This window comes from Chiroxiphia lanceolata, chromosome 6 (genome assembly GCF_009829145.1).
Source record: "Chiroxiphia lanceolata isolate bChiLan1 chromosome 6, bChiLan1.pri, whole genome shotgun sequence".
NCBI classification, from domain to species: Eukaryota; Metazoa; Chordata; class Aves; order Passeriformes; family Pipridae; genus Chiroxiphia; species Chiroxiphia lanceolata.
In genome coordinates, this window is record NC_045642.1 from 3,100,021 (window position 1) to 3,172,109 (window position 72,089).

General features: G+C 40.1%; 1 protein-coding gene across 3 annotated transcripts; it reads right to left on the reverse strand.

Moving 5' to 3' along the window:
- Positions 1-1,711: 1,711 nt before the first annotated feature.
- ANO5 (anoctamin 5) lies at positions 1,712-56,585 on the reverse strand. Of its 3 annotated transcripts, XM_032691213.1 has the most exons (22): positions 56,442-56,571; positions 43,997-44,067; positions 37,413-37,460; positions 31,931-31,975; positions 30,741-30,854; positions 23,868-23,936; positions 22,611-22,895; positions 22,138-22,251; positions 21,325-21,440; positions 20,447-20,581; positions 19,220-19,325; positions 19,070-19,130; positions 17,457-17,608; positions 14,554-14,628; positions 13,936-14,158; positions 11,426-11,595; positions 10,727-10,824; positions 10,198-10,328; positions 8,377-8,582; positions 7,394-7,575; positions 6,253-6,358; positions 4,481-5,442 (listed from the first exon to the last, which is right to left on the reverse strand). In XM_032691213.1, the coding sequence occupies exons 1-22, from the start codon at positions 56,500-56,502 to the stop codon at positions 5,221-5,223; spliced, it is 2,790 nt and encodes a 929-aa protein (XP_032547104.1). In that variant the 5' UTR covers positions 56,503-56,571; the 3' UTR covers positions 4,481-5,220. The 3 variants fall into 3 exon arrangements, with proteins under 3 accessions (XP_032547101.1, XP_032547104.1, XP_032547103.1); XM_032691210.1 differs by lacking the exon at positions 31,931-31,975 and having other exon boundaries at positions 1,712-5,442; positions 56,442-56,585; XM_032691212.1 differs by lacking the exons at positions 31,931-31,975; positions 37,413-37,460.
- Between the last annotated feature and the right edge of the window lie 15,504 nt (positions 56,586-72,089).

Here is a 72,089-nt window from a genome sequence, read left to right on the forward strand (position 1 = left end):
GGCTTAATGAGGTTACACAGCAATTCAGGTATTCTGGAAATCATTTTTTTATCCTTCATATGGTAATGATTATCCTTTTTTTCCCCCTTTATCTCTTTCTATTTAGGGAAGGGAGGACTTTTAAATAAGTCCTTTGTGAAGGCTCCCTTTGCCCTCTCTTGGTACAATCTCTTTGCCACACCAGATGTCAGGGAACCCCCGACCCCCCCCTTGTGTCTCTCAGCAGTGTGCCGTAAACATTTAAGACCATGTTTTCAGGGCAAGATTTTATTTATTTCAGATCCTACAAATCTCAAACAAATTGTAGACTTCAGATGCCGGGATACTGTTCCTTCCACATCTTGCTGTTCTTTCCCACTGATCCACTAGTGAGTGGGCTACATATTTTTCCACTCCTGTAAGACAACATGTTTTACACCATTTCAGACGCAAATGCTGAAAAATGCCTTCTATTTCAGTGCTCCCCACCATTTTTTGCACAGAATAAACATGGTCCTATTTTTAGAAAGATCCTTTTAATTCTGGGTGGATGAATTAGATGCCTTACCCATTTTTCTGATTCAAAAAGTACAACCACTGAATTTTGGCGCATCTCTTATTTACTGCACAAGATAAATGTAGGAATTATGATGGGTAGCTACAATTTCCAATCATGGGGAGAGCCAGGTGTGTTCTAGAATTTGTGACTGTCTCACATGTACCATGCTACACTTTTTTAATAAAATATAATGGGGTTTGGATGATACTCTACCCCCAATTAAACCTTAAATTACCCATTTACTGCAGGCCTCAGTGGTGGCAAGGTTTAACCTCCAAAGAACAAAGCCTGAATGCACCTGAGAACTCCCAACATAATACATAAATATCCCCTATATCCTGCACAGCAACAGCACTTTCCTTCATCCTTTCTCCCCCCGCCTTTCTCTTTCCTTTGCTACCACTTTCTTCTCCATTTTAATGCTCTAGTTTTCCTTTTGATAGCTAATTAAGTACCTTATCTCACCTCAGTAACAAGCACACCATAATACATAATACCTTGCTTATTTTGGCATTTCCCCCCTCCTTCCTTTTTATTAGAGAAGATTCTTTTATTCATCTCATACCTTTCTTTGATTATTGCTCTTGCATGTCTATTAATTTTAATAATTTCAAGGTTACAAAGGAAATGACCCACCAAGTGTGGCAGGTGACCCTGTTCCCAGAGTTCTGATACTGTGGTACAACAGGAGAGGTGACGTGCTGGGATAAAACCATCTATTGAGAGCAGCTCATAAACTTCAACCCCGATTCCCTGTGGTTTAATCCAAAGCCCTTCACTGGTGCCAAAAATGAGTTTTAAGGAATATATGTATAGTAAGACTTCACCAGTTGCTTGGGAAAGCTTCAGCTCTGCCATGTCTTCCAGTGTATGTGTTCAAGGCTATTTAAAGTGCATGTATGTGAACCACTTGTGCTGCATGTGAAAACTGCATGTGGGACTGAGAACTTGAGAAGTCACCTCAGGTCCTGGCACTGCAAGAATAAAAACTGTGCTCAGAGAGTGCAGGGAAAAGCAGCCTGGCTGAAAATGGATCTGTATTAATGTGCCATACATGAGCTGCAGGAATCTGTATAAATACACTTCTCCAAGAGGTCCTCTAGGCATTTTGACTTTCAATACTTCAGCTCCACTCAGAATTCGTGGACTTTGCACAAACAAGTTGACAGCACATTAAAAATAGACACAGCTTTATTGGCCAGATTTAAATCTTGTTAAATGTGCATATTAAATGTTAGCTGAATGCAATGTTTAAAAAATTTATTCCAACATTAGTGTATCATATATATCAGCAACATACTTAGCAGACAAAAATGCCACTCGGATTACATGACAGTAAAAGTCAAACAAGCAGTACATGTAAAAGGTCAGCAGTACAGTTAGAAAGTCCATCTATTTTCACTCCATTCTGTTGCCTCAAACTGACAGTATTGCATAAAAAAGTAAAAGCATAGTAAGAACATTTTCTATAAAAAAACAGTATAGTGTCTCATAGTAGCACTCTTCTTTTGCAGTCCTTTGCTTAGAACATACCACATTAAATCTTTCCCAGGTAAAAAACCCTAAATTTTAATTGAAAAAAAAAAAAAGAAATCCCTGATCGTATTACACCTGGAAGGCAATTTTTGGGTTTCTAATTCTAATGCAGCAATCTATTGTTGCTTAAATTACAGTAGTTCCAGCACACAACTCTCTTTATTTTGGTTAAAGAACACTTTTAGGTATCGAAACACATCAAAATGAAATATTCCAATAGTAAGAATCAGCACATCTCCAAACTGACCAGGCCATTTTTCTAACTTTTGTCACTTTTTCAAGAGCTTCAGCAAATGTACATGAACCATTATAAACCTAACCATACTGATATCTTTAGTTAGAATACTGCTTAATGACAGGTAAAGGCAAAGTATTATGTAAAGGCTTTTTTTGTTATGTGATGTTAGCTCTTAATATGACAATGAATTCTCTTTTCAACAGTTTCTGTATATGAAAAAGTAATACCATGAAGCATCATGACATATTTTTAAGATACATATATATATATTTCTTTTTAAATAAGCTGATCCCAGATTTTGTCCACTTTCTATAATATGATACAACATATGCAAAACATCTGTTTGTATTGTATTACATAGCAAGTGGTCTGAAAAAGATAAGTTTGAAAGAAGCACGGAGTAGGAGTCAAAACATAATTCAGATTCAGGGTCTGCATGCAGAGCTTCTGCAAATCAATGTTGTGTCCCAAAGGTATTTTAAATAGCATTGTTCATTCACAACACACCTATTTTGCTGACATTTTTTCAACTGTAGTATATTAGGACACTTTATTACCTGAAGGAACTAATGTTCCATAAGCAGAAACAGTGCATCTAATGCTGAATTTCCAGATCTGTTTGCAGCTTCAATCAGATTGTACGTTTTGCATAGAAATATCCTTTAGCATCTCATCACCTTTCTGTCTGAAGCAACTGTTTGCATTGCTAACAGTAGCAAAACCATGACATCTAAATTAAGCAGTTTAATTAACAGTATATGTGCAGGAAGCAGCACAGTGCTTTCCTTGTGCAAATCATGGTGTTGGATATGTAATTACGGTGAATGATACTCTTCTTTGGCTTACACACTAAGCAGCAGAGCTAATTTATTTACACATGCATTCCTCTAATAAATCCACTACAAAGATATCTGAATATTCAAGAACATGGGTCAGTTCATGATGAACATGAATTGCCAACATGCTTGATTGCTCAAGCAAACTTAGAGAACGAAGGTGAATAACTTACAGGAACGGGAAATGTACATCTGCATCATCTCCTTGACTGGCAGCCAAACCATGGGATGTTTGCTCGAGGTAGGCACTTAATGTTAAACCTTTAACAGCTCCACTCAGGACATTGATTTAAAACTGTTACAACATTAAGGTTACTCACCAAGAACTCCAAGGTTTGCTAAAACAACACACCTTAAGCTGTGGTAGTAGTAAACAGTACAGGATTCGGCTGATGTGGAATACAAACCTCAATTTTTTGTGTGTATACTTGCAAGGAAGTATAACTTTCAAAGTGCAAATAGAGTAAAATTTTCTTATCTTGTCTAGCTTGTGTACTTCAGCATGAGAGAACTCAGCTACGTGTTACTTTAACCCAGCCATCTAGGCCTGAAGTGCTCTCTGGAACAGTTCACGTGGCACTGAAGCAGGAGTGTGCCAAGGCAGGTGTGGTTTGGCTAACACTGAACAGCTCTGTCTGCAGGTTCACAGGGGCCTGCAAAGCACCCTTTGGAAACAGGCACTGCCCAACAGAGATAATTTTCACACCTTTTGCCAGATGCAAAGAAACAAGGCACTAAGCATGGAAGCGTTGATATGTTTTAAATATACAGCAAAATCATAAAAATGCCTAAAATGCTTCAAATTAGAAAATGAGGGCACATTCATAAACAGCTGGAAGCTACTTTGCACAAGTAGTTATTATACATTTATAAATTCAGTAACTTTGTAGAAAAGCCCCATAACAAAACAGAAAAAAATACCCTTCTCAAAGATTCAAAATAAAAAAAAAAAACCCCAAAAAAACCCACAAAAAGAAAAGAAGAACCTCAAAACCCCAAGCTCCTATGTATAAGGACAATAACAGCATAAGCACAGATTATCCAGCCTGCTTAAAATCTTTTGGATGAAAGTCCAAGAACAAAGCATCCAGCCAGATCAATTAGTGTGGTGGCCCAGCTCCCAGCCCACTGCCCTGTGCAGTCACACTCCACAGTAAAGGCACCGAGTACAGACACACAGCTTTAGCCCTTTGCTGGCATTCACAGAGAATCCAAACAAATAAATAAATAAAGGAGCAGCTTTGGCCAAAACTGTCAAACGTAATCTTCCAAAAATGGCAGTTTTTGAGACTGAGAAATAAAATAACTGTACCTCTCCAAACTGGACACATATTTTCAAAAGCCACTGCAATTAGATGATTCCACAATATCAACATTAAAGAGCAAACTCTTTGGCAAATTATATCTTTATAAAAATAAATTATGGCTTTTTGTTTACTTCACTAGTATGTATTATCTGAATTCTGTGCCTATAAATAATTCCAAGTGGAATTAAGCCAATATAACTTTGAAAAATCAATTCCTTCTACAAAATATATAGAAGTTCAAAGCTGCAAATCAATGTTTCATAAGACATAGTGGATAAAAAAAAAAAAAAGCCCCAAATCCTAACCCTTGTATCAGGAGTGTTCTCCTATTTAAATGATCACATAACAAAATAGTAATTTCAGCATTTTCCACAGAGCAGTCCTCTATGATATCCCTTTCATTCAGCTGGGATATAACCTGGAACTTTGCAGTTAGCAACAGGGGGAGGGCTTGGTGGTAATGACCTTATCATACCCTGTGAGCCCTTTGAGGGTAACAGTCCCTACACCAGGAGTCCAAATTCTAGGATTACAAGACTACAGTTATTAGTCAAAGTCACGGGTAAATAAAAACCAGTGCTGAAGTCAAACAGTTGATTTTCCTAAACCTTGAAAGCTCAGTAAAACTTTTAAAGAAAAGTCTAAAATCTTTGGACTGAAAGTGAAGGATTGAACTCTCCTACAGCTTTCGACATGATGCATACTGAGCAAACCACAGACAAAAAAAGCTAAAATGAGCTAAATCCCAAACAGTTGGTTTCATGGCTACATTGCTCTGGATAACTCCATTCTCCCTTCCGTGGCGATGAACTCTTTCTCTGTGGCTCGTTTATCACCTTGACACAGTCTCTCCTTCAGTTTTTCAAGTTCATACTCATGTAGGATTTTTTGTGTTAAATACTTTTCACGTTTTATCTTGGCTTTCACATCTGCAGGGACATCAGGAATCATCCACGCTACAAAGAATTTGACGATGAATACAACATGCTAAAAAACAAACAAACAAAAAGAAGTAAGAACTCGCTACCAAATGAAACACCTTTTGTTTTATCTAACACCAAAAAGGTCACTTTCTCTTCACAAAAAGAATACATTTCATTTGGCTGTCCCGGAACACTACATAATACCAAGCTAATGTGTATCTAAAATGTGCATGAAGATTAAAACACATCCTTTTATGCAGAAATTTTCATTCCCAACCATTAATGACTTAGCAAACCCAAGAGGGAAGTGTCAGGGTCTGAATCCCAACCCTGGCTTTCTAAGTCCCCTCTGTGGTTTGTTAGACAGTTCACACAGCCATGCTGATAACACTCAGCTACTGAGAGCTGATAAAGCACAGCAGGAAAAGGGGTGAGAAGAGCACTTTAACTACTCCCTTTTCTCTTCATAACTTGCTCAAACTGTGGCTTAACACTGAAGTGCCAGTTACCCAAACTATTGATTTAGCTATTTTTAGCCAATACACATCACTGCAAAATACTTTGTGAAAGTGAGACAAGTGCTAGTCCTGGTGGTTCACATCTCTTCCACCTGTATAAAGACCTTTTTTATTTTGCTGGTGATTTTGATCAACATTAGCAGTCTCCTCAGGTGTTTTCACTGCTCCTATTTTGAGGTTAACTTGCTGAAGTTGAAAGGCCCAATAATAGTAATCATTTAAGACATGAGTACTTGGTATTACTTAGAGAAGAAATTATTTCATATTCCCAGCAATCCTATTTTCTGTAATATTATTAACTATCTAGAGAATCTATAAGGTACCAATTTCAAAAGGCAATTTTGCAGGCAACATACCTCCATGATAATTATAAAGGCCAGTTTTGCAGCAAGAATGTGCCAGAACTGCATACTGTGTAAGTATTTCCTCTCATGATCTGGAGGATATCGATAGTCTCTGTACCTGTTGGAATGACAGACAAGCAAAGGTGAAATGTCACTGTCAGCCTGGGACAGACTACAAGCTTAGTGACACTTACAAGCAAATACAGCTGTCACTTAAGGAACCTTTTCTTGTTTTAAATGGTCTGTTTCCTTTTGTAGAAAAAGGTTGCATCTCAATTTGTTTCTATCTTTTGTTTGCCTAAACACCCTCACATTCACAGCAACAGAGCAGAGATGAGGACATGTGAGACCCGGTACATGGGTTACTTGTTTTTCAGACAATGATCAAATAAAACAGGACAGAGTGATGGGATGTATCACATGGTAATGGACATGTATAACTGTGACAGGCTGTGGACTGGACAGATGCAGGGTTTCATGGAAGGACAGTCCTGAGTAAGTGTTCTACACCATCACACAAATGTAGCTGCTTCTGAAAGTGCTGAGGTGGTTGGTTTGGGGTTTTTCAGTTTGAGATTTTTTTTCACCAAGTCAGTACTTTTCTTTTACCATGGACTTCTCCAAAGTTCTTTCGTGATTATTCTAGAATCTCCAGTGCTTCTCGTAGCAAGAAGGGACTGTTTTTAAAATGAAAGCAGGACAGGTCTGATCATTGGTGGTATTGAGCAAAATAAGGATTGACTTAAAAGACCATATCTCGTCTTCAGCTTTGGAATCTAAAGATCTCCTTTATGCTGCTTCCTTGTCCACTGATGCAGCCTGGAAACCATTGAAAAATATAGGCTGAAGTTTGATACCTTAGGGACAAAAATCTCCTTCATCACTCAAAAATCAACAGTTTAATTAAGTAAACAAAAAAAAAAAGCAGAAAGCATATTAGCAGTGAGACCCTCAGCAGTGATTTTTTTTGACGTGATTTTTGTTACTGGCTTGAGCTCTTACCACCTCAAGCATTACCTTGTTAGTAGCCTAAATATTACCTCTCATACTTTAGAATGATCGGAATGACATAATTTAATTTCTAATGGACTACTTAGATTTGCACTGATTTTTTTATGCTGTATTCTAAACAAAGTGATAAAATATCACCAACCTGCAGATGACAAAGTTTTCTGGATTCTCTTTAGGTTTGTTTCTGTCAGGAAAGTCTGAGATTAGAAACACTGACAGACTATTGTTTATGTATCCAGACATAGGTGAGTCTTCATCTTCATAATAAGCATAGTAGTAAACTAAACGAGGAATCATATCTGAAGTGAATGCAACAATAAAAGCCTGAAAAGAAATTGGGAAGAGAAATTAAAAAAGTGGTACAAAAAATTTGTGAGCAGATTCATAAAGGGGTTGTAGTTCTGTCACCCTGATATTACCCTGAATATTTTAAGGAAGGGTAAGAAGCACAATTAGGGCACTTAGTAAGAGATGCTGAGTGCAGCTTCAGCACATTTTGCCTCAAAACTTGAGAGACTGAAAGGGCTGAGGTGTCTTGCTACTTAGGCAATACCTGCAAGTGGATTTGTTGCCTAAAACACTCTAGAAAGAGGCATTTCTTTTGCTCAGCAGTCTCTTTACAGTATGCTTTAGATGAAATACTGGCATAGCATTTAGTTTCCAATTTATGAAGAGGAGCCACTGCTCCCACAGGGGCATCCAGAAGCACCCGAATGAGCAGAATTCCCACAGAACAGGCCTCATAGTGACAAGGACAAAAATCATAGTGACAAGGACAAAAACGCATCTGACCCACAGAATTCATCCACCTTTCCCGTCCCCTATAGTCCCCTCTGGGCAATCAGTGTGGTTCATCAGACTAAGCCTCTGACTGGCCTATGCCATTCCAAAAGGCTGGAAAACACAGACAACTGAATGAAAGATCATGGTCCAAGGAAACGTGGATTGGGAGCTGCCCGTTGTCCACACAAGGAGAAGCCAAACCACCCAAGTGGTTTGATGATATTTCTGTAGGGCAATGTGACACTGCTGATGAAGGAGAAAAAGTATCAGCTGATTTTTAATTCTTCACATTTTGAGTACATGGAAGCATCAGCGTTGATGTAGCACAGTTAACATACTTACATTAGTGACAACAGAGAGGATGGCCATTCCATTCAGGATTTCCTGCCAGACTCCTATGCTGTGCGCTTTCGCAGCCACAGGTCTCCTGTACTGGGTGGTTAATTTCCAGGAGTCTACTCGAATCTCCAGGATATTATTCATCAGAGCAAGAAGGGGAGCCAGGGGAAAGGATGCCACGAAGAGAGTAATGAATCCAAACTGAATGACTGCAAGGGAGAAAAGGAAAGTGTCAAAATCTGCCCTTACAAAAGGGGCACCTCACCTCAGGGTGACGAGGGACTGCCACTCACAGACAAATGGCAAACTTCTGTCAGGCTGCACAACAAATCATGTGCAGCCCTGGCCTGAGCCAAGTGACAACCAGCCCCAGCCCCAAGCCTTCTGCAGTCTCTTCAGGCTGCCATTCAGCAGCACCCACGGGAACAGGCATTTGGGTCCTGTGAAATGCTGCTGCCAGCAGTGCTGGGTACTAATTCTTCCACGGTGCTGCAGTTCTTGCATGAGTGGTGTGCAACTGTTGGGCAACTGGGATGAATTCATACATCAAATTTCTGAATTATGAGAGAGCAACAAGCTACTTTTCTTCTCCTCAGTTTGTACAGAGCAATCCTGTTCTCCTTTTACTTATTAACTATACTCCTAACTGAAAAAGAGGAAATACTTTTACTTTTATCACAACCTTACCTCCACCTATTGGTACTGATTTAGTCAAAACTTTTATACCAATTCTGTATGCAATAGCTCCACTGGGGAGTCTTAACATTAGTTTTAAGAACTGCAAATAGAATACACAAATGATCCTTTCGGATATTACCAAAATTAAATATCTTAGTGCAGAGCCAATAGTGCCACTGTATTTCAAAAACAGGAAATAGAATATTTTTTCTGTTTTAGGCAGTGGATAAAAATAAATTCCCATACACCAGTCACCAGCTCTTCCATGATTTCAGTGATGAGTTCTTCACCTTGGACAAGCAACAAAATTCCTATTAGCTTAGCAGCCCCAGGACAACACTGGAGCACGCTGGTTCACTTGATTCTGGAAGAGCAGGGGCATGGCTGACAACACTGATTGTTCTGAGTGTATTAATTTCACAAGATCACAGCCTGGTATGAAATTAATTAAGTGTTAAGTGACAATAATAACACTAAACATCTCTAGAACACTTACTTCTGTAGAAATCAAATAATACAAAGGTCCACTTTTCAACAAAATGTGTCCTCATAATAGACAAATATTATTTTTTTTAAAGTGCCTTTTAGATTTGGCTTGGTTTCAGTTTTAGTTTTAGTTTCTCAGGTTTAGTAAACTGATGTTATATGCTGACATGTTCCCCTTACCTTTGGGAAGCCCTGCTCCATCACCCAGGCTCCCTCTGCTGGACTGTAGGGAAGCACTGATCAGTGCAAAGCTAAAGCTGAAGGGATTCTCCCTGAGCCAGTTCACAGATCTCATGTCTGCAGTACCCACCCTTACAGCATATCTGGCACTCATCCCATACTTAAAATTTCCACTGACATCAGCTACGAGTATGCTTTGGAACAGGAACAGAACAGACACGGAGGCAGCTGGCTGCACTGAGAATAATGTTCCCTGTTCAAATGAGGGAAACAAACAGTCTTTGCAGTGTTTCTGTGAAATTCCCTGCAGTTCAAGATGCAAAGACAGCTTTTTTTTTTTAATTAGGCTGACCTATTTAATGATTTCCAGCAGTTAAGCAGATGAATCAACCTATAACAATGAATCGAGAAGCTGTTTTTTTGAAAGTGTCAGTACAAGGTGTCTTGTCCTCAATTCCAAACGTGTAATTTTAAACTTACCCATTTCTAAATATTCATAGAACAGGCCTAAGGGTCCAAATGTCTGCAGATCATGGTCTTGTTCCCAGCGACTGTATAAATTTTCGGGATTATTTCTGGCTTTCCGACGACCCCACCAGTTACAAATCCAGCTGCACATGCAGAGAAAAGTTAACAATGAGTGAGGCAGATCAGATTAGCCCAGCTGGTTAGAGCATGGGGCTAATAACAGTGAGTTTGTGGGTTTGATCCCTGTATGGGCCATGCACTCAAGAGCTGGGCATCAATGATCGATGTGGGTCCCTTCCAGCTCAGAATATTCTGTGAAATCTGTGAAGTCTTCCCTTTCTCTGAGCAAGCAATGTGCTTTTACAAGCATAGCTTTCACAGGAAGAGGCCAAAAGCCTCTATGAAATTAGTCTACTCGTCCGAATCTGTGCCTGATCTACAGAATTCTTAGTTTCTTCATATGGCAATACTTGTTATCACTCCTTCCAAGAACTTCCTCTGGCTATATAAGATGAGCATCTCAGTGGAAGAGAGAACTTACGGTACAAAGGCCTCTTGGATATTCCCCCAGATCTGTTTGCCAGCCATGACTATGGTGAGCTGTGTCGTCAGTTCTATCAAGCAGCCCGCAGGGTCACACTGGGGGAGACAACCCGGGGGTTAATGGACACGAATAATGGGCATTACCCAGATAAACCATATTCTGCTACTGCACAAATGAAAGAAAGGAGTTCTCAAACTTGTTAGGACAACACTTAATTTCCAGCTGGGCTGCCAGCCAAGCTACCCTCCCAGGAAGGCTTTCAGTGCTCAAAGTGTGTGATAAAACCCACCAAAACTCAACCACCATTTGAAGACAGAGTAATTCAGAGATGCTTTAGCAGCGGGATCTGCGTGTGGTCCCCACCCCTCAGCCCCAGCAAGGCGAATCTGTGGCTCCCAGTGAGCTCTCAGCACCAGCCAGCCCTTTTTTTTTTTAAGAGCTATGGAGAGAGACCCACTGATATTTCAGGAGAACTGGGGCCGAGGAAAGCTTTTTGATTTTTCACTCTTGTGACTGACGGATTTTCACAGCTTGTGTTTCCCTGACTAGCAACAGCAGGAAGAGTCCTTGGAAGCCCCACCATCAGCCTCAGGATGGCCAGCTGAGGTCCAGCTCAGTTCAGACCAACCCTGCAGTTGGAAATTTATGATTGTATAGGTTGAAGGGAACAATCCACCTTAATCAAGGAAGTCTTACCTCTTCATTTCTCCAGCGATTAAACATGTATGTGTAGGCACCTGGGTAACCAACAAACTTCCCTTTGAAGAAGGCCACGTAGAAGCAGGATGAATAGTAGTTGACAAACTGGAACAAAAACATTTTCATAGTGAGCCTGTTCTCATACTCCATATGAGTTCTGGGGATCTCTGTGAAACCAGAAAACAGTAATGTTATTCTCCTTTATTCCCTTTAAAAAGATACAGATTCATAAATATTCATAATGCACTAGTGATGTGAAAGGAAAAAAAAAAGGAAAAGAAAAACACCTACAAATATTTCATCAGATGAAGTTCCTACTCTCAGACACTCTACCCTTAATTTACAGTGCAATGTTTGGAGCAGGCAGGTAAAGGAAATTCATGTTTTAAATTTTTATAAGCTTTAATTTCCACTTCTTTGTACTGTCCACTAGCACTTGTCCCTTGCCAAATATTACACTATTTTAGGAGATCCAACATGAATTTCAAACAGTAACTACCAGGGTCTCCTGCAGGATGAGAATTTCACTGTTACCAACACACATGATTTTTTTTTTCTTTGTAGTAGAGAAGTATGTTACAGTATTTTTTTTTTCCAAAATGCTGTATGTAACACTGAAATCAGCAGAAATTGGATGTGCCTCTGAAAGATGAGTCTCATAATGGGGGGAGGAACAGGGAAGGGTACAAGCATCTTGGTGGTATTGAACATCACCAAGCTTCGGATTTTACTGCCCCTTGCTGCTCATTGTCCATCACATTTATATTTTTAAAGGTAGCAGGAAGCCCTAAGCACACTGCTGTTAAATGTTCAGTTAAATAATAACATATAACCAATTCAGGTTGGGAAACAGGGGAAGAAAATACACTACAAGCATTCAAATCCCTCTGAATGGGTCAGGACCTGGTAGACATGTTGAACTCACCTGCCTTATGGTAGAGTTATTTTCCATATCCGAATAAACTGATGGTTGCAAGCTTGGTGTAGGTTTGTATGCCATAAGAACATAAGGTATTTCCTGGGAACCCGACATGGGAGTGTGTGGCAGAGGAGGCAGCACTCAGGGGAGGCAGTGTGCCTAGGCTGCAGCTCCTTAAGATATTTGTATTTTCACGGAGCTGTTCAAATTACTGATGTCAGGCACACAAAACATTCAGAGCACCAGGGACAGGTTGTACCTTCATGTCTGAACACCAAATCTGGCCTAACCTTTTCAAGAGTTCCAGAGTGAAGAAGGTCTGCCCAGAGGAGGGCAGCAGTCCCACACAAGTGAACTGCTATTTTCCCCCTGTAACCCAGGACCACGGCTAGTGCTGGCACTCAAGAAACTAATCCTCTACACTTGCAATCAGCAAAATAACACTGCTGAGCCTTCATGCCTATAATTCTCACACCTCAGGAAAGGAAGATAAAAAAATTATTATTTTCCCTTTGTTTCTGTGTTTGCTATGGGCAATTTTATTTATTACTTGTTCTGTTTCTGCTTGGTCTAATTTGGCCAAGTGAGATAAGCAATACAGATCACAAAGACAAGAGATGGTCCGTGATAAATCAAAAGAAACCAAATGAAACATCCCTTTAAGTTTCTACAAGAAACACCTTTCAATTCTTAACTTCACTTGCAAGACCTCATTAAAAAAAAAACAAACACCCAACTGTTTTTATGCCAGCTGTACAAACTACAAGCACCTACTATTTTCAGCTCTCTCCCCCAGGCTGAATATTCTGCATTTCTTTTCTTTCTATAAAACATCTGCAGGGACTTGTACATCTAAATCATTAAGGACAAATCAAATCAAATAAAATACGTAAGGAGGGCTTCTAGGGAAGGGTATTTCCAGCATGCAAGCAAAAGTCAAATATAAAATCTGCTACAGAATTAGCTGATCTTTCTAGGCCTGCCTGCCTGCAGGCTCCTCCAGCTCTGCAGGACATGTTACCAATGGCTACAGCCACAATCTTGGGCACAGCTCCTCATCCTGCTCAACCTCTGCCTTCCACCTGTGTAACTCCAAATCTGAACAGACAGAGCTAAGGGAAACAGCACTCAGGAAAAAATGACAAATATACTGTCCTATCCGATCCCCCACCCTCCTTTTTTATCCCCCAAACTAAGAGTCATGATTATTTAGTCTTTTTTCCTTGTAAAGATGGCTGTGATCTGTTTTTAGACATATATCTACAGGATTTCTAATTGAAATACTGCTAAATCCAGACAGTCTGAGATTGCTTTGGTGACTCTAATATAATACAAGATAATTATGTTCAGATCTGTGATTGTCTCTGTGGACTAGTTTTCATATGAGCAGACATAATACAAAGAGAAACCAGGTTATGAGAACTAGTGAGATGGAGGGAAAATGTTCAGTGTGGCTGTGGATACACCCAAGTCATTGCTGCAAGATGCTTCTAGCTACAATGCTCCCACTGTGCCTGAGTTAAGAACAACAGTGGGTTCTACCTTCAATGATTCCCTCAGAGTTTTGTCTTCAAGTACCTCTGCTTACCCATATCAGTAATCCAGATGGCTATTCTCTCATAGAAGAAGTTCAGGATCATGATGATGACAAAATTGAGGCACGAGGCTGTGACCGAGGTCGCCAGCTGAGGGGTCAGCAACCCACTGATGGGCTGCAAGGTCTGGGTGTTCTCCATGAGGCTGGCGAAGGCCGCGTACACCGCCAGGCGATACACGATCACGGCGATCATGCTGGCTATGATCAGAGACACCTGGGAGAGGGACAGAGAGCTCAAATACACCTGCAGCTGAGCACAGCTGTACGCACAGAACTTTGGGAATAAGACGCACACCATCGTGCTTTACACTTTTCAAATCGTATCCTTTGTGGGTGTGAGTTCAGCGGCGCTGAAATGCAAAGTGCACAAGCAAAATCCTTTGTTGTGTTAAGTACGTTAAACCCAACGAAATTATTCTGTAGGTACATTAAACCTGACGAAATTGTTTTGTTAACACAGGAAAAGCAGACAAACTAATACTGATATTTGAAAAAAAACAAAATGCAGAAGAACACAGACTCATAGAAATGGAGGTGGAAGGGACAAGTTAGATTAAACTGTCAGCAACTCCGACATATGTTAAAGCAACGATTCAAAAAGATGCTCACCCAGAACAACACTGTAGTTCCTGAGATGCAGAACCGCACAGCCTGGCTACTTAAAGGCAAATAAGGCTCCATCTCCTGAAACAGTCAAGTAGAAGACAGTTCATCTTATTCCAACATCTTATTCCAACATCAAGCAGTACACAGAGCTCTGATCAGCTGTGTGAAAGTGCCCACATCCAAGGAAAACCACTCAGAACCCCCCTCACTCTAAAAAATGGCAGACAGGACATGATTTTGAATGTGCTGGGGCAGGGGGCAAAAAGATTAGGACAGAAGTGGCCATAAAACTGCTAAAAGTAAAGACAGTACCTGGAAAGAATGGTTAAACCTTTGCAAAATCAATCAGCAGCTGAAGGATAAAGACCAACTTCATGAACTATCACTGTAAGGCTAGGTCAGCTGTCATACAGCTTTGAGTCCAAAACTCAGCTCAAGGTTTGTAAAGTCTTCATGCTGAGGATTCTTAAAATTGTCATTTGTATGTGCCAGTCAGAGAGTGGTTCCCTCCACTCCTTCAATTTTACTGTTTTTTTGGTTGAAGAATTGCCTATGAATGCAGCTGCCAAGCTCTGCTATAGCACCAGGCAACTGGGTTTTACCCATGCCAGTATTCCCATACTACACATGTGTAAAGTTTTTGCTATTCTAATTCCTAAAATATCAAATTACATGTGTTATGAAAGGATCATTTAAGAACTAATGCCAGTGGAAGAAGATTTTAGTAAAAAAATAACCTGGATTTGATAAATCTTTGGGACAAGACACTGTGGAAAGTTCATGCTCCTCTTAAGCAAAGTGGCATCGAGTGTTACAGACAAGCACAGTTTCTGGATCATGGTAATAGTTAAAGGCTCCATTAACAGAACTTTAGGAAACAGTTGAAGATAAGACACAAGAATCCATATTGGGTGACTTTACACAGGCTCATAACATTTTACACCTATTTTGTGTTAATAAAAAACTACATATATTATATATATTAAGAGCAAATATTTCACCTACTCTAGGCTATTCAAGAAGTTTTATACTGTAGAAATGTAATGTAGGCAGTAATGTGCAACGACAGAGCCTAAGTTTGAATCGAATGCTTCATTATTTATGTCAACTAGAATTCTCTTGCAATCAGCAAAAACAGATCTTAGCTGTGACCTAGTTAGATAGTTTAGCATCATAAACAAATGAGTTGTTAATCAAAGCCTCCAGATGGGCAATTTTGGTTTCGGTGTACCCAGAACTTTGAATCACGGACAGGACTAATGAGGAAGTAATTTTCTGAGTGAAGCAAAGCCAGCTGTGGGACACAATAAAGTCATTGCCCCATATCCACAAAACCATATCAGTCTGCAGAATCAACCTGAAAGCACTGCCATTCCATGTGCTCAGTATTGCACATGTTCTAATGAAAGGAAATTACACCACAGAGTGGCAACCTTGTGCAAGTTACCCTATTACTGGGTACTGATAAGGATCACTGCTAAACCCTGCTGCAAAAAAGCTTCTGAAAAACCAACAAGACAATAAATTGATGTGTCATAGAATAAGGCTTGTATAGCCACTGAATTTTTATGGTAATTGTTAATGCATACTTAGAAAGCACAGAGCAGAGCAGTATCTCACTCTGAGATCAGAAAAATATATTACAGTTCATTTCTATTTCCTAAATAAAGTTAACCTTCCCCCCCAACTAAGGGATCTGGATGAATCTAGAAAACCAGCAACTAACACACGACAGGCAGGCACGTGTTTTCAATTAGTAGAACTAACTAATAAAGAATTGATGTACCTGTAGCTGTTTTCCTGAGCATGCAGAAATGAAAACCCTCAGCAGAGTTACGCTTAAAATCATGGTGCACAGTTATCAAAAAACTCTGTGCAATGTGTGCACTGTGCTAGTTACAAGTACAACAGCAAAATTAATGCACATGTGGAAGGGGAAAAACCCTCTCTCACGAGAAATAAGATTAGTGTATGTATTTCCTAATAATTAAGGAGAGAAACCCTGAAAGACAGGGCTACTGTTTATATGACAATGATTCTTCCCGTGTTTTGGCTAAGTTTCTATTTCTTTTCTGAAGACTTTGTTATCTAAGTATACTTAGGACTCGTGTCAGTAAGCTATTTACATGCAATTCTATGAAAGATGATTTTAAAATACATCAAATTGAGGTGGTAGGTGTCGTATTGAAATGCAACCAGCTGATCCCTACATTTGTCAAATACTCCTACCTAAATTAAATATAAATTTATTTGTCTACGAGAATTTACTTTGTCTAAGAGACAAATTTACTAAATTTACTAAATTTAGTAAATTACTAAATTACAAATTTACTAAATTTACTTTGTCTACGAGACCATGGCACTCAGTACCACATCCAGTTTCTTCTTAAATACCTTCAGGGACAGTGACTCCACCACCTCCCTGGGCAGCACATTCCAATGTCTGATCACTCGCTCTGTAAAGAATTTCTTCCTAATGTCCAACCTAAACCTCCCCTGGCACAGCTTAAGACTGTGAAGTAAGTATTTATATATAACTTTGATAGTAGTGTGTTAAATAGTGTCATTAATCATATCTCAATCAGATTTCGGAGACAGGAGTTCAGCAATCTTCATCTCTCCAGTGTTCCCCAAACAAAGCAGTTGTATATCAGAACCAAAACCACAGCTAACCCACTTATCTGTCTTTAGATCAAGGCTTCTTCTTATGCTGTGCAGGGATGAGAAAGAGTGCTTTTAAAGGCAAGAAGGTTTCAGAGACTGCTGCCCTGAAACATGAAGGATGCTGCAAAGACGGTGTCAAAGCCATAAACTTTGCCTTTGTTTTCCTGAGTTAATACATCAATTTGCACGTTATGAAACTCTCAGCGTGCAGCTGAACTTGCATGTGTGTCAACACTCCTTACCTGAGTTACAGGATTCCTCTTCTTCTGGGTACATTTTGCCTCGTACTCAGGCCTCAGCTGGAGTTGCTGCTGTTCCTCTTCAAAATCAACCAAATCCCACTCATATTTCAGTCTAGCTTGCCGTCTCTTCCAAAACTCCAAGAAAAGCGTAACTACGATTTGAAAATGTTAAAATACGGTTAAGGAAGAAATTAGTAAGTTCATGAACCAAGTTCAACTTACTTCTGCACTGGCTTCTGTTCTGTGGTTTATCATTTATCCTCAGTGTAACCCATCTATTTTTACTGACTGCCTATGAGAGTTCACAGCTAAGATCATAATACAAATCCAGTGATTTATTAGTTAATTGAATTCCAGAAGTGGCTGACAAGGATGATGCCAAGACATACAGGTATCTCCGTGGTTATGAGAGCCATGTTCAATTACAGTTTAACTACTTTTCAAATGCAAGAAACGACATGGAATTAACAAAAGAACCTGATGATACAAATAATTGCTTGTGTATAAATCTGCAACACATGAGCAACTATTACAAACAAGCAGCATGGCTATTCAAGTTCAAAGATTTCTGTTGCATTTTGATGCTTATTTGACATCATGGTCATTTTAAAGACAGTGAATGTCTGGTGTTTTTCATATGATCAAGAGTTAGGCTGGCTTAAGAATTTTTTAAGACACTAGAGGGAACTGATTTTATATATAAACAACAATAAAGTATATAATACTATACAACACTTAAAGAACCCTCTATAAACTACTTTAAAATGTAAACATTTAGTAATCTGATTGTTCTTAATTGAACTGGGAGGCTTCATGGTTAATACAAACACAGGAAAGCTTATCTTCTGCAGTTCTAAACCCTTTGGCTGGTACTTCCTGAATGACTAATCCATGTCACACAAATGCTAGTGCTTAAAAAACAAGAAAAGTTTGGTACAGCAGCCCTACAACATCATCTTATTAGGTTTTTTTTTTTAATAATTCTATATGAAAAAAGTGAGATCCTTTGATAACAAATAAACAGGATCTCTGCTAGCACAGAGATCTTTGTGAGCTAATGAAATATCTACATTCAAACTGAACATTTAATTATGACACTTCACACAAACAGTATGAAACGAGATATATTTAAGGAAATGATGAAAATAACTATGCTATCCTGTATTTCTAAACCTTCACAGAGTTTAAAAAAAGAATATATATTTAACACAATATGATCTTAAAAGAATTAAGACACAAAAGCTCTCCACTCTCCCACAGCGACACTGATAATGTGCAGGGCTTAGCAGAGAGGACTCTTTCATGGGCTGCATAATGTTGGACCTCTCTGGTTACAAAGGAAAGAAACAAATGTTAGCAGTTAAGAGTACACAATACTTATAATATCCTTATGATATCCTGGACATCTGTTGGATTTTCTTCAGGTTTTTCAATCCCTCTGTGTTTCTCTTAATTCCCCTGTAACTTAAACTTATTTTTACTCTCTCATCACTTTTGCATCTGAGGCAGGATACTAAGGTGTAGCCATTATTCCCCTTCCTCCCACTTCCTCGTCCCTCAGCAGCTTGGCCATGATCTTATTGCTTGACATAAAACTTACGAAACGTACTCACCCCATATGCCCATGAAAATGGCAAAAAAAAGAGTTGCCACGTTGTCAAACAAATGGGAATACTGCAACAGAATACCCAGGAACAGGTCAGTACCAAAAGAGTTTTCAGGGTGAATAAAAATAACAACTGGCTGCAGAATCAGACACAGACCTGTGAAGACTGACAGGTGGTGTTTAGTCTCCAGTAGTCACAGTCCTGGTCACAAAGCGGGCACATGATGATCTCTCCTCCAATTGCAGGGTCACAGATTTCTTTGCTGAGGAGGAAAACATTATAAAGTATCTGTGGCGAAGATGTCACATCTTGCCACAGTCACTGGTGTTAACCTGTGGCTGGTCAGGGCAAGCCAAGAAATGAAGCAGCTGCTACAAGGAGTAAAATTAACAATTCTCTCAGTATGAGCTTTCTGGTTCTATCAGCAAATAATCAGGAGTGTCAGGAGCTATAGGGCACAGGCATTGCTTTTGGGCGAGACACAAACCCTGTTATTTGTCAGCAGGTCAGCAGCGAGATCCAAACACCTTTTCTAAAAGCAGAGAGGTAACTCTGGCTTTGCTATCTGCAGAAAAATTTGCTACTTCAATTTAACTATGACAGTGGGTGAAGTCTACAATCCTGTGATAGTCCTTCAGTATCCAGAGAAATCTGAACACGTATAGCAGTATTCCCAGGTGAATTCTTAACCTAGCTAAAATACAAGTCTCAAAATTACATAATTTGATAGAATAGATGAGAATTTAAACCTCTTATTCATCTTTTATGGTTAAAACTCACAGTTTTCCGGAAGCCTCCTTATAAAAAACAGTAAGCAATGAAATGTCAACCCTCTTTCCTCTCCCCACCCCCAGTCCCTGAATACAATATGTCTTGGGTCCTCTAATGAAACAAATACAATGTTTCTTTTAAAAAAAAAGCAACCTATGGCTTCGAGATACCGGATCAGTCTTTGGTGGGAGAACACTGCTGACCTGTTTTACTCATGCTTTCGGTAGTTAGTACAAATGATGACTTACACAAAAAGGTCAGACCGCTCTGCAAGATAGATTAAATAGACAAGCTTAAGGCAACAATAAACAATTTTGAGAGACGGAAGTGGCACTCTTAGGACTTCATGTATTGCAGGTTCTCCAATATAAAAAGCTATTGCCAAATGGCAATAAAATATTGCTTTTCACCTACAAATTGGTTCTTACTAATTAACAATCAAAAGTTCTGCATCAGTGGCCCATCACCTTTTCAATCAATAAAGACAGCTGAAGAACAAATTTTTCCTAATCTGACAAGCCTTAAAGCTTGTTATCTGTTGGGAGTTTTTTCCAAGAACTAAATTTTCACATTGTTTAACTCTGCCCAGGAGATTTTCAACGTTGCACTCACCTGCTCATATTTTCATCCATTGTAAACAAGCCATAAAGAAAACAGATTAGGCCAACAACTGCTGCAAGGAATAACATCTCAGTGTAAAATCCCAGCCAGGCAAAATAGATTCCAATCTTCTCACCATAGTACTTCCTGAATACAAAAAAAAATAAAAAATAAAAAATGCAATTAACAGGAATAAAAAGCAAAATTTAGAACTGTAATAGAGCAATCTGGTCAGACCAAAAATGAAACATTTGGCAAAATTCTCTTTTAACATAAGAGTAAATGCATTGTTGTACAGTGGAAAAATGAGATTTGAAGTTGGCCATGAGAAGTTACTCAAGCTGAATGAACAAGATGAATGAACAGGATCTCTTTCACCCCTTTTTTCCTCCTAGCAGAAGCTCCAGCTTTAAAATCACTCCTTCTCTTTCCCACAGGATAATGCAAATGAAGATTTACTTCCTGATTTTTCCAGGGAGTTACACAACTGAAACTGGGTACACCAGTCCTATGCTTAAGAGAAATGGATAATGCACAGAAATACAACCACCTGTGTTACAAATGGGAAGTGAAACCTGCAAACAAAGTAATACTTTGTTGTCTAGGATGGGCTGAAAACAGAGATCTTGGGTGAGATGAGTCTAAATTTAGGCTTACAAACTAAAAGTCAAGCTTCCAAACTGCTTTTATCAGTGTTTTTTCAAGTCGGTGTTGAAATGTCAGCGTTTCAAATTGCTCTTTAAAAATTCGTGTAGGTATCGATTATAAAATCCAAGATATTCTCTGCACGTGTTTCTCTAATTCTGAATTATCTGTAAGCTACAAATGAATATCTGCTGCATTACAGTGAAAACCCATGGAAACACAACAAACCACAGGCTGCATTTTACCTGATAAGGTCTAAAGGCTGCTCTTTGTAGAAGCGCAGGAAATGGGCCCATTCCATGTAGAGCGTGTACCTCTCGTTGTCACAGTTGGGATCATTTGCCTTTTTCCAGTACTGGCACTGTGAGCAAATCAAAGAAAAAGAAAAGCAGGAAAATTAATTTCTAACTAGAAATCAGGAAGTTTAAACAACCTAAAGTTTGCATTTTGAAAATATTTTAAGAGGTTAAATAAGTATTTTTAGACGAAGATTCGCGAGTCTGTCTCACAAGTTTTGGAATTTTTTCATATGATTTTTTAGCCTTTAAGCTTGGTTGTAGTTGTATAGAAGAGATTCTTGCTTTTTATTATCTGTGGTTTTGGTAGTCCCAATGGGATAAATTACTTCCCAGCCTAGACTAGCCTTCTACAGCATAGATCCTGATCAGCTAAACTTTCCCACTGATAACCTAAGGAATGTCCATTCACCCACTTATTTTTATTTTCTAAGGAAAGAAAAAATATTTTCAAAAATTTAAAAATATAAATCTATATAAAGTATCTAAAAATGCCTTATGGTAGAATTCAGAGATATAAGTCTCTACAGAAATTATGTGACTGACACATGGGTATATCCTAAAAACTCCTCCACAGGAAGAAACATTTCAGCACGTAAAAGCCAAATAGCAGGGCTGGTAGATATGTTTCGTGTACTATTAAACAGAATCAATGGGACAAATGGAAGGTTTTGAGTACATTTTTTATCTGCAAATTCACAGCAGGTAAAAGACTGAAAACGCTGGAAAATGCTCAAGGGAGCGGAAAGCTAAAATACTTACATCATGAAGAGGATATGCAGCTGTATAGGTGCCATTGTTTAGCAGTCTCTTAATCCCAAATTTTTTCTTCCCTTCTTCTGTTCCATAAGGGCAACGTGTAAGAATATAATTAACCTGGGATTCAAACACAGGAATTTCAGAACTTTCCTATTTTAAGGCCATTTAACAGAACCCTACAATGGTCGTGCACTCTGCATAATCTGCTGGAACAATATGCAAAAGCAGGAGGTATTTCTTCAGAAGGCCTTACCCCATGTAAGAACACTGAGGGCACAACTGCCTTACAGACACTCAGAAGATCCGTTCCAACAAGTATCACACCAGATTTCTAAGAAAGACACACAGGCACCCAGGCTTCCCTGTATCTACCACCTACACCAGAGTTTCTATACTCCCTCCTTCCTTGCAGGAATATTCTGATGGGGTTGTGTAAAACTGCATGTAAATGCAAGCAGCCAAACTGATGCACGTACTATTCTGTTCCTCACGGACGGGGAGAAGAAAGTGCTCTCGTCGTTTATGAGGTACAGCTCCTGCTTGTCCTTGCTGAACGGGGCCGTGAAATAATCCGGCTCAGGGTGCATCACCTTCTCGGGCAGCCTGAATGGGGAAAGCATGCAATCCAGGGGGTTCTCCACCATGGAGGGAATGTCATTTTCCTTGATGGGAACTTTGATGTTCAGCACCTCTGCGTACGTGACCAGAACCTCCCACGGCGCGTGGATCTTCACAAAAAAGATCTTGCCATCTTCAGATTCCTGCCCCGGGAAAGTTAAACCAGTTAAATCAGATGTCAGACCAAACTGTGCTTTATTGCAAGATTTATGGGAATAGTTTTTATACACAATTTATTGACTTTTACATATTTCTGAAAGGTTTAAAAAAAAAAAAAGGGAGGAACTTTTTGTATATATATATTTTTAATTGAAAAGCTTATCTGAGTGGTTGTCCATTCATAAAAACAATCTTGGCACTACTAAAAGCTCACAAAGGTTTTTCAAACTGTATTAATCTCATACACTGAGGCCTGAAAACTGTCATTACACTGAATGCACTGGAAACACAAGGAATATTCTTATCATAGGCCTCACCCAACAGTGTACTTTCAGTGTTCCTCTGCATACACAGCAGAAAATGGCAATCAGAATGTACTTTTGACATATTGCTCAATGAATGCTCCATCTATGGATGTTACAAAGTCTGAACTTCATCAAGAGTTACTTTACCCCACCCAGCCTCTGGTACACTGACTGCAGTCCAAATCCCATGTTCTCCAGTTGTTAAACCAAACAGTAACACTAATCAAACATCCTCAAGTTGTTTCACCCTTTCCTCATAATTACAACATCCACTGGGCATAACCAAGCCATTCACCGACCTTCCAAACTTATTACTCATCGTTAGGCAGGATTAAATGTAGCTGTGAGCATACTTCCCATTTAAGTGGATTTAAACCAAATCACAGCTATTTTGGAACCACTTTCTTTTTGTTATGAAATCAAAAGCCATCACTTCCTCTTGAATCACAATTATTCTGCTTCCGCAATTCTTATGAATGTATCTAGAAAAAGGACTCAAACATATTAATCTTGTTTCACCTAAGTAAGTCACACTCCACTGAAATCCACAAGCATAATTGATAATTTTTCCCAAAGAAACAAAGTGGTTTATTAATTTGCAAGTCTACTTCTCTCATCCTAATTTTTCCTTTTTTTTTTTTTTTTTTTTACCTTCTTGTCTTCTGTTTCTAGTTCCAAACCTGCCTTTTGCAGATTGCTCTCAAATTCCTTTCTTCTTTCCTAGAGAGAAACAAACACACTTTAGTAAGTGATGAAGTTAGCAACTAACTGATCCCTTACTGATGACTCACTGAGTTTCAACTTCTCTCAGCTGCCCTGATGACAACCCCTTAATGCTATGTGACCTTCTCAAAGCAATCAGACAAAAACCAGCTGATGCATACCAGGCCACTTCCGAGTGCAGGCCAGCTTTGTGATGGCAACACATCGGGAACTGCAACAGGAAACCTACTGGGTAGGAAAAGGCACGTTCTGGTTAATCAGAGAAGGAATTGATGTCTTGTGTTTTGAGCACTTCTGACTCTTCAGGAGGCTGGTATGTGGGGTGTGTAACTGTTCATTGCTAAGAGGATGTCAATCAAAACTAGATGGAAGGAAAAATCCTGGAAGCACATGGAAGACCGATTGCTCACAGTCCTATTTACCTGTTTTACAATTATGCCTGATAGAGATGTTCAAGTACTGATTACAGACAATTCAAACAGTACTTCACAAACATCACTGTACAACTAGATAAGACCAACAAATCACCACGTGTGATCTTCCATGTGCTTAGCTTGCATAAAGTCAGTGTGGACTTCGGCAGAGTTAAACAAACCTGCCTGTGGCAGTGAGCGGTGGCTGCATGACCTCTCTGAGCTCGAGATTCTTCTGGAACTCTTTATTCTGCCAAGTAATTCCTAGGTGGTGCCTCAAGGGAAGAACATTTTCTTCCCCTCCTTCTCTGTGTAATTTTTGCTCCTATTGGGAGATTGCATTCATTTCCTTTCAATTATATAAAATTGGCAGAAGAACTGTCAGAATAACCATAAAGTAAGGCAAATATTGAGACCTAGCTCTTTAAAATGCACAAGCTAGACCACAAATTTATTTTTGGCTAAAACCTGCAATGCTGCCTGATGTTTTTTCTATCGAAAGGTCTTAAATGACATTTTTCAAACATATTTAAAAATGCAAAACACCACGGTTGTCAGCTAATTTCCTTTCCCTGCATGTCTGTGAGCAGCAGTCTGTCCTTTTTGCATTTCAGTTTGCATAAACTACTCAGACAAATGAATACAGACTGAAGAATAGCTTTCACAGCCCTCAAATGTACCTTAAGATGTATTGATGTATTTTCTTGTGTTAGCAGCCTTTTTACTTGTCCCATCTGATTCTGACAAATATTATTAGATATTAAATTAGACACTTGACTATAGGAGTTACAAATATGCTAACTCCTCAATTCCAGCACATGCTGGGGGCAAATGCAATTCCATGCACTATTTTTGAATAATCAATCCCACTAAACTTCCTGTATGCACCTGTATAAACAACAGAGAGCTCTGGTCTGCTGACCCGATAATCAAATAGAGAACAATACAACTAAAAGGTGATTTAGGAGTGTATGTTGAAGTGTTATAGAAAATCTGACATCTAAGCCTAGTATCCAAAGCTATGTGCTAGTCTGGATTACATTTTCTCCAAACAAAGCATAGTGGTGTGTGTTCTTTCCCCAGCAAACGCTGGAGGAGAGCCAAGTGAGTCAGTTCAGAGGCTCCTCTGCCACCAGACACCAGCCAGCTCCTCTCCAGCTGTGTAGCTCAGAAACAGACAGTGCCAAAGGGTCTGGCCCCTTACTTATCTTTCTTATTTTTCCTTACTATACACTTAGTGTGACAAACTACAGTGGTCTAATAGAAATTATGCTCTTTTTAGCACTTTGCTCTCCTCCCATAAGCCCCCTCCTCTGAAACCCATGCAAGGTACTGAACTTTCCAGTCACTGGAAACAACCATTTTTAAAAGGAAATCAGTCTGCTGCTATTGCAAAAACAAAAAAAAACAAAACCAATATACCCTTGGACCAGTGCTGGTTGTTTTTAATGTGTACTTGTTAGAATTTTAAGCTTCCTGCCCCAAACCTAAAAAGCTGTACCTGGTGGATATATTTCTGATTCCGCTAGAGATGCCACTCTGCAGGCACAGTGGGAAGCTCTGTAAGTCATCCCATTAGTGAAGACCAGCCAGAGTAGGCTAATGCCCTTGCTCACATCTTAAGTATAGTTCTTAAGCCTCTCCCAAGCATTTGTAAAGCACTGAAACCACATTTTCTGAGACCAGTGTGGCCTAGGTAGGAGAGAGGTCAGTAGAGCATTGACCTCTCCAAACACTGCTGTGGATATCTCATATGGTAGGGGATAAGCACAGACTAACTTTATCATCTAACACATGCTAGGCTGTAAGGAACCACCCTGATCCAAAGTTCAGCAGTACTAAAAAGCCCAATGCAGATGTAACACTGCATGATCAGCGGAAGAGAGACAACTACTATAAACCTGTTTGTGGTGGTACTGTCTGTCACAACAGTCAAAGATCAGGAGATTAAAGTAATTTTAAGTTTACAACATAATACTCCTTAATCAAACTCCTCTTCCTTGCTTTTCCTCTTCCTTTAAGCAGGGAGCACGAAGTTCACCAAAGTCTTTTATGTATCAGGATTCTTGGGCTTATTCTAACTGCAGTCAGTAGGATATTGGGAAGTAAACATGGCCTTGGGAAACATTTACATGCTACTAGTAAAGTGCACAAGAACCCTGCTCTTAGCTGTATCCTAGAGAACACAGTATGGGATCAGTCTGATCCTGGTCGGGCTGCCCACACAGCTCCCTCGGGAGAAAGTTTCAGATGAGATGGAGCCTGTTTAGGAAAGGCCTCTTGTCATCTCATCCACCCAGAGCCATGAGAGCAGGAGGCCAACAGCACGGATAACTGGGCCTCCTGCAGCCTGCAGGGACTGCCCACATGGCTGGGAGGGTGTTCTGTGTGTCCTCCAAAGTGAGGGCAAACCCTCTCTGCTGACCAGTGACACGACTCAAGGGAATGGCATGAAGCTGTTTCAGGGGAGGTTTAGGTTGGGTATTAGGAAGTAAAAGTTCAAGCAGCATTTGGACAATGCTCTCAGACACATGGTGGGATTATGGCCCTGTGCAGGGCCAGAAGTTGGACTTTGATCCTGATAGGTCCTTTCCAACTCAGCATATTTAATGATTCTGTGGTTCTCCTGAACTCCAGTGCCCAATCACCCTCGGGGTGAAAAACCTTTAGTTCCCAATACCCAACCTAAACCTCCCCGACTCAGCTTCATGCCATTTCCTCGAGCCCTATCACAGGTCACAAGAGTGAAGAGATCAGATCAGTATCTGCCCCTCCTCTTCCCTCATGAGCAAGCTGTAGACTGCAATGAGGTCTCCTCTCAGTCTCCTCTTCTCCAGGCTGAACGGAACAAGTGCCCTCAGCCGCTCCTCATACGTCTTTCCCTCCAGGCTCTTCATCCTTGTGGCCTCCTTAGGACACTCTCTAATAGCTTCATGTCTTTTTTATATTGTGGTGCCCAAAACTGCACACAATACTCCAGGTGAGGCCACCCCAGTGCAGAGCAGAGTGGGACAATCCCCTCCCTCGCCCGGCTGGCAATGCTTTGTCTGACAAACCCCAGGACACAGCTGGTCCTCCTGGCTGCCAGGGCACTGCTGACTCATTGGACTTGATGATCCTCAGGATATTCTATGATTCCTTCTGCAAGTACCAGCCAAGCTGCTGTAAAGCAGCAGGGAGAAGTGCCCAGCTTGGATGGAGCCCAGCTTTCAGCTGTGCCTGCAGAGCTGGACATGCAGCTTCTCACAGCCAGCAGCCTAACAGGGCTGACAGCACCAGCAACAAGAATCTGATACTTGCTGCCCCTGGCTCCCTAACTCTGGGCTATGTGGTGCCTCCAAGAAAGCAGAAGTTTCTGTTTGAGACAATGAAAACCGGAAAAGGGTTTGATAAATGTCTTTCTGTATCTCTGTGCACCACTGGGGACAGGGGCACTTTGCTTCCAGCCAACACAGGAGCAAGTTACTTTGCACAGAGATCCCTGAGCCCTAATGCTTTGGAGTTCTTGTGAAGAAATATACTTAGGAACAATAAAGATCATGTCCTTGTTACTAAAAATTTGTTAGATATTTTATAAATTCTATTTATTTTTTTGATGGTCACATACATCTCATATGTGAGTAAAATATTTCCACTTATGTGCTGGAGAGTTTAAGGAAAAATATAAAAGTATTGTCTCACAAAAATGTTATCCTAATTTTTGTTTAGAGGAGTTTGTGGTTTGGATTTAGAAGGCAAGTTCAAACCAGCGTTGAAGCTGGAATGTGTCTGGGAACATCAAAGAAGTTAATGCAGGAAACTAAGGGAGAAGATGAACAGACCACCTCTTACATCTGTATTAGGGCTATGTTGAAATACACAATGAAGTTATTCATCCCACTCTTAGAAATGCAGAATAAAGCTGTTTCCTTGAGACAAGGAAACAAAACCCTTTGTCACAACTGTTATTCTCTTTGTATGAACATTCCTATTCTTAGCTGTTCCATTTTGCTGTATCATTGTGCCACAGTAACAGAAATTCACATTTCTGTGATGACTGTACAATATCAAGTACAGTGTATGTCAGACAAATTCCAGAGGCTGCAGTGCACCAATCTTGCTCCCACAGAGACAACAGTAATTGTATGCTAAGAAGTCTGCACCAATTTACAGGCATACTAATTGCATAAAGGTCTATGCTGAACACAAATATAGGGCAAATGCAGATTCACCAGGAACTGTGTAAAAACATTGATATCTCCATGCCTGTTTGTCCAGCGACTGCAGAGCTAATCTACAGGGCCAATGACCAAACCCCTTCCTCCATGGGGCCACAAACTCTTTTCCAATTAACAGACATACACAAGAATTAAACCTCACAAAACTTAATATGGATGTTTTGGCCTTTTGCAAGACAGAGATGTTTCTTCCTAGCAAGTGCATTTTTACCTCAGAGAGGAAACACAGCATTAGCTACAAACTCTTGGGCTCCTCCTCACATGGATCCTTCAGTCAATAATGACACCCATGTTCGTGGCCTCTGGTCTGGCAAAGATTCCTGCTACCCCCTAATGATCCATAAAGCAATGAGGAGGAAACTGCTGCACACAATACGAACAAGGGACTGACCATCTGGCTTAGTTTCCTTCCCACTTGAAACATTACCTAAATAGTCTCAATTTCTTTCCTCATCTTAAATAATTTGAGTATGACTAATGGAAAAGTATATTTTAAGAGCTGCTTTGACAAATTCTGCATGGATATCTTTTTTCTCTCTACACTGAGTGGTCTCCTCTTCCTCCTTTTTTAAATGCATTTTGCTTTATAGGAGAAGAAGGAATGCAGCTAGGATTACAGACTAACAGAGGGTTTGAGTTTGAAAAAGTTTTTTATGCCTGTATATAATAAACTTATGGTACCATAGCTATAAAATAACTCTGGTCTCCTAAGAAAATCTCTGGAATGTGGCTAGCTGAGCAGAACTGACTGAGGGGTGCTTCACCCGGGAAAAGCATCAAACAGAGACGATGACAGAAATTCCCGGGCTTTTTAAGGTAATGAGTAAGATGAGGGGCTGTGCTCTACACTGGATCATATCTGGATGCAAGTTCAGGCAGCATAAATCCTTAATGAAAACAGTATTTCCTTCATAAAGGAATGAAAGCAATAGGCCATTTTTTTAACAGCTCAATCTTGCAGTTTTTGTTCAAAGGAAGTTAGGAATTTTAATTATGAAAGAAATATGAAAAGATATAGATGATAACTGTCCTTTACTTCACAGACCTTTAGTTTTGATCATGATTTTGTCATAAGCATTGGTATAATTAGTTTTTTTCAGATACCCTTATCTTTCAGAATAATATGATTGCATGAGAATGAAGTTTTTTTGGCGTCTCTCTCTTTTCAATTTTTTTAAATCATGAATAAACTTTGGAGTTATATATTGGAGAGACCAGTTTGTAAACGTAACCTCTCCTGACTCAGAAAGAAGGCAGGAAACACAGAGGAAAAAAAAACCTTAAAATCCCTCTTTTTTTTAAATATTGGCTTTATGTGAAGTTTGTTGTTTGTCTTGACTGCATCTCATAGTATAGATTTTTTTATATAGCTTGAATTTACATGTTTAGCCAAGTTAGGCCACAAGTGTCAGTGTGAGCATGGAACAAATAGGTGTCATTCAGGCAACTGAATGCTGGGAAGTTCAGGGATAGTCACTGGCATTTTAGAAAAAGCTTGTACTTTGTGCTCTGTTACATAAGAGGACTCTTATCAAAGCCACTTTAAATATTCTTCTAGAACAATGGAACAATGAATACACATATATAGAGAGTAAGTCAAACACAGGGAAAAGCTCAAAGAGGACATGCTGTGTTTGTGCTACTCAGAGAATATATTACAAAAAGAGTCTCAAAGGTATTAAAGGAAAATTTCATTGATTCTTGGATCTAAGAATCTATTTCTGCTCTAACTGCAGTCAATGAATGGAAAAAAAATAGTTATTGCTAAATCTTGTTTGAATGATGCTTTGCTTATTTAGAAGAAACCTCCTGCATTTAAAAGTATTTGCAGACAAAACTATTTACAGATATTTCTCCAAAGTCTCAGCTAGACTGTCAATGAAGAAGCAAAATAATCTGGGTTACTTTGCTCAACTATATTATATATTGCCCAGCCTAAGCAACGGAGAGTGATCAATTCAAACACAGTCCCAAAAACCTAATAAAATTGAGTCCTGACACACAACAGTAAATTACACAGAAATTTCTGTACATGGAATGGATTTTCACATAGCTATAAAATTTTTAGCTAAGTCCTATTCCAGTTGAGTGTAGTGATCTGAAAGAATTAGTAACTGATATTCAGGTTATCGGAGATAAAAATTAAGAGGATTTCAAAAAGACAAACTTACCAACTTTTTTTCCAATTCCTTATTAAAATCATCCACATAAGAGAGAACAAAATCGATTCTCCTGACACCATCCCTGAAGAAAATAGAATCTTTGCTTTCATGTCTTTTATCAATCTGTAGAAGATAAAGGAATATGAATAAAAAAAACAAGTATTGCTGTTTCTCTAAAATATAACAGAAGACAAAGAAGTTTCCTCACATTGTCACAACTCTTCAGTTTCTTCATAGTTGAAGATATACTTGGGCAAGATTTAACAGGGCTATATCCAGTTAAAATAATTTCAAAATTAACTGCATATGTCCACAAGCACTACATGTAAATAACTGGTGCAGGAAGAATAAATACATGTTAGTGTAGCAATACTTGTGAATACTTGAAGCAGGTGGCAAAATGTAAATTCCATGCATTTTCCTCTACATAACAAGATTCACTAAATCAACCACCACAGAGACATATGTCCCAGCAATGACTACATATAAAAATGGCACACAAACAACACAGGAATGACATTTCAAAACTGAGTATTTACTTTCATGGGGAAAAAAAAATACATCTAATAAAAGGTATCAATGCAACAGGGTAATTAGTATTCCAATTGATCTATTAAAGGTCATATTTTAATTTATCAGCAGGCCAGAGTGTCATAGTAACAACATTTACCTTTTTCATCGATTAGGCCACAGTAATTAATGTTAGGCAAATAAAAGACTATAACCCCACTCTCCTAAGGAAGTTAACTCATATTAGGTAATATTATTTGCAATATTAGGTAATATTATTTGTTAACATATCAATATTCAGCTTTACCAAATTGTGTACAAGACATACAGCAAAGTGCTCTCCAGAAGCTAAACGCTGAGGAATTCCAGAGAGGAAGTCTGGCCTCTCTGCTAATGAAGGCTGGTGTTTTTAAACCACACCCATCAACAAAAGTGTATTTTTATGGGGCTGAATTGGGTTTTCATTTTATTAGAGTAGGAACAAAACAGAATAATTCAGAGGGCTATGTCTCTGTTATCTCAGTCTCACACCATGCAAGGATACATGTGAAAAAGTTCCCTGAGAAAGCACAGGATATTTATTTATAACTGTGAACCTTTTTCACAGTTAACAAAAGGCATCACACAGTGAAGCATGTTATTACTGCAGCCATCCAAGCCACTTGCAATACCATTCATCACTGGTTTACCCTGAGACGTCGCTTCAGGAACAGATTGTATCTCCTTCCACTCTGCTGGAATAACCAACAAGTAGTTAGCAGGCCCACTGCTTCCCTCCAAGGTCCAAACCACCTGCCTGGAGCACATACACCCCAACTACAGTGAGCAAGAAATCTGTGTCCCTCAAAGCTGGGAAAAGCGCCCAAATATCAGAACAAGCACTCACAAATAATATAACTATCATGTCTTTTCTATTAAAGGCGAAGCTGTGCTGGAATCCATTCTGACAGCAAGTATATGTTTTAAAAGAATGACTCCTAGTTGCCATCATTCGGATACTTAAGCAGATTTAAAAAAGAACATTAAGAAAGTGGGTCTGAGTGTAGTGCAAGGGTAATACAACAAGCACACATTTCTGTTACACTCGTGTTAGGCTGGACCCACTGGGACACAAAAAGACAAATGGCAACCATGTAATTCCAGAGCTGACAAAATTACAAGCAATAATATCCACACAGTCCAGGACACATGTTTATCTTCAAGTAGGTTGAAATGAAATACAAATAATTGAAAACTCCTATAGTTCCACAGTGTTGCACAACTTTATGCATCTCCGTTAGACACACTGGTAACTGCTGGAACCAGACAGCAGCCTACCTGAAGCATCCACGCACTACAGAGAATTCCTGTGTTCCCTATCCTAGCCTTTGGGGAGCTACAAAACACTGTGTGGCAAAAGGTAAAAGAAATTATTTCCTGAAAATTCTGCCAACCCTTCTTTGCCTTCCCTCTTCAGCAATTTTGTGAGGGTTTTCTGTGGTTTTTCTTCTTGAGAAATATTTACAGCAGATTAATTAAAGTAGACCACTTTGTATGACTGAAATCAGCTACCTCAGAAAATACTTTTGCTTCCAAATGCAGTACATAATCTTGCATGATTAAGAGGCTCACAAAAACCATGGAATCCAATAGATGAAAATAAAATGCATTTTTCTATCCTATTTTGAACTTACAGGTTTGGGTTCTTCTTTGTAAATATAACTGTGACTACATGCAAACTGCAACAGTTTAGATGTTGATTTACACAAGTAAACATAGTGCACAGAACCACACTCACATCTGTAGAGAATCAACAGTAATGTAATTATCCAGCCTTACAGTAAGTGAAGCCCAAAGTGCATTCTAACAACTTACAGTGCTGGGGAATTGCCCTAAAAAAGGCCATCCCAACCACTGGCTTACACTGTGTAAGCCACAGAATCACATACACAAAGAAGAAATAAATCAATACATAATATTTACTTCAAAAAATGCTCCTGCCAAAGGAGTATCCCAAATTGTCTGGGTTGCATAGTTATAATTAGATTATTCAATACAATTGAAGTAATATTTTATCTTTAGTGCCATCAACGTTCGCTCATTTTTTAAGATGCGTCAGAACCCTCAGTCATTAAAGGCCTGACTATCAATTTAAGAAGATGCAGTAGTCATTGCTGGATCTGCTTTGAGAAGGGGAATACTTATCACTTCCCTCTCCTTCCCTACATACGATTATTTATCATGGATAGTGACAGGCCTGCTTATTAAACACATAAATTATTCCTTTCCGTTTTGCTGCATTTGGATTTCACAAGGAGAACAAGATAGTCTTGCACACTTATGCAGGTTTGTGCATATATGTGCACCTACAGGTTTAAAATATATAAAACGTTTGTAATTTGCATTGGTCCTATCAGTGAATCACTAAACATTACGGATTAGTAGCAGCTCTTTCCAGAACTGTATTCAAATTAATTATCCTGGACAACCTGCAGTTATTAAATGAAGCTACACCTCATCACAGTAGATGCTCTGTAATGTGTTCCTTCTGCAATACAAGTACCAAATTAAAACTTCCTAACACAGCACAGAAAGCAAGCTGAAGCTTTTGAATAATTAAATTACACCCCGTGAGGAATTACAGAAGAGATGGAGCCCCAAGCCATATGGTGAAAACTCCAGAAGTAACAGCCACAAGTCACAACAAGGGAAATTTCTACTGGATGTGAGGGTGTGGTTGAGTGGGAATGGGTACAAAAGGTTACCCAGAGGGACTGCATAATCTCCATCCCCAAAGACCACACAGCCTGATCAAGCTAGGCCAGGACTGCACGACCTGTTTGAAGCCAGCCTTGCCTTGGGTAGGAGGCTGGCCAAGGAGACCCCCAGGGGTCACTTCCAATTCAAGTTCATTGCAGGAGTCTATGAAACGGTGTTACTGCAAACATTCAGCATTTACCAACACTTTCAAAAAGTTGAATAAATCCATCAGCTGCAAAGCAAGTTTACAAAAACCACCTGTTCAAATACTGCCCTCCTGTAGTAACTTTCCAGTCTCAATAGTCTAATTATCTCTCTAAGAACTAAGTGACCTCACAACTTGCAGACAGGTGTGCTAATTGAATGCTGTAATGATCTATCGTGAAGAGAGAAATTTTCACATGGCTACAGAAATGCAAACTTACAGGATTCATACAGAATTATATTAATATTTCCAATTACCCCATATTCGGTAACTTCCGTCTAGACACCCAGCAGAGGTTGGGGTATTGGACCATGTCCAACCAGCCAACCTTCCAAGTACCTACACTTGCAATCCTCACCTCGGACACGATCTGAAGCCCTGCAGTAGGAAACCCTGACTCAAACAGGACAGGAGACAGGACAGACCAAGTTGTCAGTACGGAAACAAGCACAGCTCAAGATGAAGTAAGGCTGTAAGAGCCCATGGCCCTCTCTGCCCAGACTGGTTTGGGTACAGTGTGTAAATGCTGGCTGGTGGCCCCACACTCCACCCAGAACCACCCAGACTCTCCAGCACTGTTGAACACTCGCTGAGGAGCCCTTGGCTGCCTCGCTCCACAGGGGCCTCAGAGACACTTCTGCAGGGCCAAGGCAAACAGTCAGACACGGTGTGCTGGAGAGGGAAACCCAGCTGCTGGAAGTGGCACCAACCACTAACACTGGCACAGAAAGTGCTTCAGAGAAATGACTTTGGTTTGAAGCTGAGGGACGGGGACTGCGGTAAATGTCTCCGTGGCCCAACAGCCTTGGGCAGTATGGGTAGCTCCCCCTCAGTGGTTTAAGGAAATCACAGTATCCAAAAAGCAAATATGTTTTGCAGGTTATACCTGAATGATTTAATCCCATATGTTTTTACAGGACTCTGAGGGATTTGTGTTTCTGGTCATCCACCTACCAGGAATTTTATGTCCTTACAGGTCACTTAGCACAGCTCACTCCTTATAGGCATGGAGCTTCCTTCAAATACACCCTACTGCTAAATATCCCAGCCCTCTCCATGCCCATGCTTCAAAGACAGGGGAACTTCTCCTAAAGCAATACTTTTCAGATTGTTATTCAGTCAGAAGAGTGCAAGTTCCTTAGGGGCCTACATTCAGAAACACCCATCCTAAATTCAATGCCCTGGACTTCAAGGTTTCCCAAGAGTCCAACCCCACGGACATGGGAGTGCAAGTCCAGATCTCAGCACTGTTCCCCTTCTGCTTTTTGCATCTTGCACCTTTTTCGTGAGAAGGTGGTTTAGAGCAGCACTTTCAGTAACAAAGCAGTAACCAACACTAATCTAGGGTGGAGGAACTCATTAGCTTCATTAGAGTTACAGCACAGGGAAGCACCTCTGGCTATGAGGTTACATTAATAACATGGAATGGTTGTTTGTATGATCCCCATCAGCACATCAAAGAGTTATACTGTCATAGTCCTATATTTCCAGGCAAAAAACCTGCCTGAAATTACAAAACGAAATTGGTTTGTAACATCTGCTTGCTTACAAGATAGTCTACAAACCAAATATTTATTTTATTGACTGCATACATAGGCATGTTAGATCTAAAATGGACAGGGTAAAAAAACCAAAAGAACTGCATTAAAAAGTAATCAGGTAATTTATAAATTTCCACTGCAGAAAAACTTTCAGAATACAGAAATGGACAAAAACATAAGTGTTTAAAAGCTGAATCAAAATACAAGAGAAGCTTCCATAACTGAAGGGGTAGCAAACATTCAATGGCTTAAAAACAAAGTTAACACCTTCACTCAGATCCCCAGTTTGCATGGAATATTTATATACTCCTCCTGTTCACTGAATTAAACACACAGCTACAGGAAAAACATGCGGATCTAAGTGCTGCTATGCTGAATACAACTTCATAAATATAAATATATATTTATAGGTATATATAAATATATATAGATATAAGTTTAAACATAATTTTATAAACACACATATATAAATAATATAAACTTATTTCCAAAAGCAAAAAGTTCCTGTGAATGCATTTCCAGAACATACACAAATATACAGGCACTCTCATGAAAATCAAAAAGACAAATTTCTGGTTTATGCACCATAAACTCAGTTCCCATTTTACCAGAGAGCCCCTTTCCATGAAGTTCTCTTCATTGTTCTTCCTTGGAGGAATCCGTGCAACTGAAGAGTTACTCATTTTAAACAAGTGTATTAACAACACTCTTCACACATCCCAGTTTCCAGTTAGACTTCATGCAGGTTACAAGGTTGCATAAAAAAACATAATCTTTCCCATCCAAAGAAACACAAAATCCCATGTATTTCTTGCAAGCTGCTTTTTTCACTCTCACTTGTGTTTCATTTCTGAACCACATTAAAATCTGAAAGCTTGAAAACATGCACTTCAAAGCCGTTTAAGACATCAAGATATTTGCACTGAAATTTAAACGCACATAAAAAGCCTCTCTGGATAAACAAGAACAGAACAAAGAAAAATAAAAAGTATGCTAAGAGAGCATAGGTGTTAATGGAAGACACCAGAGCCCAATGTAAGCGAGCAGACAGTTTTAATACACCTCAGCATGTACTTCTTCAGTTATCTTAAGTGAATTTTTGTACTTTTTCTCCATAAAACAATAATTATTATTTTAAGTTTTCTGATATATTTGAGAATTTGTACAGTTATCTTTTCTGTGAATTTCAGTAAGTGGCTACTTTGAGCCTTTCCTTATTATTTGCTACAATGAAAAAAAAAAAGAGGCAACGCGTTTCAAATGACCTCAGTGTTTGTTTCTTGCTCTTTAAAACTTTTTAAAGTATCATGCTGACTCACACAGCCCTCAGGCTATCATGGTAACAAGGGATCCCACATTTGTTAATAACACCAGAGTCAGAATATACCCTATAGCCCATCAAACCAAAACAATGATAAAAAAAGCAAACTTTCCAGTTTTCTCCACCAATCTTAACTTTCCAATTTTGTCTATTATCTTTTTGATTTGCTTGAATTTTTTTTAAATCATCACCAGGAATAAATGCAAACACCACATTCATAATTTATAAGCTAGAAAAGATTCTTTCTTGGAAGGATGGCATCCTTGAAACTGGAAAATTTTCTGGTGAGGGATGTTTTGGCATACTGTAATAGAAGACGCCACACAAATTCATGCAAGGAAGCATGAATATTGCTTACTGCTTACCACTTGATGTTCAGGGATGAGTAAAGTAGTCTCAGTGCTGCTTAGGCCCTGCCAGTGGCATCACGGGAAAAACATAATGTTGTTAGCGATGATGCAAAGGATGCTTTAAAAATAAAAGGCTAATTCAGAAGAAACAGCGACGTTTCTGGCTTAAGTTGATAAAAGTTCTTCTAAGCAATAGATGGATTTTCAGTCTAGATAGTCAAAGTTTAAAGCAATCTCCACTTCCTCAGGCAAGCTTGGTCTCTAGCCTACACCACCAACTTTTATATGGCCTCTATTAATTTTAAGTATTAGCAATTACCATTTTTGGTAAGAGCTATACAGTATTCCTCAGCATTTCCCTTGGAAAAAAATAAAGTCTAAACAAGTTGGCACGGATTACCATTTACAAGCTGATGAAGGACAACTTTTAACAGTACTCTTATTTATTTTGATACCAAAGAGAGAAAGTGTACATAGCATAGACAGCTGTGCTTGCATTCGGAACAACGTGATGCCCCTTAAATGGCTATTTCTTGAAATACAAACTGAAATTATACAATGTGCACTGAACAAAAACAAATGCAAGGAAAAAAGTCCTCAATCTCCCAGTGTAGACAAGGTAAATGGGTACCAGTAATTGCAGTTGTTATTCTTAATGAGACTAGTGAGGGCATCCCAGCTTCCAGTTCTGATCCACAGCCAGTGATGCCCTGCCCTGATTTTAACTGTACAAGATCTGGTGCTATTTTTCTGTACATGGGCCTGGGGGCTGCTGCAACATCCTCGGGCCAGACTCCACAGAGGTGTGACAGGAACACCAAGAACAGAGAGCTCTGCAGAGCACAGCCATCCTACAAACATAACCATCAGCCATCTGGGGTCCTGGCCCCACTGTGGGATTGCAGCAGCGATGGATTTTGAGATCAGACTTTGCCATTGGAAAGAAAAATGGTTTGCAATACCTCAGCTGTTCTGCAATATCTAATTCTGAGAGTCAATAACATCACACTTTTGTTTTGCTTCTGTACACAAACCGCAGACAGGTTTAAACAGTGCAACCAAACAGCGCAAGGGCATTATGAAAATATAACAGTTCTCTGTGGAATTCAATTAACTTTCAATAGAAGCAGAATACTAACAGCATTTCGTTATTGGACCATCATTTATTGCTTTAGAATTGTAATATTTCAAAAGGTTTATTACCCTAAAACCAATTTTCATAAAGTACTGTTTATTATTTTTTAAATTAGAAAACAATATTTTTCACTTTTATTACCATTTTTCTTGAGAGAAACCACTGAATTTCATTCCTGTAATTTTGTAAACCAAATGTGCTGGTTTTGTCCTATTGACACATCAAGTAATACATAAACACATCTTTACATTCTTTTTATGATGCTATCTCTGGGTATTTGCTTATCTAAGTAAGAGAAAAATGTCCTTTTCAGAACGCAGTCAAATAAACACAGAAAGATCGATCTGGATTTTGGCAAGGAATCCACATGAGAACCAGTGCAAATATAAATAGCTGCACTATGCTCTTCCTGTGAGATAGTCTGACCTGGGTTTAGAAGTCTAATCCTCATGTCACTGATGCTACAGGAAAAACCTGCTCTATTAGTAGAGGACGAAGGGCTGAGACAATTAAGCAGAGAGTTTTTCTCCAGTTATACACTGCAAGTACCTGCCATGTAAAGTACTGTACAAACTGAACCTCCATGAAAGCACAGCCTTCCTTTCAATGCTGCCCCACAGCTCCTGATCTCTCCACTGCACACAGTCCCCCCCATCCATGCTGGGATTCTTCCATCTGCTTTCATCCAGCCTCTCCATCCCACACACTCCTCCATGGCTGGATTTAAATCCAGGTTTTAGCCACCCACTGGTGCTCACTGCCCAGAGACAGAATTTTAATACATTTAGTGAAACACTCAGCTGTGAGGTGAAGATGCACAGCTGGCAGAGGCCTTTGTACATTCCTCTGCATTCTGAGAAATGATTTCCTGTTAATCTAGGGAACCTACCCTGCTCTCAGGACAACTGTCTGCAATTAATTAGCAATTAATTAGCTCAGTCATTGGGGTTAACTACCGTAAAACTGGTGCTCCAACCCTCTCCTGCACATTTTAAGTACTCTTGTAGAAATGCATCACTTTTTCATTGTATGCCAAAATCTATGTACAGCACAAAGGGGGTCCAATCTTGGTAACACATGACCCCCAAAACAGGATCCAACTCAAACAGTCCAACTCTGTTGAGAGGAAAACCAAGAAGGTTGGCAGCAGTGGTGGGTTGGTCCTTCTTACTCTGGAATCCACTCTCATAAGCGTTTAATGCACTCTGGCTCTCCCCAAAATAGCCCTCAGATTGTGTTTTTGTTAGACCTGGAAGAAGTATTTTCGTGCTTCCATTTAGACTTTGGATCCAATTTGGTCTGCCTTCACAATATTGATAATTGTATTATATTTTTCCCTCTACTTGAAAATCCACCTTGTCTGAATTGAAAAATTAACAAGCATGAAAAGTAATGTATATTATGATGGTGTTTCTTCAGGAAAAAAAACCCAAACAATTAATTTGGAACACCTGCAGCACCTGCTGCTCTGAAAAAAATAATAATCTATGTGTCATACCCCTAATTTTGGTAAAATGCATTGCTTTAATAAATTTGATGGAGTTCTGTCAATTTACTTCTGCTTACCTGGTTTAAATAAAAACAGCTTGTTCTCAGATTTTCTCATGATCAAGTTACATTATGGAAAATCCCGATTAACAATGAGTTACTGAGCATTTCACCGGTGTGAAACTAACAGAAAAGTGAAAACTTCATGTATAACCATGCAAAAGTAATTTTTAACTCCTCAGAGCTAGATTAGGGCACAATCCTGCAGCCTTCCTCAGAGTAGTGCAGTCACCTGCATACCAAGGGGTGCACATGTATACCAAGTAAACATTTTAAAATACCTTGTACTTCTTAATTGGAACAGCAGAGGACAAATAGTCCTCTGTATACACATCTTACAGATGTTGATATACTAAAAACCAGGGATTCAATTTTGGACAAAATCTGTACTAATTTTACATTTATCCTTTCTGAATGGCCTGAACTTTTACTATTAGGAAATTTCATACAAATTCAAATTTTTAACCTTTCTTCCAATCTTGAATTAATTGAGTAACCTTCTTTCCTCCTAAGTACAGGAACTCTATTTTGTCAGTGGGTTTCATCCTCATTTACTTTGTAACTTGAACAACTAATTACAACCCCTGAACAGACTCACCACAACATACTTTTCTAGTGCTCTCTCTGCACAAAGCACAGAGGAAAAATGAATTCTCAGGTTTCATTGCATTCCTTTTTCCAATTTGCTTGAAAGGACTTTCAGAGGCATTTATGTATTTCTTGGAACAGAAACTCCATAAAGACTGATTCAGGTAGATTCTATGTAGAGATTCACTCAGGACAGTTGCCCATCCCTAACAGAAGCAGCTGTCTGTGTATTACTGATTTAACAAGGACATAATTGGAAGCAGTTCCCATTGCAGCACTTATCTGAAAGTATCCCCAGCATATCTTATTTTTTTCCCCTTCTCCCATCTCCTGTTTGCTGAAAACGTCTCCTCGCTTCCCTGCATGACATCTAGAGATGATTTACTCTATAAGGGTTGGAATATGAAAAGCTGCAGAACTCCAAGTGATTTTTTTTTTGTTCTTGTGGGAGATTAAATAATAAGAAAAATACAGAGGCTGAAGATTAAAAAAAAAAAAAAAAAAAAAAAGAAAAAACCCAGGGTGAAATAGGCAAAATCACAAAGGACCAAACGCACCACAGATTGGAGACTCAAATGTTCTTTGAGTCCTGGACTTCATCCAACTTTTGTATATATGTTGGCAGGCTTCACTACAGACTGTTTTTCACCTTTGTCTTTGTTTTACTTGCATCACTCCTTATGTCCAAATCACATATTCCTTTACAGATTACAAAAGAAAGAAAGAAACAATCACTGAATTATGGATAGGTACTGTTTCCCACTCTCCATATTAAATCTAGATTTATTTTTTCCCTCCTCTTATCAATGGTAAGGCCTCAGCTTTTCTCTGAACAGAATTTCTCTGCACAGAATTTCTGCTGAGCAGAAACATATTGCTACTGTACGTTATGTTTTTTCTCTTCTAAAAGACAGCCCGAGCCTAATGAAGTAGTGACCTGCACGTAAGTTCATTTAACTCTTTCCAATGTTTTAATTAATTCCATTCCTGTTTCAAAATTACTTGACTTAAATTGGTTTAAGACTTCCAAATGTTCATATTTTGCAACTGCAGAAACATTGTTAAGTGACAAGAAAATTACTAACCTACCACAGGAGTAAAATCATTAAACAGAGAAATGTGCTACTTGTCAAAACAAGAGCAAAACATATTGACCCCAGCTCAGAAGGGCTCGGTGAAAAGAGGAGAAACCACAGCTTGTCTTTCATGCTGGGATAGAAGACCCTGCTCAATTCCTACAGGAATGTATCAAGGATGTCAAAGGCAGCCTAGCAAAGAACTGAGGGAAAAGAAATTCTTCCCGTTTATACAGAAGACACCTGAAGTTGTGACAACACATGAAGACAAAAGATTAACATTTTATGAAAAAAATCCCATAAATATTAGGGGCTATCTTACTACTGGAATGAATTCATAAAAAAACTAAGTACAGACCTAACCTGAATATCTAGGACATTATTAATCAAGAACTAAGCCTGTCATGAGTGATAAAAGTGTGAAACTGGGCACGAAGATTAAGAATAACTCTCTAGCTTTATGTCTGGCTAATGCACAGAAAGCAAAAATCAGATAAATGACAATGTATTAGGGGACACAGTGTAAGATAAGGCAAAGCACAGAAAAGTAGTAATTTTAATGTAAGCAAATATCAGATGACCAGCTGATCTGCAGAAACAAACTATCTAAAGCCAACAAGTCCTCTCAGAGGGAGCAAGGAAAACAACAAAACAAAAAACACAAGTTATCAAGTCAACTCAGACTGATATTGCTAATATAAAAATATTTTGAAATATTTAAGAAGAAATTAAGAGGAAAAATACTTATGTAAGGAAACACAAGAAGAAACAAGCAACAAGGCTGCATAAAGTTATCAAGGAGAGATTTTTGAGAGGATAACCAGATATATTTTTCCCAGACAAGAGTGTGCTGAAGATCAGAGTGTCCTTTCTCATCCCATAATGAATCTTCCACCCTTCAAAAAAGGTTCAAATCCCATGTCTCTACATGTATGACATATGCATTGCACCCCTTCTCCCATGTTCCCTGTCTTTTCATATATCTTAAGGCATGAAGTGAATTCTTTCAAGCTTTGGTGAAATAGGTCATCTCCATCCACTCAGAGACTCACAAGTAACTCAGAATCAGCTTATCATGGTATGATGACTCATACACTATAATTGGAGATCATGTCTGCCCATTGCTCACTGAACTATTTGACAGAGCTGTTCACTGAAAATTTTCCTGGTGAAAAAGATGATTACAACTCCTATAACAGATTCAGAAAGTGGCAGGGTGAACATACGAACAAGTTTTAAGATGGAACTGGTACATTTATGAAAACATTTGGATGATATGGTTGCATGCTCTAGGAAGATAAAGAACTGTGTAATTTAGGAAGCTCTTCTGAGTTCAGTCTTCATGTGATCATCTCCAGAACTGACCCTCAGAGGTAGGTGAGGACATGTTTTACTTTTAAGAAGTTCAGCAGAGTAGCTGCAGTTTTTCAACACTCAACAGACATCACTTCTGATGAGTGCTCATTGCCAGTGTAAGACTCTACTTCGACAGAACAGTTGCTTCTTTTCCTATCTAAAACTCTTCCTATCTTCCTCTAAGCCTATACCAACAATAAAGAAATCAGACTACAGGAATGAAAATAAAATACCAATTTCAAGAACGTGTATTTTCAATATTCTTTTTTTTTCTTAACTGAATACTAACCACACACTGCTACCACACGACACTGTGTACTGCACATATTAAGCAATGAAGTGCTGTGAAAAGACAAATAGCTGATGATGCTTCTCATATTGCACCTGTTGCAAGGAAGAGGTATTTTAGTAACTCAAACCGTCATTTGCTTTCTCGTGAGTCTTGCAGCGCTGTCACAACATTCCTAGAGCAGAAGAACACTCATGTGCCTCCACCTCCCCAGCAGGCCAGCAAGGGAATACCCAGCTTAAAACAAAGCGTTTGCTTTGTGCAGAAACATGTTTTTCCAATTGTCCAAACACTTAATGATTGTGTGATTCTAATTTCAAGACTAATACTGGAAATACCATTAAGTTCATACTGTTTTCTACCCCTACTGTTTTGTAGCACTGACATTGTTAAGTCTCTTACAAGACTCAGTGAGGATCAGTGTTACATCTACAGTTTTGCTCTTTCAAAACAACACAGGAAGGAAATGTTTACATGGATGAAAAGGAGGTAGAAGACAATCTAAAAGAAATATTAGTTTTAAAATTTATTGTGCAATTCACAGCAACCACTCTTCTTTCTTCCTACCAGCAGTACATTAGCTAACACCATCCACACTGTACCTTACCTCAGAGCTGCTTGGGATTTCTGATCCTGCAGTTGAAATGGTTTCACTTAAGGGTCCATTGCATTCTTCCCCTAAGGAACATTGAAAGAGAGATTCACATCAATACATTTCTTATTTTAAAATATTACTGTATCTGAAAATGATGTGGACCTTGAAGGCATCGAACTACAAACAAGGAAAAGGTGGAAAATAATCCTCAGTCAATCTCCAAGAACAGTTATTTAAAGGGGAAAAAACGCTGCAAGACAATACACTCAGTCTGTCCTACCTTGGTGTAACTCTGCAGTCACAAAAACATATTTTTAACTGTGACAAACAAAAATCTGTTGCCATCATGTATCCTTCTTGTTTCAAATACCTGCTAGGTTGCTGTATAAGAGGGTCTCACATCCAGAGCTTTGCTGCCTCGGTTATGAAAAGTCAATTACCTACGGGATTGCTTGCTAGACATTGAATTAGGGTGTGGTTTTTTGCTAAGGGGTTAATGATGTATAACCTCAAGATTACAGATGCCCACATAATGGAGACATGACAACAGATCAAGAATAGTAATATGAACCTAACTATGCTTCTTGTTGTTTAAAAACAAAAACAACCCCAAAACAACAACAACCCAAACCAAAAGAAACTACCTTCATTTTAACAGCAGTGAACTCCAACATGACTTTCCCATAAATACAGTCACTTCACCAAGGACACTGTTACTTAAATGTTAATGTTAGGGAGGAAAATCATATTCAGTACCATCAGAACCCTAAACTGTATTGAGACATCAGCTGGTTTTGTGCTTCTGAACTTAACTCTGTCATCGGTTTCCTCTGGGGAACAACTCTGAGCCACCATCTCTCTGGTGATTAGACAGACACATGAGTCTCCTAAATCAGGCATCTAAATAACCTCCACCACCAATGGAAAAGGATAAGCTGTTTTGAAAACAGCTCATCAAAATCTAGAGCAGGCATCTAATAATGGTGTCTCTTTCTTTCAAAAATGAGGATTCATCTTACTTCTCTCTCCATCAAGGAAGTATTGCTGAGTACAGCTTAGACTGAACAGACTGACTAACTGGTCCATCTTAGACTGGACCACTGTCAAGACAACTACAATTAGATTATTCCTACCAGAAACCCAACTTTTTTTTCTTTTTTTTTAACCTGCAAATATTTGATGCCAAAATTGTATCCAGGCAGGATATAAACTGGTTCTTTGAAAATAAATAATAAGCTACTTAAGTAGAGCTTGGGAGTATTTTGTTTCTTACAATTTTTTTCTTTCTCTAAGTTCACTTACAGAAAATGGTCTCTAATTTATAAGCTTATGTACAATATAATGAGAAACTGGGCAATGGTACATAATGGTATGTAAAATATAATGAATAAGTTTCTGAATGCCACAACATTTAAAGCTGTTGCATGCTATTCTGCTAAAGCAAACTGCACCTGCAAAATCTGTACTAATAGCTACAATCTGAACGCTTGGGTTTTATTTATGCACTTGTAGAAAAGTGTCTCTGTGTGCTGATATGTGTGTGGAGACAAGTGTTAAGTCACCTCTAAAAAGTTAGTCTGAAAGTAAACGATGTGGGATCATTCTTTCTACCCAAATATATCCCAAATGCTACAGGGACTACACTGTAAGACAGAACATCAAACACAGAAAAGCTCTGCAGCACAGAACTGAACTCAGTTCACCTCCCAACACCACATGAACATCCAACATATGCAGGAGAAAGAAATGTTACATAATGGGAGGATATCTTGACTCAAAACCCAACAACTACCGAAGTAGTCACTTCAACTTACATAAGAAACTGTTTCTGCGAGACTGTTCTTAAGGAGAGGCTCTACCTTTGTACAGGGATGGCTCTAAGCTTATGCAAACTCAGCAGCTGCCCAGGATGAAAGAGCAGGAGCACCCCCAGCATGCTGTGCTGCCCGTGCTGCCCACAGCCCTGGGAGGCAGGTGGCTGCTGCAGATTTGGCCAAAGGTACAAGCCCAGGGCCCTGGAGCAGAAACCCAACCATTTTGTCACACAACCCTCCAGTCCCAGGCCACGAGCAGCCTGGGCACCTCATCCCTGCAGCAGGAACGTTCAATTTGCCGATGCTGCCAAGGGGACTTGAACTGATTCCACGGCGTATAACAGCCTTCGTATTTGGGGTTTTTTTCTGGATTTTATCCTTTCTGTAGTTGTGAAAGTCTGACCTCAGGAAGAATTATAATTCAGAGTTCCACTTTTTAAATGCTTTCCCAATACTGTGGTTGATTACTTAGGCAACTTGTGCAAGGAAATTCTCTCTGACCCTGTATTAGAGAGGGGTTCGAGACATACTGAAACTTGAAACCGTTGAACTTGACACCGTTAAAAGCTTAACAAAAACCAATATTTATTACCAAGAGGAGGCCAACAAAACAAACAAACCCAAAAGGGAGGAAGGAGGAGAGAAATAAGCCCCCAGCATGACACCACCCCCACCCCCCCAGTTACCCAGCCATTGCCCATAAAGTTACCTTACCAACCTAGCATGCCTTTAATTACCCATAGCAGAAGCTGCATCCTTGGAGAGTCAGTAAGTCCACAATATGGCAGGCGTCCCTGCCAAAAGGCAACGTTGTCCTTGGTGTGAAGTTAACTCCCCCCAAGAAAGCACTATCTGCTTTTTATACAATTAATTGAGTGGCCACCACCCCCCAGGTGTGGCCAGCACTGCCCAGCCCAAGGCCCTCAGTCCCACCTCCCAGTTATGCAAGTGCCTCTCTTCTGCGCATGTGGGATAACTTTGGAAATCCCCTAACGCATGCGCAGAATGTTTTGGGGGTCTTTCTTAATTGAGTCTGGGGGCGAGCCTTCCTCATCCTCCTCCTCAATCTCTCCTTCAAGCGACCTTGGAGGACAACCTGCCAATCACAGAATACCAATTAAAACAGTTTATACAAGAAGCTCTCTTCAAGGACAACTTTCCCGTTTATCAGTGCTTGTTTTCCCGTAACTTGGCAGGGAAAGAGCAAAGCTTTCACAGGTGGCAGGGCCAAACACAGATCAAAAGTATCAGCATAAATTCACCCTGGTACAGACTCACGTGAATAAATCTGAATAACCCTAGAGCAGCACAAAAGAAGGTAAAAAGAAAATGCAAAACATACATTAACTGAGAAGTACGACATACGTAATATGTTCACTCCTTGAAAAATACATGAACAGATTCCTGAATAACAGCAGCACAAGCAATGCACACCCAAGTCATGTAGGAAGGTGTAAAGGAGCCACATCCCAGAACCACAACAAGCACCAGGAACGAAATGCCCAGTTAGTTCTTAACCAGGAGAGCTGTCCACAGATAGCCAACCATTGACTTGCAAATCACACTGCAAACGGCCTGGCCCATAGGGGATATCAATGACTCATATTAACTGAAGTCTGATTTCCAAGAGGCTCCCAGCAGAAAAAAAAGGGACAGAGGACACAGACAAAAGGGAGGAAGGTGTAACATGGGTTAGTACAATACCTTCTGACTGTGATGGCTCGAACTTGGTGAGAATCGCAATGTCATCTTGAAAAGGAAAAAACACTTCAGTAAGAACCAGAAGTAAAATTCACTTTTAATATGAACCCATTTCATAATTCTCCTCTATCCTTTACAACAGCCACTATATCCAACAAAAGAATAAGCCCTAGCTGAAAGAAATGCCTCTTTCCCAATGTAACTGTTGCCTTCCTTACAGTTCTTCACTCAGCTATTTGCAACTTCCTAAAGACGTGTGCCTTGGGAGTTTGCACGTTACTGGAAATAAGCAAGCTTCACATGGCCTGTAATTCTGCAGTATTAACATATGCTGTCTCAAACTACACCCAGCCACAGGGCAAACCTACTTAGAAACTTCTGGCTTGCCACCCCTAAGAATTACAGACCATTTCCACTTCAATTACAGACCTGAACGAGCAGAACAACAGTAATTCAAAACAGAAATCAACATTCAGCACTGAAGACTGAAGAATATAATCAAGACTGATTTCACCTCTTAAAACACAAGGAGTTTACCCACCAAAAAAAGGTACTTTTATTAGTGCAATCTCACGATTTCTGCAACAAGCATGAAAAATGGCTTTTTGTGCAATGAAATGATTAGTCATTCTACAGTAGCTTATATTTGTTTAAAGTGCCAGGTCGACTTTGTTTTTCTACAGGGCAAAACTGATAATTTAGGAAAAGACAAAAGTGTATATGTTCAATGCTACTGTAAAAAAGTAACAATGCCATTGTAAAACAATGCCTCTCATAGCCCCCTATTTTTCTGACAGCTGCAGCAAGGTGAGGGGCACCAAAAAATGAGCTGCCCATTCTGCAGGAGAAATGCAGCCTGTCACAGGCCACATCCTGGTCACAACAGTGGTGCCTCAACTAGGCAAGCAAAAGGACCCGGACCATGGGACTTCTCACTCAACCTTTAGTGCACGTTTTGAGGAACGGTTTCAGCTTCTGGGACTCTCCCAGATGGAGCAGAAACACACTCTGGAGGACACTACAGGCCAGTTCTGGTCTGCAAAACAGCAAGGAGAAGTCTACCCTGCTATGGGAAGAAGAGATTTTAGCAATACAGGCATGGTTGGACTGTGCTACTTGTCCTCGAAAGCCAATGAAAAAGTTCTTGGCTTTTTAATTACTAGGACAGCCATAGCCACAGATGTTGTAGCCCCTTTAACTGTACCTAATCAGCAATCTCCCTGGAAGATGACAATCCTTGTTACTTCAGCATCCCTCAGTAAGTCAGGGTCTGCTGGGAGATGGCAATGAAAAAAGCCTGGCTGATGCTGCTGCACTGGAGGTACAGCTGGGCCCACTGGAGCTGGTGTGTAGATCCTGCAGTGTGGCACAGCTCAGACTCTGCATCAGGAAAAAAGAGCAAGAGAAGACTTAAGTTTTCCTTTCCTCCAACTTCTATCACCCCGATTCATCTGCACCAAGCAGAGCTCTTGACAGATGTGCTCCTACCAGTAAAGATGTTTACAGATTAGATGCGTCTAAAACCAAGTGGCAGCTGAATAGATATTTCTAAGGATCAAAATTTTCCTTTTGCTACTAAAACAAGAAAATCATCTGCATTTGCACACATAAGACCTCTGATAGAGCTATTCCAAAGGCAAAGTCAGAGACAGGATTCTCAGGCAGGCTTTCATAAACTGCATTGTTCAGCAGCAATAAGACAGTATTACTGGTGTCCTGCTCCTACTTTCAGTATTGTTTCCAAAATACTGCTTTCATTTATTTCCACAATTTTTCTTAGCCACAGTAACAGCATCCTTTTCAGCCAACAAAACCAAGGAGCTCAAAAGAGCTCTCAGAGCTTTGACACTGTTCTGCACATGTCTGACACCTGTGGCATATTAGTTTATAAGCAAACATATCCCTAGGGCAAAATGTTGACAGTCCAGGTAAAATGAAAAACAAACAGATAAACCAACCAAACCCCTAACAAATCCTGAAACTTACATTGCAGCTCTTATGAGGTAGCTACTCCGTACTATGAAGAAAATTCCCAATACTCATCCTTAACAAGCAATGAAAAATAATTTTATTCCTAGATGTCTTGAAGTCACCATCTGAATAAACCCCTGACATTATTCAATCACCTGGCCTCGCTGACAGAAAGGAAAAATCAATTTAAAACATGCTTATTTATCACTAAGTCAATGTACTATTTATAGTACTGTGTCCTTTGCTCCCAAATAATCACCATGGGATTACTGCTGTAGTGGAATCTACTCCATCTCATTTCCATCTTTGATAAGGGTCTGATTCAGCACTGCATCACTAATAAAAACATGTACTGAACAAAGACTTCTCCAGAAAAAGGTCACTCATTCCAAGCAAGCACCATAATCAGTACTGCCAAGTGCTTCCATATCTACAAAAAACACCTTCAAAATGACTAAATTTATTGTTGCATAGTGATCATATCCTCCCAGAGCTGGATGGCTGAGTTGCCATGGGGAACTGTAGACCCACCTTGCTGGCTCCTGAGCAAGGAAAATAGGGTTTTACTTCACGTGGCATTGCCTGAAGAGTAATAACTTCACTGCTGAGCCAAAAGTTCAATGTCAAAATGACGTCTGAAGTGGTGGTTTATGCATGTGCAGAAATGCTACTAAAAATTCAAAACTATTTCTTGACAATGAAAACATTCTCAGTGAATCCAAGAAAGTTCACTGGGAACATTTTTAAAGAATTTTATTAGTCCCTTAAAAAAAAAGAAGACTGCATTCAGGCATAGGCTGCATCATGGACATATAAATTTTCTGCACGTGCTTTATTACTAAACAAGCACTTTCCAGAAAACAGGCATTTATCAATGCATCAGAAGAAAAAGAAAAAGAAGTCTTTTATATAGGGGAAATCTGTTCCTATCAATAAGAAAATCTCACTCAGCACTTGGAAAAGACACGAAGTCTTAGTCCTAGTCTCTAGTATAGTAACCAGGTATTTTAAATCAGAACTCCACGTTTACCCTCAGCTGCTTCTCTTTTAAAGAACCACAAAATCACCTCCCCTTTTGATTGAAAGGCACCAGGATAACAAAAAAGGGGAAAAGAAAAAAAAAAAAAGAAGTTGAGTAAAGCTGGTTTTAGCAAAAAAAGCACAAGCACAGTGTTGTAGCACAGATCCTGAATGGCATTTACTGCAGCTAAGGCAACAACCATTACCATTTTTTATGCACCACCATAGAAAAGACTTAAAGCACCTAGACCTTTAAGGTCATTCTGCAGAATGACACATGTAAACTGATTAACAGATTCAAATGCAGTAAATAAAAGAAAGCCCAGACTAGAGATAGCTGGATAAAGCCAAGTATTTTTAAACTCTGCAGCATTTATATGCATGCAAGTAAGGAGGACTAGGATGACAAACAAACCTCAGCAGAGTAGGGTGGTAAAACACCAGACAGTATTCCTCAGCTTCATGTTATCCAGACATTTAGCTTCAGATGGCCAATTTAATCTCCAGATTTTTGACCCTTCTGGTCCTTATGCTCTACCTCATTCAATACTCTTGATTATGCTTCTAATGAAATGCATCATTGAGAATTTTGCTAGTATATCCATCATGTATCTCACTTTCTCATAATAAATAACATAAAAATACACCAGCATAGGAAGACCTTTTATAAACAAATGCAAGAATTGGAAGAATTAGTGTTTTTGTCCAAATTACTTTAAAGACAATGGAGTAACTCTGGAATTCCTAAACTGATCCCAGAGAGGAACAGTTCCTATCAGTCAAGAAAATGAGCAGGGCAATGAACCACGGCTTCCATCACTTGAAGTTTTTTATGTGAGCACCAGTCAATTAACAGAACTGAAGTAGGCAAAGGCATCCAACCACCAGTGGCCTCAAACCCACATCTGCTAGCCATTACTTGTTAGCATGGTATATTCTAGCATACTATAAATTGCAGAAACACAGACTTTCTGATTTCCTACCCAACAGTTAGGAAAACTTTGAATAAGAAACCACAGGACCCTCTCTAATTTAGGGCTAGTGCAGAAAATGAAAGGCCAACCATGTGCATCACAAGCCCTGCCCACATGGCTTGCTGGGGTTCTGCTACTTTGCCAAAGGCCTCAAATTTCATATTTACCCTTGGAAGCTGGGAAAAGAAGAGAATCACTTGGGATTTCCAGTTATAAGACTGCACTTCACACAAAGATATACTCATTTCATAAAAAAAATGTGTTCGGAACTTCAGTACCTCATTGAGAATGGAGACAAGAACACTACAGCTTTAACAGCCACAGGTTTCAATGAAAAACACACATCTCCATAGTATAATCCAAGCAGCCAAGTCCCAAACTAGAATCAGCTCCTGCCAAACACAGTGTTTAATGTAACACAAAATGTACTAATTGTTCCAACTAATACACGATGTTACATGGTGTGCCATCACACAATGTTTAACCTATAAATAATTCCTGACATGCTATTCAGCTTTGGTACACAGCAAACACCTCAAAATCCTTCCGTAATTGTGTTATAATTGCAAGAACTATCCCTAGAAATACAACACATGGATCTTCCTTGCTCTCAGTGCATTTACACACACGCGCACGTGAAAAGCTATCACCAAATATAATGAAATAACTGCTAGATAACAAAACACAACCCGGTAATTACACTGCTCTTTGCTTCCATCCCCACATCACAATAATAAACCTGTGGAAAAGTTCACTGCATTATTACCCTGCCTATTAACATCTGACCACATTTTTACATCACCTTCCTAATTACATGTTTATGTCGGATGACTGTAAGTCTCCTCCACCTGCACATGCAACTCATTAGTTTACAAATACTAAACAAGAAGACAACGGTACTGGGTTTAATGGGCTGGTTGTTTGAGATTTTTTTCTTACAAATTATCTGCCAACAGTTCTCAGCATAATTTTAAAAGCACCTTTTCAGTAGTGCTCTGATATCTTATCCTAGTGATTGCTTTTATCATAGTAATTATTAAGCCTTTGTACATAGAGGTTAAAGTGCACATCCTTTTTTATAGTAGTTATTTTCATTTGTGTAGGGAACGCCTCAGAGTAGCAGAGTACACCAGGCAGTACCTTAATTGCAAACTGATGGAGAGGGAAACACTGAGAGAACATCACTTTGCCTTACACCAGAAGGGATTTTGGTGGCTTTCTTGGCATTCATTTGGCATTCACAGCCCAGAACGTCTGGCCCCAGCTGGAACCAAGCATTCCTCTAAGAACTGTTATGAGGGAGAGACAGGTACAGATGATTTTTCTCTTGTTTTCTGAGCAAGAAGTTGTGGACCCCTTATTACATAGAGACTAAAACACTTTCACCTGTGATGGTAGGACCATCACTCAGTTCTGCACCGGAGGGATCTCAGAGGTCTTTTCCAACCTTAATGATTCTATGAATCCAGCTGTATTTCCCAGCTTCCCAAAGTGTGGCCTAAACAACCCACAGAATTGCTACTGGGTTTAGATGGCATGTGGGGGACTTAATCCCTCCTTTGCTGCTTACCAGGCTACAGGGAGTGAGTTTAAGCTCATATGCAGGGTTCTCACCTAAAATAAGTGTTTTCCAAGAGCAATTTTTCTTTCTTTTTTTTTTTTAAACTAACACAATCTTTGGAGAAAAGTCCATACTTAACAGCTGCAGTGGAATGGGCTTGATGTTCTCGTTTCCTTAGCATCATACAGCAATATGATGCAAGCTGTTGGGATCAGTTCCCAAAAGCAAGTTTTCCTTCTACAGACAGGAGTTTTCTGCTACAAGGAGTTTTACCTTCCAATAACCAACCTGTATTTACACTGTGCCCCCGCGGTGACTCATAGCAGCCAGCAAAGAAATTCCACTCAGAAACTACACATTGGTTGGCCTAAGAGTATTTTCTCCCCTGCCTTTTATATTCTGAACTATGTATAAATTTCTTGGAGCTTTTATTTCCTTACCTAGGAATAATCTTTCCAACAGCTTTCCCATTAACAAACCCCTTGGTTTAGCCCTGTGGGAACACGATATCCCGTTCAGTGTTTCCACAAATAGATCAGAATTTACTCCATACATTGTGCCAGTAATTAGAGACAGATGTAGTTTTGAACACAGGCCTGTATTTTATGTTATTAGTATGAATCATAATAATTCTGATCAAATAAGTGAAGTATCATCATCTATTAAAGGACAGTAGTATTTGGCCCTGAATGTTGAGGCATTACAACATGCCAACACACTGGCACAAGTGCTGTTTGCAAGTCATACCACTGGCTTTTCCTGATGTTTTTCCACCTTTCTCAGAGGGAACACAAGCAAGATGACAACCAAACTAAGTGAGCATTTGAATTTATACGGTTTAGAGCATTTCGAGTTCAAATCAGACTCCTGGAAGTTTCTGAAGAAGAGCCATGTGTATAAAGGCAGCATATTTCAAATCATGGCATGGAGCCAACTGCAAGTTTCCAGAAGATCTACAGTCTTGGGATGTATCCCACAACACAGTTACTGTAGCATTAAAGTGCTGGGGAAAAAAAAACCACTGAAAGGCAACAAAGACATAAATATTCCTACCAACATAGTGTGGTCTTCTTCCTCTGATATTTACATTCTAATTTCACAAGTTCAGTTTTCTTAGAGTTTAATATTTGAGGTAAATGGCACACATCTTCTAACAGAATGCAAAATCATACACACAGAAGTTGTTACCTCACGCAGATTTAATTCAGCAGGAAGCCAGAAAACTTCCTTCCAGGTAGGAGTTATGGCACACAAGCTCTGAACACAGACTCTGCAAGTTAAACTGTGTACCAGCAGCAGAAAGTTTTTCATCCCCACAACCTGTCTACCAGCATTCAAGTTTAATGAAAAGCAGTAGTAAACCAGAATTAAATACACACACACTATCCAAATACAAATATATCTTTAAGGAAAATAAGTAGCAGATGTCTTCTCTTCTGCCTTATTCCTGTTGACTCACATGGGCCCTGCTTATGCATATTAGACATGTACAGCCTTAGGAGGCTTTTCCTTAAAGGCACAAAGCAGATGTTTAGATCTACAAGAAGTTCTGCTGGCAGTACATGCATACTGTTAAATTTTCTGAGACATAATTTAATGAAGATTTTATTTTTTTAAAGCTTGAGAGATTTTTGGGCAACTAATTTACATAAACTTTAAAAAGACTACTCATATTCAATTTGTTTCTGTTTTAGAAAAGCGGTTAGTTAAAAAAAAATTAATTGAACTGTTACAAGATTTTGTCTGGACAGTTATGTGCTACTGTATGGTAAATCCTTCTTAACCATCCTTGTTCACTGAAACTCCTCAAATCTCCTTATATTCAATATTCATGACTAGAAAAAACCCACAAGGCACTCACGGGAAAACTGAATACTGTGTTTACCAACCTGACTTCATAGAATCATTCCCTAAATGGGAATATTTTGTGTGCTCTGTAAATATTTTTTAGTCTCAAGCCACTTCAGAAGAACAACCCCTGGTTAGAGCAGTTCAGTTCTAGCACTTTTCATTCCTCGCAGGCAGCGGGATGGGCAGTGACTCAGGCCTCCCCACATCCCCTTTGGAATAGCATTGCTGGCCAAGAGGCTGTAACACCCATCTGCTCCAGTTCCTAAGAAGCCTGCCAGCTCCACCAGGCTTTCCCAGAGAGGGCCAACCTTCGTCTGACACTTGCTGTGGATGCCTGCCTCCCCGCAGCTGGACACCGCTCCTTGCTGGCACTGCTAAGAGCTTCTTCTGGGTAATTTTCACAGTCAATGCCTGCCATCGTATCTCTCTGAAACAAGACTGTCAAATATTTTGAAAAATCACGATTTGACACTAGTGCTGGAGCGTATTAACATATATTATGGCATTATACGTTTTGCTAAAACAGGCAGCATAATTGAGCTTTGAGGGAGAACACATGACCCAAGAAGCCAACGCTTGAGTTCCTTCCTGCTTTAAGATCTTCACTTCTAGGACTGATGGCAAAGCATTATTCCCCAAAAAAAAAATTTTTCCAGGTCAGCATTTTTATTTCGTTTTTAAATAACCACAGTCCCATGCTGAAAGCATCAACATGCTCTCTTACATCTCACTGTTGATTCACGTTGCCAGGTGAGGTGCTGATAAATACGCACTTGCATCATGTTATTTTACAAAATCATTAATATGACCACATTTATTATAAGTAATGACATATCATACCGACATGAAGTGGAAACTGTAACCTGGCTATTGCAAAAGAAGTCAGGCCCTGACACAAACCCCACTGCCCAGCTGCTACTGCTGGAGGGGCCTCATCCAAAGCTGAGGGGCACCAGCACATCTGGGATTGGGCAGCGGGGGAGAGGGGCTGCTCCCACCTCTCCCACCTTCCAAGAGATGGTGACTCAGCCTGCTCTGAACCTTCTGGTAACGGCAACCTCAGCTCCTGGGAGCCGGCATCTGATCCCAGCTGCTGCCTCGGGGGAGGATGAAAGTTTGCCGTGAGGCAGAGGAACTTGTGCATTTGCAGTGTACTTTAGGATGAAAATCAAGGGGTTTCTCATCGTTCTGGGGAGTGTGGTGATGTAAGAACCTTCGCTTTCAAGGTTTACCTAGGGTTTATAAAGATCTAATCATACGCTGATCAGGCTCATGGAAAACTGGCTCTGCTGCGCTCAGTGGAAGCCGGAGGACCAAAACCCGAGGCCGGAGGGGCCAGGAATCCCCCGGGATCAGCCCCATCTCACAGACGCCGGCCTGCAGACCCCGGGGAGGAACCAGAGCGCCCCAAATCCCCCACGCCCCGCTCGCCCCCGCTGCCTCCCATCCGCGACGCCTCCGCGGGCCCCGAGTCACCCCCGGGCAGGAAGCTCAGCCCTGCCCTGCCCGGTCCCGGGGGGCAGAGGCGGAACCGAGCAGCGACCCCCTCGCTCCCCCGCGCTCACCGTCCGCCGACAGCGACATCTCGATGAGGGTCTCATTGCCTCTCTTGCCCAAGCGGTTCATGGTGGCCGCCTTTCCTCCCCTCACCGGGAGCGGCCGAGGAGCGGAGGGGGTGACTCAGGGCTGGGCCGCCTCAATACATGCGCACTGCCCGCGGGGGCGGAGCGGGGCCGGGCGGGAACGGGGGAAGCAGCCCGGCCGGGCGGCTCCGAGAGGGGCCGGGCCTCGCAGGAGGGTCGGCAAGCCCGGGGAGGTGCTGGCCCCGCACGAACAAACCCCAAAAATCAGACCATGTGCCTGAGAGCGGTGTTCATATACGTGGTGTGGGCTCGGCTCGTGTCCCTTTCCAGCGTCTTGTGCGCCCCCCGCCAGGAGCAGAACAGGCGCGCTGTGCTCGTCAATATCTAAAGCATCCCTCTGTTATCAACAGCGTTATCATCACAAAGGCAAAACACAGTCCCATAAGAGCTACCAGGAAGAAATTTAACCCGTGAGGCTCCGTTGGCAGCTGCTCCTGCAGCTGTACCATTCATAGAATCATAGAATCAGCCGAGTTGGAAAGGACCTCTGAGATCAAGTCCAACCCTTGATCCAACCCCGCCGTGGTTCCCAGACCATGGCACTAAGTGCCACATCCAGTCTCATCTTAAAAACCTCCAGGGAAGGAGAATCCACCCCTTCCCTGGGCAGCCCATTCCAATGTCTGATTACCCTCTCTTTAAAGGATTTCTTCCTAATATGTAACCTAACCTCCCCTGGCACAGCTTAAGACCTTGACCTCTTGTCTTACTGACAGCTGTCTGGGAGAAGAGACCAACTCCCACCTGGCTAAAACCTCCTGTCAGGGAGTTGTAGAGAGTGAGAAGGTCTCCCCTGAGCCTCCTCTTCTCCAGGCTGAACAACCCCAGCTCCCTCAGCCTCTCCTCATAGGACTTGTGCTCGAGTCCCTTCACCTGCCTTGTTGCTCTTCTCTGGACCTGCTCCAGCCCCTCATTATCCTGAACTGAGGGGCCCAGAACTGGACGTAGCACTTGAGGTGTGGCCTCACCAGCGCTGAGTACAGGGCAAGAATCACTTCCCTGCTCCTGCTGCCACACTGTTCCTGATACAGGCCAGGATGCCATTGGCCTTCTCGACCACCTGGGCACACTGCTGGCTCATGTTCAGCCTCCTGTCAATCCAAACTCCCAGGTCCCTTTCTGCCTGGCTGCTCTCCAGCCTGTAGCACTGCCGGGGATTGTTGTGGCCAAAGTGGAGGACCCAGCACTTGGCCTGGTTGAATCTTATCCCGTTGGAATCAGCCCAACTCTCCAGCCTGTCCAGGTCCCTCTGCAGAGCTCTCCTGCCTTCCAGCTGATTGACACTCCCCCCAGCTTAGTGTCATCTGCAAATTTGCTGATGGTGGACTCAATCCCCTCATCTAAATCATTGATAAACAGCCCTGGCTCCTCATTGCTTCCTTCAATTTTCAGAGACAGTTCCCAACACTCTCTATGTTCAGTACATGTATTTAGTATATGTTTTTGTATACTAATATAATCTCAGGCCTTTCAGATTAACTTTTTTGTACATTCATCTTTTATTACCCAAGTTAACCATTCCATGCACCAAACTGGTGGGGAGTTTTGTTACTGGGGCAACTGTAACACAACAGCAGCTTCAATACAGGAATTCTTAATAAAAAGTTACTCGAGTCAACCAGTTGAGTTCGTGGGCACGTTTTCATACTAAGCCTTTATTTGTGGAGCATTACTGCTTCAAGAAGTGTATTTTTAGTCAAGAGCAAGACCTAAAAATGTGTCTGGTTGCTTTCCAAAGCCTAAAATATTTAGTTTGGGTTTAATATCATGATGCAGGATGGTGGGAACAAAGAGGAAGGGCTTGGTGTACCAAAGCATGCCTTCAAACAGCTTGTGACTGCATACAGTGCACCAGGTCACAACGTTCAGTTTAAAAGCTGCACTTTCTAAGCCTTTAATTTCCTCATAGCACTAGATATCTTGGATAAATGCTTTTATGCCCACAGAATATGCAATTAGAGTTGCAATGCAATTAGATTTGCTATTCAACAAGAGCCAGAAACAGCAAGAACCAGAGAGGTCGTTGCTCAGTTTTGCCTCCTAATTACACGCTCCTTCTGCCCAGCTCCACCCAGCAGCAAACCCAACAATACCTAAAACTGTGTAAGTACCTCAGCCAGAATGCCAAAGAAGATTTTACAGACCTCTGTAATTGCACAGGCTGATGGTGTGTCGACTTTGTGCAAATTACACAGTGGCCTGTGGTAGGATTGGGACAGAACGATGCTCTCCCAGAATGATCTGTGGAGGAGCACAGGAGCTCCATGCAATACCCAGCACTTATGCATTCAGAGTTTAAGCGGCCATTGTCTGACCCAGTGGCTTCACAGTTTGCCCAAGTGATCTAGGACCACACTTCTTTCAAAGGGCACACATCTTTTTCCCTCCCACTTTCCAGTGTCATGGCTGATCAATCATAAGGTGATGCATGACTTATGTCAATCTGTTAAACTGACTGACCTTTTTTAGTTTCTTTTTTTTATTATTCCTGGGCTTTCAGTTCCATGAATCACTGCAAACAACAGGTACTGCCAAAATAAAGGAGGAGATTGGGAACCACACAATGGCAGGACCATTTTATTCCTGAAATATTAATAAAGTAACTATAATATTTCTGTATTTAGGGGTCTGGAGTTCCAACACTGTTTCTAATACAGTGTAAACATAAACCAAAAAATAATAAAAATACCTAGAAGACTGTGGGTAAAGGCAGGAAGCACCACCAAAAATTGGTAGCAGTGAATAAACATACATATTCGTGAATAAAGGTATATTCAGCAGCAGAGCATAATCCTTTGTGGGTGCTAAAGGAGAGCGGGTAGTTTGTAACCCTTATAAAGTCTTCCTTTCCATTGATGGGCCTTTTCCAAAGCATGGAACTGATTTACAGGCCTTCATATTTAAAAAAAACCACATTGCTATTTAAACACAAAATTGGTGGGATTGAAGGAGAAGATTTCAAAGATATCTCTACGCCTATTGTTGTCTCAGGTAGGTACCCCAAAGCTGTTCATAAGAACTCCTAACTTACAACCTGAGATCCCAACTTTTAAAAGTCAACTTAAAAGACTGTCTAAACCTTTTGGCATTAAAGCACCTTTAGAAATATAACCCCGAGTCTTAAATCATGTGGAAAATGGGAGTCTTTTGTATCTATCAGTTAGATGCTCTGAAAAAAAAATTCATTCTCTTGTCAGTCCTCTGGGAGAAAATCTAACATATACAGCTTTTGCATTTACCACCTGGGGACCTACCCAAGTTGTTCAAATAACATATCCTTTCAGAATTCCTTCTGCTATGCATGTCATATATCCACATCACAGTCTCAGAAGGTGCACCAGCTTTCTGCTATTGAAGTGTATTGCGTACACTCCTCTTGTTTAAAAAGGGGTTTTTTAAATATATATATATATATATATATTTATCTCCAGAGTTTTAGTAAGTTTTCAAATCAGAGTGTGAACACAAGTCAGAAATAATGAAACACGAGTTTGAAACAGAGACAGGAGCGAAAGGGAAGCCTTTCCTTCCCAGCCTCCTCAGCCTCCTCCTGCTCCTCTGATGGCTCAACTACCCCATGGATGTTTGCTGTGTTGTGAGATTTCAGCACATGTGGGCTGTGTCCCAGAAATTAATGTTGCTGCCTCCCATATTTTCGGGAGTGTGCTTTTGTCAACTAATTAAAGGCTTTTGAGGCTTTTTGGTCAAAGAGCTAACATATTTCCCTGTCTTTCAATTAGCCCTTTAGAATATAACTAATAGTGTAATTTGGAAAGAAGTTAATTGTTTAGACACCAGTAGGGCCTGATACCAAACAGCTTTAGAAAGGTAAAGTAGGACTTAGATGGAAGTTAGGTACCCAAATCCAACATTATGGTACCCAAAACTACCATTCAGTTATCACAAGCTTTTTTTAAATTATTTTTAATGCACCAGAGCACAGTTTCTGTATCCCAGGCAATAACATCTGTTGAAGTTTCAACACATGTCTGAGGTGTGGGAGATCACAGGACAGCTACTGTGAGTGAAGGGGGGTCAGCCTCTGCCTATATCAGGCTGCCACACCAGGCTGTGCTGGGGTAGGAGAGGGGAGGGAGTGATAAACGAGGCAGGAGACAGGGATGGATGGTGTACTGTGTGCTCTCCTGTGAAGGCTGCCACTGTAAAGAAAAGAATGTAATAGCCACTGTCGAAAGAGAAAGCCCAAGGGAGATCGCAGCTCGTCCGAGTTTCAGTCTGTGCTCCATAAACTCTTTCCGCACATTACTGAGAGGCTGAGATCTGACTCCTCCCACTACACACAGTTCCTAAGGGAAACCCAGCTGCTTGAATAGCGGGATCAGGGGCGAAGAAATACAGCAAGGCTTGCTGATGGGAATGGGCAGTGAATTTGTGTATGGAGACAGCTGATTATTTGTGCCTGCTACCGCACAGCCCTAAAACCATCAGGAAATGGAAAGAGAGTGCCATAAAGAGATGTGCTGCAAGGCGGCAGAGCGCCAACACTTCTCAAAGGAAGTAAAAAGTTTTACAAAGTATGCAAAAGTTCATCATTACTCGCTGCATTTTTTTCCTACTTCATCACTTTCCAGTCAGCTGTTTGCGGAAAGCACCGCAGGGAGCTGTAACACCTATGGTGTCTAAACAAACAGATGACTTTACAGACTATAATCTACGTTTTTCTTGGCCGGAGTTACTACACGTTGACAATAGCAGAACTAACACCAAGTCCCCGGCGTGCGCTCTCCCCGAGGCAAGGAAACCGCGTGGGCGCGGTCCCAGCTAAGCCGAGCCGCTTAGGTCTGACCGCGGGGAAGGACCGAGCTGGGGACGCGGCTCTGCGAGCCCGGCGTGAGCAGCAGCGGCTCGGAAAGAGCTGCTGGAGATCAAGGGAATCTGAACGGCAGCCTGTATCCCCTTTCAAGCACGAACAGACGTTTTAGTGCTGTAATGCCGCAGTTAACACTCCCATAACTGGATTGCCCGGTTTACGGCTGCCATCAACGCCTTCTTAAAAATTATAATTCGAAGAAACCACAAAAAAAAAAAAAAAAGACCACAAGAAAAACTGATTTTGATGTCTTTTGGGGAATAGAACAAATGAAGGTATTTTCTGCTGGTAGACAGATTCTTAAGGATAGTTGAATATGAGCAGAATCTGTTCACTAACAATGTCTGAGGCGTGACTCGCGTCATGCCTGCATGGATATAGTTCCATTGATCTTGCTAAACTGCTCCTGAACACCATGAGAGAAGTTCAGTGTTTAATTGTGATGGGTTGTGCACTGGTGGGTACACTCACAGATCAGATTACTGAATTGTGTAGAGTTGGGATAAGGCCACTCTTATCAGTCTGGCACTTAACTGACAATGTTAAGATAAGAAGTTGCATCATTTTAGCAAATTCCTGTGTGCTTCCAGTGAAAGCATCCATTTTCTTGTGTGTCCTTTTATAGCCAATTTAGTTTCTCAGGGTTTAGTGCCCTCCGGTGGTGACAGTCTTTTCTGCTGTGACGTTAGGTATGCTGACACCTCATGCTTCATTTCGGTTTTCACTTGTTATCTGTTGATTATCCCAGCGTGATAAATAGATAAAATAAAGTCAGATTATATTATTTTTTTTACACAGAGGATTGTAGAGTGAGTAAATGAGGCTGATGTGTGAAAGCCAGAGCACTGAAATGATGTGGGGAGCTCAATATCTCTAGCTAAAATATTAACAAAATCAGTTCAGTTTAGTGTGCATTAATTAGCTTAGACAGTAAAGCAGAACTGAATGTTAAAGATTCCAACAAGAGAACAAAAAAAATGTGGTTGCATGAGATACATACAAAGATTGTGTCATCACAAGTAAATTTGTGTTAATCACAAGTTTTTGTACACAGCTTTTAATGACTTGCACATCTCTTGTATATGCATGTTTTAAACTGTCCTTGATTATGTATTTCACTACCAAGTATATAAAAATTATATCAAGAGTTCAGCAGTTTTGTCAAAAAGTCTAAACCCCTCAAAGGTAAACCCCTCAATATGTGTATTAGTAATTATTTTTTGCGAGATATTCAAGTATAACTCGTGTTGCTGGCAGATGGTGACAGTAATAGAAATAAAGGTACAAGTGATTGTCTAATCATATGGGCAGTATTGAATGAACCTGTTCTTCTCTGCTGCTTATAACATTCTCCATGAAGAGACAATAGTTACAACAGCAGTTTAATGTAAGCTTAAAAAAAATGTTTCACAATTCCTGTTATAAATGATTGTTAGATTCTGTATATTTGGTAGACCTACACTCAGTTTTCAAATCTTTCATTCATTGCTGTGCACATATATAGCACTCCAGTAAAAAACTTAAATGAAGAAAGTATCTTTTCCCTATTGGCTTCTTTGATATCATTATCAAACTACATCATCTCTTTTCAGCTCATCTTCTTAAGTAGGCTCTGCAGTTTAGCTCCAATGCCTTGGCAGAAGGTTTTCATCCTTCACAACCTCGTGCAGCTTCCAATTTTGCCCTTCTTTGCCAGCAGTCCCATTCTCCTTGTCCCATTCAAAAGCAGAGAGAGGAAGCTCTATCTTACAGAGTGGTCTAGGCATAGGGCTGCAGCTAACACTCCCAAGCAAATATGAGTGAAGATAGATGGCCCAGGAAACTCAACAATATGCAGTTTTCTATGGAGATCTGAGAGAAGGAGAAAAGCAAGGAGCAGGCAAGATGAAGGTTTGTAGGACTGTCTGCCTCAGGGAAGGCTGTGGGACAGCTATAGGGAGAAAGGAAGCTGATTCAGGTGTTTCTGCAATAACCAACCGTGCCCAAGCACACACAGGTTTTCCCAGATTCCTGGGGCTCTGCACTGGCTGATACCATCTCACAACACAGCTGTGTGCTTCAAGGGGCTGTTGTCTGGAGATGTGGATGCCTGTGCTGGCCTGTCCCCCAGTGGATGTTGTAACGCTAATATATGCTGGAAGGAAGCTTGAGAGGTAAACTAAATAGTGGATGACATCAGCCTTGATCCAGTACTACTCAGTACAGTCTTTTTAATTCTAATAAAGCTGATAAGATGGGCGGTTGCTGCAGTTTCCTTCTCATTTTCACAGCTGTTCCCTGCAACTGTGGGAGATACAGTGACTCTACGGTTTCCAGCCATTCCTCAGTCTCTAGCTATATTTGATCCCTATCCCAGCTCCTGTTGAGTAATGTAGCACTTATCTCTCCACCCAGGGGAGCTCTTGTGCAGTGTTGTCAGGGCTGCCCCTGCTGGCCTGTCCATCCCATACACAGCTCAGCCTGGGCATACAGATGAGTGGTGTGAGCTCCATGAACATCAGAGGCATCCAAGAGCAGCAGGAGCCACGAAACACACAGGCACCCTCAGACACACTGAGCAGAGTTGTAAGGATTGAGCAAAAAGTAAGGTGACAAATTTAAAAAAAAAATTATCTAAAAATAAGTACTTTAAGATTAGAAGTATGAATAGTAGGATGAAATCAATACAATCTAATAATTTATGTACACACTCTGTAGAGGAAAAAGCAGAGGCTGTGAGGAACAGAGTGAAAAAGAATAGAAGCAATAAATAAGAAAAATGTAATAACAAATTAAAATGTCCGTTGGCTGGGAAGTATATTTAAAATTTCAAGGGAATACCTAAAAGCCCTCAAAATGAAAGGTGATTTCTTTTTTTCCTGTTTACCTCTGGCTTCAGTTAGGAAGGCTGAAGTGTAATACAGATAGGCCAGAACACACTTCTGTAATTTCTGTAGAGCCAATCTGCCATTTGAACACATTTTTAGTGGGTACCTTTCAGCATTTTAGTTCTCCTTTCCTGTCAGTTGGCTGGGTACATAAGAGGAGCTATGCAATCTCTAATAAAAGTCAAATCTCTTTCCCTGAGACCATTGACACTGTCTATAATATATTTATTCTTATGAATTATAAATTCTATTGTTTAGCAGAAGACAGACTAGTTGTGCTTCTGACTATTCCCTCTTGGATATCAATTCAAATGCATTATATATGAGGAAGAGTTTCATTTGTCATTTTTTGCTTATCTTGTTTTAAAAGTTCTACTATGTCACACCAGTTCAAATGTGAAAAGAGGCAAAAAATGCCATGTTAGTTACTGACTGGATACTTTCTGAAATCCTCAAGTCTTACTGTATTAAGTTAATATTAATTAATATTACTGTTGAAGACTTTTCTTGATTGTTGAATTCATTACTTATCCTTCTAATGAGCATAAAATGTATAGTCTTGGATGGTTCCCTTTGGGTTAAATCTTCAGGTAAGTCATTCTGCTAAGATAGCTGGTATTGGTGTACTTTTCAAATGCTTGAAATTACTGGGCTTAGCCTTATCAAAAATAAAAGATGGACACACAGGCACCCATCAATAGCCCACTCTATTGTAAAGGAGAGAAAGTGATATTGTGCAATCTGATACATAAACTGTGGTACTGCAAATGCATTAGAAGGCCTATTTTTCAAGAATTGTTGGGGTTTTTTCCCAAGCTAGGCCTTTAAGTCCAGAATAACCTTTCATTTTCTTGGATCAACCCTGGTCCTCAAGTTTCTCACTGTTATCCAGCACAATCATACACAGCTTCTCAGAGACATAGTCTGGGCTTCAAATTTTGAATTGTGCATGGATCAAGAAATGCACTAATATAAACCACACAGCACTTTTTTGGTGTGGCTTTTAAAAATCACTCAGTTGCACAAGGACTCAGTGATCATAATATTTTCCTTCTTCCACGGGTTACTGGAGAAGCCACAGCATCAAGATTTGATAGTGCAGTGGTGTGATTCTGACTCTGAATTGCCCCTTCAGTTCTAACAGACACTTTAGGGGAGTGACTGTGACATTACATAGGAGGGATGACACCAGCTTTCCTGTGCCACCTCTACATTAAATTAGACAAGTGATGCTACTTCATTTTTCAGTTCAAAGCAAATCTGCATGTTTCTGTAGAAGTTTTGAATGATACGAATATTCAAGGTCATTTACTCTTTGATTTCCAAGAGATCTTTGAAAATAGAAGCAAAGCTCTGTGTAGTGTCTCTAAGTACAATAGTTTCTAGCCCATTTTTGCCTGATGTTCCCCTAAAACTTGTCTGACTCGAGTTAATGGAGTAGGCTTATTTAATCTCTTCGTTAAAACTTTTGAAGAAAAGTTTCATAAAAATTGACCTTTCAGTAATAGGTCTATGGCTTCTGATGTGATTTAATTTTCCTGAGTCTGACACATTGAGAATTAAAATAGAATGACATTTTTTAGAACTGTCAGTAATTGCTCTTATCAATCACTAGCCAGTATCAGCTAACTTTGCCATGGCCTGCAGCAGCTTTTTTTACTTCATTTCCTTTGTACTTTCACAAAGTAATGAAGTTCTTAAACTTCATCCCTCCGTTTCTGTTTGTAAAATTGATATCCTCCCCACACGTTTCCTGTCATGCTCAAATGAAAGCTGAAACAGGCAGAGCATTTCTCTTTATCTTGCATTTATGAACATCCAAGTTATTTTTAAATAATATTTCTGACTGTACTGGCAGTACTACTGTCCTTAATAAATGCTAATGGTCTATGAGTCCATCATTGTTTTTCTATCTGCATGCCCCAGAGCTCACATTTAAAATCTCTTCTTCTTCTTCTGTTATAGTGCTTTTTAATCAGACATCTGATAATCTTTGTTCTGAATTCATTTTCAATATCCTGCCTTGCTGCTAGATTGGGGCTCATATTCTCAAACTCAGTGCAATTGCATCTGTTTTCAGGGTCAGCAGCAGTGGCAGCACACGCTTTAATCAACCTTTCTTAACACTAATCCTTTTAGTGGTGTTAGCAGACAGTGGAGAATTGATTATTAGTTTTCTTTTGCTGTGGTACATCTTATTATATCATACAAAAGAGCTTCCTCCTCCAAAGACCAGCAACTTTAGTACAGTCCTTTCCTGAAGTATAGTCAGTGTCCTACGCTGCTTCATGGGACCTTATTTTACATTTTGAGAAACTCTTTTCACATGTCTCCCGTAAGCTTCCACTAATTTTTTCTTGTTGGTGTCATTCATTGCTTTTAGAGCTGGAACATGGAATGTTGTGATTCTTTCTATTGCTTTTCTCCCACAAGAAACTCTGACACACAGATATGTTCCTCGCTGGGATAATGTGGTGCATCAAGTGCAGTCACTGTGACCACATGCGATTTGAGAAGCTGGATTTGAAACTTTCCCTGTGTGGATTCCTAATACTGATCCTGTATCATTGATTTTAAATCAGATAAAACCCAAGGCCAGAGAGTGATGGGATAAGCATTGCCATCAACTGCTCTTCCAGAACAGTTCCCCTTGTCAATACTCATAATTATTTTTGATTGAAACAGCCCAGTGATAATCTATCAATTCAAGTTTCAATGATAAAATTATTAATGACAGGAACGTTGTTCCATGATATTACACTATCCATCTCAGCAGTTGCTTAGTGAACAGGAAAGGACTATGTCAGGAAATAGAGTCTGGGGTAAGTTGTATGAAAAATGTGCCAGAGCCTTTCCTCAGTTTTATTACACCTGTTGTGAACTTGGCCAAGTGAGCTTGGCTTCATGCAACAAATAATTTCCAGTGATAGGTTTCAAGCTTCTATCAATTTGCCAGTGAAATGAGTTGGTTCAGCAGGGTGTAGACATATCTGAGCCGAATCCAAACAAATAGCTTGGCTAGAGCCCTGTTCTGCTGTTTCAAAATGCAAAGTAACCAGCAGGAACCATGAGTAGGAAGGGGATTCACAATTGCCTTAGTGTTACAGTCCATAATAGCAATGTATTTAACTTCTGCCAGAGTAACCTGATCTTAGTTTTTCTCTCCTACCTACATTTGTACCTTGATCTCTCCCACCCTAATCCTATCTAGGTCATCCTAAAACCTAAACTACCTCTCATACAATTTAATGACTCCCAGTTATAAAGCCCTAACCTATTCTCCTGCTAATTCCTTTCTAGTTTTTTCCTCTTGTGAATTCAAAAGGCCCTGGTTTGATGTGGTTTAGTCAGCCTTGGTCTTTAGCAGCTTCACTTCCAGAACACCTTCCAGCTGCCCTGCTGTGCTGTCAACATGACCAGAAGTAAGACTCTTTTTTCTGATGGCAAGAGGCCTGTATAAAAATATCTTCCAGTACAAAGGCTGAGCAAGACTTAGATCAGGGTGGTGACTCTTATATGTGACGAGCATACTCAGTAGCTAGGGTTTGTTAGACATATAAACTACAGATTTAGACATACAAAATACAGATTCAGATGTTGAAAATGTAGTTGAAAAGGCAAGGAATGAAAAGTAACAGGTAAGACAAACCATAGAACAAGATATTAATCCAGAGGTACTTCTTTTTAATTGAGACTTCATTTTTTTTCTTCTTAACTGCTTTTCTTAATATTTTAGAATTAAAATGTTTCCCTCTCTGTATGTAAAAATATGACCTGAGAAAAACAAATTCTCTCTCTACTTTCTTTCACACTTCAGAGCTCTGATTTTGTTCTTTTCCTGTTACAGTCTCACACTTCTACACAGAGTGAAAACTATCTGTAATCTGAATAATAATTCATGTAGGTTTACTGCCATACCATGCACAGTGTTTTATGTTAATGATTCCCAAACATTTTTTTGCCAAGAATTCCTCTGGCATGTGATTTAACTTCCCAGAGCCTTTTCCACTTCTGTTCTCTCTTCTCATCCCACTGGTGCTACCTAGCTCTTCTTTCCCACCTCCGGATCCCTTCCCTTTCCACTAGATTCTGACACCACCCTTTCTTCCACTCTTCCCCTAACATGCCTTCCCTCCTACCCTCATGTTTGTGTATCACTCTCTTCCCAGCCAGCTCAGAATACCCATTCCTGTTCTCAGAGTTTCAATGCTTTTCCCTTAAGAAGGAAATGAGAATATGGTAACAGTACTGGGCTTTTGCTGCTTCCATGGCTGGCCTTCTACTTTTCCTAAACAGCCCCATATTCTCCCTTTTCCTTCCTAGCAAAACTAGATTTCCTGCTTTCTGAAGCTGAGATTGCTGGTTCAGGAGGTAGGTGCTGTCACAGTAATCTCTCTATGACCAGCAGTTCCCCCTAGGGAGCTGCAAGCATTTTATGTCACCTCCGAACGCACCCCTGTCTCTTTGTCTGCAAGTGTTTGAAATTTAACATTTAAATATAAAAAAGGTTTCAGCATCAGACTGCTGTCGGTTGTTGCTGATCTGTTGTCCTTTGTTCCCAGCATGGTCCCCTTGGAAGTATTACAATATCATTCATGGTGAATAAATATTTATCAATTTGAATCTAATAGTGGTGTAATTCTATGGACCTAATCCTGAAATGTTTAGTTTGTCCATTTTTGGACAAAATTTGCACTAAAGTTAGTGGCTCAAGATTTTTTGTTACTGTTATAAAGTCACCGAAAAAGAGAAAAAGCTTTTCAGAATCATTTATTTTTAGATAGCAATGTATTTCTTTCTTAGATGAGGAGAATCAACAAGAAAACAAATATAACTGAGAAGATCTTTAGGCATTACACAGTGAACAGAGATGCATTTCTGTAATATGTTTGATATGACAAGTTAGAAATCATTTTCATTTAGTTTAAATTAGCATCTGACATTCACAGAGTCTTTGTCTTGGGTTTAAAAGTGCGAAGAACAATACTGTCCCCAGAAGAAAAGCGCTATCCTATGTAATTTCTTTCTTCTTTGCTTGCAATCAATCATTCTTTCAGTGAGGCTGATCTTACTTGGTTGCAGGATACTTGTGTGACACCCACAGCTGTAGCTCACCACAATATGATCATCCAATTTGCTGGGTTTAGTCATCTGTGGACAGGTTCTTGAACATGGTATTTTGATTTGGTTTAATGGGAAGAAGCCTGTTCTTCCTTTCCTTCACAGTTACATGCTTTTCAGGAAGTATTTGTTGTGCCTTGTCTCTGGCTCTCGCAGAGCACGGCAGTGTGTCAGGGATGGCAGTACCTTATGGAGCTCCCTTGAATTGCTCCTCCTGTACACAGACTAGTCAGGAAGATGAGCAAAGCTTCCACTTGGGAAACCCCCACCAATAGTGTTTTGTGTGTTTTAGCCACCATTTAGACATTCATAGTCACTGACTTTTTTGGTTTCAGACCTGGAATAACAGACATATCATTCAAACTGAGAGTCAAACTGGATTTTCAAGAGCTAATGTTAATCATTTGGAGTTGATTCTTTTGCTAAGTTTCCTATTCTTGAGACTTTTTATTCTTTAAAAATAATTTCTGGCCAAAACAAGAGAGAATTAGCACGAGGTAATTGTGTAGGGCAATGACAAGGATATTAACCTGGCAACAGAGAAATGCTAGCTCAGCAGAAATGGTGAGTTAGAGTTATTGCTTGAGAATATCTCCTACCCCATGGAATCTCTTGCTAGTAAACCTGTTTTGTTCTGTAGGCTGGTTGGCATCAGAGTCAAGGTTAAGGAAACAGACTGTAATCCACCGGTTTGGGAATTCATTTGGCATATTGGAAAACCAAACGTGTGTTTCAGCCCCACAGGCATAAAGCTTTCTGTTAGAATGGCAGGAGTGAACTATGGATGACTCCAATACATTACAGAAAATTACATTAGCATATGTGACACAGAGAGGGTTAAGTATAATTACAGTAGCTGTACACATCAAAGTCTAGGGTCAAAAAACAGTGGGACAAATGTTATTCCTGTTGAATAACCTTGGTGTGCCTGGAGAAACAGATTTCAGTTTTCCTTTGGTTTGTATGATCTGAATATTTGCCTGGCACACTTTTTACCAAATCCCAGTATGTAGCACAGATGTGGGGTTAATGATCGATTAATATTAAGCCACTGATGAAGTCTAGAATTTGACAGCTCAGATCTGACGTGGCCCAAAATGCTTACAACTGAACGAAACCCCTTTGCTTCCTTCACGTGGTAATTTGGAGGTTGCACTCAGTGGTTGCACTGTGGAATCGTAGAGGTGATCAATCAGGTTGCCACAACTATATGTTTGCCAGGGAACTAGGGACTGGAAAATAAATACATGAGGATAGGGAATTTTTGGAACCGTAGTAGAAAAATATCTCAGTGTAGTTCTCAGTCTAGAATATGGATAGCTGCTGCCCATCCAGCAGAGATTCATCTGAAATTGAAACAACTCAGACTTTTCAAGACATTTATTAAAGACATATTTTAAGTCCTTTTCAAAAAATCTTCAGCTTTTACTTTAAGCTTTAGATAAGTTGATTTTAACCATCTCTGAGTACACCATGTCCCTCCACTACCTGTTTCTTGGTGTAACAGGAATATTCACAAACCCTTTCTTTGGAAAGTGAAAGCCATTTTGACAGCAGCAATACAACTTTCGACTGCTGACTAAATCTAAATGAGGGACGCAGGGGTTTTGGCAAATAGCAAATGATGCTGATTATATAATCCTGTAAACTCGATGCACTCTTGCTTTTCTAGTTCTTTTTATCAGCATATAGAGGAAGCTGATGTCATTGTACCTGGCTCTATAAATGCTCTGGGTAAATTTACCAAACTTACAGTCTTTCCTGTCTCTGTTTTCCTAGATTCGCTCTGTTTTTTTCATAATCCCTCAGAAAAAAAATAGATTCAGCCTTATCAGTGCTTAACCTTGTGTTTTGTTACTTGTTAGCTAGCCTTGTGTTTTGTATTTTAATACCAAGACTACCTCTTAAACTGCATGACTACGTGACTCTAATTCACCCCGTGTTTGTATTTCCCGGAACGCTTCTATTGTTTCTACATCCTTGCTTATGCAAGGATGTCTCATGGCTTCTCTGTAGAAGTTGTGAGGTTCAGCCCTAGTGCTTCCTCCTCACAGTGATCCAGCTGTACACAGTAATCTTGCTGAAATTAATTGCTTACTGGAGTGAGAGCTGTGTGCACTGTGGGGCTCCAGGTTCTGTCACAGCCCCACAGTTACTATTTGTTCCATAAATTCATCTTCTATATTCTTCTAAGAATGGAAACTAAATGCATCATGCTAAAATCAAATCAATGCCATCTAGATCAGTCACCAGGGGTCTCTTGATCTCTTCCTAGCAAGGCTTTTGTTATTCAGACATTCCCTACAAGCCGTCAAATGGTCCAACTCAATAACAACTAATAAAGCAAGCACCCCTTAAAAATTTCCCCAGGGAATCTTTTTAAATTGAACAGGGAGTAATAAATCTTGTAGCGTCAATAACGCTGAAAATGTTTATTTGGTTGACTCTACTATGTGCCTCCTCAAGTGATATTCCAAATGCTGTTCTGGGAAGATGGCTGCTGCTTGAATTCACTCTCTTGCTCTCTGCCTGCAGCACCAGTTTCAAATGGGTGGCAAGAGCTATCTGAGATGGGCTGTATAACAAAAGGCTGATCTGGTGATGACTGCTTTCTCAGCCTTTTAAATTTCAACTACCAATAGTGATGCTCTTAAATTAAAATTAGACAGCAAGGATGAATGTGCTGATAAGATGTTCTCAGATGGCTAACTGATACAGTCCCTACACGCAGCAGAAATGTGTCCATCTGCT

Bases quoted from the DNA above. Each gene is read 5' to 3' on its own strand.
- ANO5 (XM_032691213.1), bottom strand. From the start codon at position 56,502: ATGAACCGCTTGGGCAAGAGAGGCAATGAGACCCTCATCGAGATGTCG. The intron at 14,159-14,553 runs GTGAGCATCTTT...TCCCTCTCCCAG, and splicing joins GAACTACAGTGTTGTTCTGG to GTGTCTCTGATCATAGCCAG. The intron at 5,443-6,252 runs GTATGTTGCCTG...TTTGTTTTTTAG, and splicing joins CCTTTATAATTATCATGGAG to CATGTTGTATTCATCGTCAA.